Source organism: Coffea arabica, chromosome 3c (assembly GCF_036785885.1).
Source record: "Coffea arabica cultivar ET-39 chromosome 3c, Coffea Arabica ET-39 HiFi, whole genome shotgun sequence".
Taxonomy (NCBI): Eukaryota; Viridiplantae; Streptophyta; class Magnoliopsida; order Gentianales; family Rubiaceae; genus Coffea; species Coffea arabica.
This window is the reverse complement of record NC_092314.1, coordinates 40,948,637-41,010,915: the sequence shown is the minus strand read 5'-3', so window position 1 is coordinate 41,010,915 and position 62,279 is coordinate 40,948,637. Positions and strand designations below refer to the sequence as shown.

The 62,279-nt window shown below is 36.6% G+C and overlaps 4 protein-coding genes, 1 long non-coding RNA gene, 1 other non-coding gene and 1 pseudogene across 6 annotated transcripts in view; 4 read left to right on the top strand and 3 right to left on the bottom strand.

Moving 5' to 3' along the window:
• Positions 1–5,324: 5,324 nt before the first annotated feature.
• LOC140037992 (uncharacterized) lies at positions 5,325–15,025 on the bottom strand. The gene is made up of 4 exons (XM_072083177.1): positions 14,594–15,025; positions 6,858–7,178; positions 6,590–6,770; positions 5,325–6,163 (listed from the first exon to the last, which is right to left on the bottom strand). Exons 1-4 carry the CDS (start codon positions 15,023–15,025, stop codon positions 5,325–5,327), a joined length of 1,773 nt encoding a protein of 590 aa, XP_071939278.1.
• A 106-nt stretch (positions 15,026–15,131) lies between these two features.
• On the top strand, positions 15,132–21,127 carry LOC113735954 (probable aspartic proteinase GIP2; annotated as a pseudogene).
• Positions 21,128–26,007: 4,880 nt separating this feature from the next.
• LOC140037740 (uncharacterized) lies at positions 26,008–26,895 on the top strand. Its single transcript, XR_011841741.1, has 2 exons — positions 26,008–26,144; positions 26,298–26,895. It is a non-coding gene; the product is annotated as an uncharacterized lncRNA (long non-coding RNA).
• An 8,275-nt stretch (positions 26,896–35,170) lies between these two features.
• On the bottom strand, positions 35,171–39,159 carry LOC140037991 (uncharacterized). The gene is made up of 5 exons (XM_072083176.1): positions 38,751–39,159; positions 37,378–38,636; positions 36,758–37,024; positions 36,436–36,616; positions 35,171–36,009 (listed from the first exon to the last, which is right to left on the bottom strand). Exons 1-5 carry the CDS (start codon positions 39,157–39,159, stop codon positions 35,171–35,173), a joined length of 2,955 nt encoding a protein of 984 aa, XP_071939277.1.
• Positions 39,160–39,912: 753 nt separating this feature from the next.
• Positions 39,913–40,019, top strand: LOC113736169 (small nucleolar RNA R71). The gene has a single exon (XR_003459657.1). It is a non-coding gene; the product is annotated as a small nucleolar RNA R71 (small nucleolar RNA).
• A 12,375-nt stretch (positions 40,020–52,394) lies between these two features.
• On the top strand, positions 52,395–54,776 carry LOC113735953 (uncharacterized). Its single transcript, XM_027262913.2, has 3 exons — positions 52,395–53,849; positions 54,003–54,138; positions 54,253–54,776. The coding sequence occupies exons 1-3, from the start codon at positions 52,395–52,397 to the stop codon at positions 54,774–54,776; spliced, it is 2,115 nt and encodes a 704-aa protein (XP_027118714.2).
• A 4,080-nt stretch (positions 54,777–58,856) lies between these two features.
• Positions 58,857–62,279, bottom strand: part of LOC140037990 (uncharacterized) — a 3,860-nt gene continuing 437 nt past the window's right edge. The window contains exons 3-7 of the mRNA XM_072083174.1: positions 62,168–62,279; positions 61,588–61,651; positions 60,680–61,396; positions 59,792–60,550; positions 58,857–59,071 (exon numbers count right to left, since the gene is read on the bottom strand). The exon at positions 62,168–62,279 is cut by the window's right edge and continues 151 nt beyond it. Of these exons, the coding sequence (XP_071939275.1) occupies positions 58,857–59,071; positions 59,792–60,550; positions 60,680–61,396; positions 61,588–61,651; positions 62,168–62,279 (1,867 nt within the window). The remainder of the gene's footprint in view (positions 59,072–59,791; positions 60,551–60,679; positions 61,397–61,587; positions 61,652–62,167) is intronic.

Sequence of the window (62,279 nt, the reverse complement as noted above, 5' to 3'; positions counted from 1 at the left end):
GTACTTCAATATCTCATAAGAAATGTAGCCTTATGTCTTAGTTTCAAAATGATTTAAGAATCATCTCAATCCAATACTTGTAGTTCAAGATATAGCTAAAATACTAAAAGATGTCAAATCTATCAAACCTTCCTTCTTTTGCACTTGAATGCTTTTTACACTTTGAATTTTTTACACTTCACTCTTCCTTCTTTCGTCCTTTTTCTTTTCCTTTTTTTTATTGTTTTTCTTTTTTTTTTTCTGGGTTTTTTCTTCTTACTTTGGATAGGGCTTGAGATCCTAGAATAGGGGTGGCAATGGGGCGGGGGACACCTCCCCCAACCCCCGCCCCGTTGCATTTTAATTCCCCCCGCCCCACCCCGCTTCCCCCGCTGAGTTAAAAAAATTTTATTATATAATTTCATTATAATTAAATTTGAGCAAATAATCAAATACTAAAATATCAACACATCACCAAATTATTATTCATTGTAATTTCACAATTGAAACTCATACAAATAATTAAACAAAGGTTATTTGAATTCAATCTAATATGATAAAACAAATATAACTAAAATAATCAAGTTTTTACTTTTGATACAAATACAATCACTAAATTATTATTGTGTTTTTTTTTAGAAAAAAGTGTTATTGTATTAAGTGTAGTTAGGAATTTAACATAAATGTATTAATAAATTTAGTATAAATAATTAATATTTTTTATTGATTGACATGTATAATTAGTATTATAATTGATAATATCATTATATATATAATTATGTACATATATATATATATATATATATATATTTTCAAACGGGTTGATAGGTGTCGAGTCTGTGCAATAATAAAAACCTGCTCAACTAAAGTTAATTTTTGTAGTAGTGATAAGTAGGGTCGAATCCACAGGGACTGGGAGAGTAATTGTTTCTTTTCAAATTCACAGTGACTAGGGGGTGTTTTTGTATCAAGGGGTGACAATTAGATAAATTCAAATAAAATTCAAGAAACTACTAAAAATTAAATAACAATTTACTAAAGTCAAATGAATGATAACTAAGGCTCTAGCCAAGAAATAACTTCAGCAATGGTTCTCCTAATTGATCATCGATACAAAGCCAATTCCAATTATTTACTAATAAATATGTTATAATTGCCAAACAAGCTATAACAGTCAACCTCTCCTTACTGTGTCGGTGATTAAAGTACGCCCGTTAATCACTGCTCTAATTAAGAAATAATCCTAGGTACGCCCGTAAGATTTAATTCCCCAATTGCCTTACGTATTAGAGGGGCCCTTTTCTAACGAAATAACGCACTACCAAGGTTATTTCAGATTAGCCCACGTATTCCCCTGACATAAATCTACTCGTGCCAGTTGTCACTAATTCAAGGCAATTAAACAATTACGGATTTAATGCCCTAATTGACAATAGATTATCAAGTTAACTAATTATCCGGATCCAAGACAATCAATTAATTAAATAATCATAAGTACTGTAATCAAGGAATATGCGAATACCAATAAATAAAAGGAAAAGATAAAATTAAATCGATCTCACAATTTTTAAGCGAACCAGAGCTTCCGTTGTCTCTTGACTAGACAAAGGGGTTTAATTCATTGTTGATGAGAAAAACCCATACAAAACTGAAGCAAGAATCGCTGCCATTGTCTGCGTTTAGGAAAGCTCAATTCGTCTGAACAAATGAAAGGGAAACGAAAGTCACAGAGTCTGATGGATTCTTTCTATTGCTCCTGACATAACAGGGAGCTTTATTACTCAAAGCCACGAAGGAAAAGTCAAACGGAAAGCTAAGCTAAAGGTCCTAATTACGAAGAAGGAAAAACTACTAGAGAAAAGCCAAAAAGCTAATGCTAGTCCTCTGCCCTCTCAATTCCCATTCTAATTGCTACTTTATGATACCTCTGTGCAGCGGCCCACACCAGGAAAAGGAAAACTTCGGCCAAATTGCCCAAAAAGGGCTTGCGTCTCTTTTGTTTCCAAAATGCCCCTATATGCCTTTCATTTGAATTCTTTCCTGAGACTATCAAATTGGCCTTGGTTGTGGTATTTTCATTCTACTCCCTGAAATAAATGCAAATTACGAAAAATGAGTTGAATCTAATAATTAATCCACATCAGATCAGGTAATAGAGGAAATTAATAATAAAATAAATAATAAAATTGCAATCTATCAATTCCCCCCACACCTAAACCATGCTTGTCCTTAAGCATAAGAACATTAAACAAACACCAATATTTGACAATGGCTATTGCTCTATCTACCATATTGCCAAGATACCATGGAAAATATATATCAAGCATCAGTGATCAAAATCCAAAAAAAACATCACCCCGATTAGCTTCTAAACCACAAACTCCTTCAATTTCAAATTAACTAATCTAAGAAAAAGGAATGGCGCATAACATTTATCAGCAAATTGTCCAAATATTAACCAAAATCTCTATATTAAGTCCATAAATCGGCAAGCTGACCTCTAACACATATTAACACAACCTGCACTTTTTTATTTTTCATGTTTTCTAATTTTTCTTTTTTTTTCTTTTTGTCTTTCTCTTCTTTTTTTTTTTAAGATAGTACAAAAGACTTAGTCTCTAACCATTGGAGCCTTTTGACGCGAACTCCGACATTTTTCAGATGAAGGAGCCCGGTTACTCAGCTCCTATCGCTATACGACCACGTATTCATAGAAATTACTACTTTTTGACGCGAGAATCGACACTTTAGGTGAAGACCCCCGATTACTCAGTAGTAACTAATAGCGGAGTACAGTCAACCTTATTTATAGCCACATAGCACAGTAACGCAAAATAACATCGCTAAAAATAGGAGCAGCTAGCCTCGTTATTGCCAAACATGAAGAATTAGAGTCAATATTGGACCAATTCACATGAAAATGCCAACAGTCATTCCCTATGCTTAGAAAAGTTAACAAAGAAATCAAAAGAGTCAAGCAGTCATCGATATTCACCAAAGAAATGTTTTGGACTCAACCACATTAACTCGATACACTTTTATTATTAAAACTTGGCAAGAGTAGATTTAGAGTCAACAATCCAACATCAAACTTTGGCATTCACATGAGAGCTCATCACTAGAAAGAAAAAAAATGACTGAACGAAAATAAACAAATAACAAACTAAAAATAAAGGAAAAACATCTAAAAACTAAAAACTAGAAAAAAAAAAACTAGAACCATAACTGATCAACTGATCCCCCCATACCTAAATGACATATTGCCCTCAATGTGAAAAATAAGCAGGAATATTAAGAAGAGGGGCAACGGGACTCCCCTGGTGTGAGCGGGGTTAGAACGGCGAGCGAGGCGGGAATGGAGGTGTGAGACCTGCATGAAGCATAAGCGCGGCCAAATTCTGCGCCATGTCGCCACGGTGACGTCGATATGGCCCACCCGAGCCGTCAGATTCTGGATCTGCATCCGGAGTTGGTGCCAATCAGCATCTGAGGCCATCGATGAGGGTGGTGGAAAGGAGAAGGAGGGGCCAGCAGTGTCCTCGGTCGACCCAGGAAACGACGAGGGCCCCGATCGTGTAGAAGGGTGCGTACCCGGAGCTTGAACCGGTCGCGAAGGGGCAAACTGGTAGTAACCATTGGGCAAGCGACAGACGACCCCCATCTTTTCCAAGCAGTTCTCATCCAGATACTCCATCTCGAAAGCCAAATATAAGTCGTGGTCCTCAAGATTAAGAACTCCCAACTGCACCGCCAAGTGTGTGATGTACGACCCGAGTAATAACCAATGATAACCCTAATGATGCCACATAACTCACTTCCACCCGACAGAGCAGTTGAATGCTACCAATATTAACACTGTCTTCAATCGTCACAGAAAACCCCAACAAATGGTTCCAATATGACAGTCAATCGCACAATTTCAACCAACCCAAAAGACTTAGCAAATTCAAGAGAGAATATTCCAACCAGTACCACTGGTGCAAATCATAGTAAATGAAACCTCATGACTGCCAAAACCAAGCAGTACCAAACAAAATCAGAAATTGGAAATTGACCTTCAAATACCTCCACTGTAGTCCAAATGAAGAAAGTGGAAGTGCTGGAGACTGATGTCCTGCGTTCGGGGCGTGAGGAGAGAGAAGAGGGAGTGAGCTAGGCGGAGCTCAGGCGTGCGGCGATGGTGGAGCTGGGTCGAAGCTTGCGACATGCGCAAAGGGCGACAGCGGAGGGCTGGAGCTGCGACGGAGAGAGAGAGGTTTAGAGGGAGAAAGAGAGGCGGCGCTTGGTGACGGGTGTGGTTGCCGCTAGGAAGCCGTGCGAATAGAGGCCGGTGGCAGGCAGTCACGACGTTGGCCCGCGGTGTTCGGTTGCTGTGGGGAGAGTGGCGGACGGCGAGTGAGAGCACGCAGATAGGGAGAGAGACAGCGGTGCGCTGCTGGTTGGCTTGCCACGCGCGAGGTCGAGCGGCGGCTTGGGCTGGCAGCAGCTGCTTGGGAAGCGGGCGGCGCAGGCCCGATGGTGGTGTTGGTGAGATCACCGGCAGAATTGATGGCGGCGCACGATGCCGCGGACGGAAAAGGTGGCGGCGGGGAGGGCTAGGAGGTTCGGTTGACAGATAGGAAGAAACAGCGGAGAAGAAAGAAAGAAAAGAGAAAGAAAGAAGAAGAAACAAAGGAAAGAAAAAGAAGAAAAAGGGAGAAAGAAAAGAAAGAAAAAAGAAAAGAGAAATAAAAAAAATAAAATAGTTTTTGTTCTCTTTTTTTTTCTTTTTTCATTTTTAGTTTTTTTTTTGAATTCGAATAGAGGAAATAAAAAATTATAGCAAAACAGAAAGAGTTTTTTTTCTTCTTCTAATATATTATCCCTTTTTAAATTAATTTTAATTAAATTTTTTTGATTTAATATAAATAAATTTTTTTTCATTTTTTTGTTTTAAATATTATTATTACAAAACTCATCTTTGAAATTCAAAATTAGAGACTAACAGGAAATTGAAAGCCGTCGTCGAGTTTTGAATACTTACCTTTCTCGCGAATGTGACGCGGGCACGTCCAGAAGGCAAGAACCCTTCTAACCATGAGCTCCTCATACGATATGACGCGGGCACGTAAAAAAGGCAAGAACCCTTCTGACCGTGAGCTCTCCAGACGACATGATGCGGGCGTGTTATGTCAGAGAGAGACACCTATGAATCGTCAAAAATGAAAATTGAACCGCGAAATCAGTCAAATTCAAGGAAAACATATTTAAACTATCACACAAAACCAAACAAATAATTAAAAGAGATTGGGTTGCCTCCCAATGAGCGCCTTTCTTTACTGTCTTTGGCTAGACATGGCAAAGTGTTACAAATTAGGACACAGTGGTGTATTTAGACGTATTGTCTCCACTTCTCCACTTGAAAAACCTTCGTAATAATGTTTGAGACGGTGTTCATTCACCACAAATTTATTGTCTGTCTTAGCACTCTGGATTTCAACTGCATCATATGGAAAGACGTGAGTAATAATAAAAGGTCCAATCCAATGGGAACGTAACTTACTTGGGAAGAGTTTAAGCCTTGATTGGTATAGAAGAACTTTCTGACCAACTTCAAAGGTTTTTCTAGAGATTTGTTGGTCATGAAATGCTTGGCTCCTCTCCTTGTAAATTAGTGCATTCTCATACGCTTCGTTCCGAATCTCCTCCAATTCTTGTAAACCCAACTTCCGTTGAGCACCGACCTCTTCTAGATTCATGTTACACTGTTTAATCGCCCAAAAATCTTTGTACTCGAACTCCACTGGAAGGTGACATGGCTTCCCAAATACCAATCGGTGCGGTGACATCCCTATGGGGGTCTTGTATGCCGTCCGATAGGCCCAAAGTGCATCTTCCAACCGTTGACTCCAGTCCTTCCTATCGGGGCGCACCATTTTCTCCAAGATGGACTTAATTTTCCTATTCGACACCTCCGCTTGACCATTAGTCTGAGGGTGGTACGACGTTGAGACCCTGTGGAGTACACCGTACTTGCTAAACAGCGCGGTTATGGTCTTATTGCAGAAATGCGTCCTCCTGTCACTAACAATTGCCCTTGGCATCCCAAAACGCACAAAAATATTAGACCTGATAAAATCTATAACTACCTTCGAATCATTAGTCCGAATGGCCTTAGCCTCTACCCATTGAGATACATAATCGACTACCAACAAAATATATATAAAATCAAATGAAGTAGGAAAATGCCCCATGAAATCTATACCCCAGACATAAAAAATTTCGATAAAAATCAACTGGACTTGGGGCATATGATCTCTATGGGCTATATTGCCTACCCATTGATAGCGATCACACGACTTACAAAACACATACGCATATTTAAACAAAGAAGGCCAATAGAACCCACTTTCTAATACCTTATGAGCAGTTTTCTTGGGTCCAAAATGACCTCCACAGGCAAAAGTGTGACAAAAAGTTAAAATTGATTGAAATTCAGCCTCACTTACATATCGCCTCATCATTTGATCAGCGCACCTCTTCCACAAGTACGGGTCATCCCAAATGAAGTACTTGGTATCGCTCTTCAATTTATCCCTCTTCGATTTTGGGCAACTTGCAGGAAAATTACCTGTTACTAGATAATTGACTAAATCGGCATACCAAGACAATTGAGAGTTTAGAGAAAATAAATGCTCTTCAAGGAATGCATCCTTCAATGGCTCGCTCTCCTCCACAATTGGTATGCGACTCAAATGTTTGGCTACTAGATTCTCTGAGTCTCTTTTATCCCTTATCTCCAGATCAAATTCCTATAGTAGCAATATCCACCTGATGAGCCTCGGTTTCGCATCCTTTTTGGTCATTAGGTACCTTAGAGCTGCATGATCAGAAAATACAATAACTTTAGCACCCAATAAATATGACCTAAACTTTACTAAGGCGAAAATAACAGCGAGAAGCTCCTTCTCAGTGGTGGAGAAATTCAATTGGGTTCCATTCAAGGATCGAGATGCATAGTAGATGACGTGAGCTGCTTTTCCCACTCTTTGCCCCAATACAGCCCCTATAGCATAATCACTGGCATCGCACATCATCTCGAATGGTAAACTCCAGTCAGGGGGTTGGATGATCGGGGGTGAGGTCAATAGCTCTTTCAATTTATCGAAAGCTTTCTCACATTTGCCATCCAACTCAGAAGCTACATCTTTTTGTAAAAACTGGAATAACGGGGCTCCAATCTTTGAAAAATTCTTGATGAATCTTCGATAAAAACCTGCATGTCCAAGAAAAGAGCGTACCTCCACACTCATAGGGTAAGGTAAAGCAGATATAATATCTATTTTCGCCCTGTCAACCTCGATACCTTTAGAAGACACAATCACTACAAGAAAATTGTTCATAAGTGACAACACAAAGTCATCACAGAACATACAAATATTGTCACAAATACCTTTTATTGACGACTTTTTGATCGTCACAAAGTCGTCACTAAATCCCAGTCGGTAAAAGTAAATAGTGACGACCTAAAATGTCGTCACTAAATAGTTCTCATTAGTGACGACTTTAAGTAGAGCATTTTTGACAAAAGATCAAGTCGTCAATAAAACACTTCCAGATTGTCGTCACTAATGACAACTATTTAGTGACGACCTGAAATGTCATCACTAAATAGTTGTCATTAGTGACAACAATCCGGAAGTGTTTTATTGACGAGTTGAACTTTTGTCAAAAATGCTCTACTTAAGGTCGTCACTAAAAAGCACCGAAAGCCATTGTATATAACTATTTTACTGACAACAATTGTCGTCACAAATGTAGCTTAGATTTAGTGACAGTCTCTGTTGTGACAAGGAGTTTTTATTTTCTATTTTGTGACAACTTTTTTTTGTCATTAGATAATTTCTCAATAGCTTAATAGTCATAATTTGGCTTGTAATCATTGCTAAATCATTGATTTTAAACAAACCATACAAATAAACATGAACGATTGATAACCAAAAGTATTTGCATTAGATTACATGGTAATAATATAGCATTCTCAAATGCCAAATTCAAGTGTACATTACCCAATTAATGCCTACAAAAATAACATTTGTTCAAAATATCACTTGTACATAAGGTACATTTACAAAAGCAATTACAATTTAAGAAATTGAAGAACATCTAAATTAACCACTCCATGAGCAAAAGGCAATTTTGTCTTCAACATTCTTCAACCATAACCATAGATATCTTCCAAAAGCTAGTATGAATAGCATTTATCTGTCATAAAAGAGTAAAAGAAGTAGGTAAGGGGAGGAGTACAATAATAAAGAACAAGTAATGAGACTTAGATTATTAAGACAAAAATTACAATTCATTAAGAACCTCATATAATTTGGGCCCACATATTACAACACTAGCAAGAAGTTAGAAATCACAGTCCAATCTATACAAATACAACACTGCATAAGCTCAACTAAAGAGCTCTCTAAAACAGTTTTTTTTTTATTTTCTTTCTTCTTCTTTAAATAGCTCAACTTATTGAACAATTAAATTGGACTCCCACAGTAATTATTGTTTAATCTTTATGCTTTTGGTTGTTTATATATTAAAACACAGAAAGCAACTTATTGTACGAGGTGTGAATACAGGAGGTACTAGCCCTCTTTGATTTTAGGAGTTTATGCTTCATAAATCATGAAGGAAACGATGCCTCTGTAGGATTAAACTGTGCAAAGAGAATGAGCTATTTGCCTCACAATGTGAAAGTGAAGACCATCTAAACTGGTGAAACCAATCAAAGTTCACAAACGCCCCCTTTGCATTATATTCATTTCTTTCAAGTCACTACATAGGCAAAAAGAAGATTGCTATCCATGCATGGTCTGTCGCTTGTACTTGGAAATAATATACTATTGCAGATGAACAATCAGATTTTTACCTCTCCATTGATAAACTAACAGCACTATATACATGATACCTAGATATTTCCCAAAGAATAAGTTCAGATAACAATGATGCATAACATCAGCTCCAAAAAATGCTATTACCATATTGTTGGTAATATGTCTAGTTAAACTAACCTAAGAGGATCTCCACAAGAATAACCGGTAAATCAGAAATATGTACTGTTACAAGCACATATTCCAGAAGATAACCATTTAGCACATGTACAAATCTTATGCACAAGGAACCTGATGAACGAAGCATAACCTATTTCCTTTTTTTCTTTTTTAGCTTATTTTAATCATTACTTCTCTCACTTCTCAAAGGTCATCCTCAATTTTCCTTACCATTCTAAATACGGCCAGATCTGCTTCCAAAAAATTTCTGATCTTTTATATAACAATACGATACAACAATCAATGAGTATGCGTCCAAACACAAAAGTTTCGCATACAGCTAGTCTTCCAATAATGTGTAAATCACGTAAGAAAGTTTCCTACTTGTGGTATAAGAGTTAAAAAGGTTCACTTGAATGCGTAATATCAAAATGTATTCAACCAACTACAAAAGGATTAAGTTAGACTGGATTCCCTCAAGGTTTGCCAGGTACTCTTTCTTGGACCCAAAAATGCAAACTCAACACTAAACATTCCATTTTTTCTTTCAACATAAGATGAAACAGCAATTTATGTGCAAAAACTCAGTGAGCAGAGAGGAAAACAGCAATAAGAATGCAGCAGCTTTTTGCTTCTTTCATTTTAGCTTAGATATATGCATGCCAAACAGTTCAAAAAACCAAACATGCTTGATTTATGTAACTTTGGATCAACAACATGTAACCCCAAGCATCATTTTCCGAATAGCATCAGATCAAAAGACAAACCCGAATAGCAGGTAGTGAAACAAACCCGAATGGCAGAAATCTAGCCAATCTCAATGACATATATGATATTCAAATCAAATTTTCACAATCATCAACCAGACTCAAATGCGTGAACTTGGGACAGGGAGAGGAAGAAATAAAATGCAGCTACATGATATGAACATCCACTTCTAACTCAACCACTTTCGAGAAAGCATATCAAAGTCCGGACATGTCACCAAAACAGAATCACCCAACAAACTCTCCACCCATTTTATTTTATTAGCAGTCGTGTAGCTCAGCTGAACCACACTCCAAGCAAACAACAAAAACTGGACACTTGAAGTTAATCAACCCCCAAAAATCCATCGAAAACACAGGCATTCAATCCAAAATTTGGTTATTCGGACAAACAAAAAACCAACCGAATGTTCATCATTTATTTTTTCACACGTAAAAATGCAGACCAGTTATCTTTCAATTAGAAAACTCAGTTGGGCATTTCATCGAACAGGTTAGGGGCATTAGAAACTTCACTACTTCCTTACTCAATTGAAGCTATAATTGGCCCCAAAATTTTCAGCAAACCCAAAATTTCAGTCCAATCAACATCCAGAAAAAGCCATGAACAATTGACATGAAATTTGAAACAAAAAACTAACAGCAAACATGGCATGTTCATCGGCAGACATGCTCCGAAAACTTTCAGAGTTTGTATTCGAATGAAAAAACTGAAATGTAAAGGAGAAGATTAACTTACAGTGATCTCTCACGGTGGAGGTTCGTGGATGACAGTGGCGGATTCCGACGGAATGTGGCGGCTCCGCCTGGTCTTTCTCCCTCTAGTTTTTCCTTCGCTTTCGTTTCTGCTCCAACCGACAACTTCCTCCCTCTCTCACTCCTTACTGCCGCCTCCCTTTCCTTATCCTCTGTTTTTCGGCTTTTTCCTCTGTTTTTCTGCTTCCCCAAACCTCAGCCGAAGCTCCCTCTATCTCTGTTTCTTCCTTTCAGCCCCTAGCTCTCCCTTGGTTTCTTTTCCTACGTTTCATTTTTGCGCTTTCCTGTTCTCTCCTCTAGCCCTTTCTCTCTTTTGTCCGTTTTTTCTTAGCTCTATCTGTCGCCCCCTCCTCTTAGCTTACTCCTCTCTCCTCTGAAACCTTCCCTCTCTGATTTTTTGTTTTTCTTTCTTTTCAGCTCGCCGTAGCTTTCCTTTTTCCTCTTTTTTGTTTCCTACCCTTAGCAGCCGTCCGCCGCCACTCTCTCTGTTTTCCTCAACCTCCCGAAGCTTTCTTCCCCCTTTTTCTTTTCTGTTTCTTTCTTTCCCTTTGTTTTTCCTCTAGCCTCAGACCAAGCTCCCCTCTCTAATTGTTCTTTTTCCTCTCGCCCGTTGTTCCCTTCAGCTCCCTCTAGTTCCTCCTGTCTTTCTTTTTCCTCTTCTCAGCCGAAGCCTTTTTCCCCCATTTTTCTTGCTCTCTCTGTCATCAGACCGCCCCCCCAACCTTCATCAGATCTCCCTTGAAGCTCTTTCAATCTCTCGGCTCTCTCTCACTCCAGTCTTAGCCGCCGCCAGGAGTTTTCTTGCTCTCCCCGTTGTTGTTTTTGTTTCCTCCCTTCTTCCCGTGAAATCAATTTTCCAACCAATTTCTTCTGGCTCTCCATCAATCTCTCGAAGCCAGGAAAATGGGTTCCCCTTCTTCCTCTATCCCACGAAGCCCTCTCTGCCTTTTCTTTAGCTTTTTCCATTTTTTTTTCTTTCCCCCAACCGTAGCTCTCTATCCCACGGAGCCAGAAAGTTTGTGTTGCTCAAGTGTTCCGTTGCTTTAACTCAGACCAAGTGTTCCGTTGCTTTTGTTTTCGGATGCTTTGGATATTGTTTTTGTTGCGCGGCACTTTCACTATGATTTGATCAAAATTTTGACTTCACTCATTTTCCCTCCATTTGATACCAAAAATCATGTTTTTTTCTGGATTTGTAATATGGTTTGAACCATAGATTTTAATGCTATAGTATTATTCTTTATTTTTTAGCAAAAAATAAAAATTTTCATCAACATAGGTGGCAAAATTTGTTAATTTCATATAATTGAAAATGTACTTTTATAATTTGCTAATATTTTATACTAATTTCTTACAATTGCAGCACTAAAGAACATCATGTAATGGAAAATAATTAAACTCTTATATGGTTATAACATAGTTTCAATAAAAATAATCATTTTCCCAACATTTGAGACCAATCATCATGCTATTTTTATTTTTAATTTGGTTTAAAGCATAGATTTTATTGCTATAGTATTATTCTTTATTTTTTAGTACAAAAACACAAATTTTAATCAATATAGGTGGCAAAATTTGTTAATTACATATAAGTGAAAATATACTTTTATAATTTGCAAATATTTTAGCCCTGTAATTTTTTATAATTGCAGCACTAAAGTACATCATTAATTGAAAATAACGAAAGTCAAATTCTATGGTTATAACAGACTTTCATTAAAAATAATCAAATGCTATTAATAAGACATTATTGTTAAGTCAAAATCAAAGAAAATTTAGTGATGACATAATGTTATCACTAATTTATTCAAGATTATAATGACAAGAAAAGTCGTCACTAATTAAATTGCTAGTTTTTAATATTGTCAATTGCTAGTTTTTAATACTTTTGTGAAAATATTGATAATGGTTGAGAAAATTTTGTTACATTACTGCAAGTGATAAATGTACTTTTGTTCTTTTTCAAACATTTATTTTAATGTTTAATTTTGTTTAAAACTATTGTACTAGTATAGATTTGCAAGACAAAACTTAAGTTCTCAATAGTTAAAAAATTCATTACAGAAAAAACACAAAGTAATAGTTGCAAAATGTGTATAAATTACAGATATTTTAATGTGTATAAATTACAGTTTATTTTAATGTTTAATTTTGGTTTGAAACTATTTTACTAGTATAGATTTGCAAGACATAGATTTATGGGTAATTTCTTTTTTTTTTTTTGCTTTCACATATTTAATTTATGTTAAATACAAAACCTACCAGTTTCCCTTTCATAAAAATATTAGTGCAACACTTTTTGAATTTTACTTACAAACATTTATGTATTTAACATAAATTAAATGATTCAGAGTGAAATGCCCATAAAGAGCAGAATATTTGTTCATGTAATGGAGGAAACCCACAAAGAGTTGGTACTTTATGGGCCATTTCTTTTTAAAAAAAAATTTAATTTATGTTGAAAAGATAACCTGCCAGTTTTCGTTTTGTAAGAAATCAGTGTAATACTTTTTGAATTTTACTTACAAATATTTATAAATTTATCTTAAATTATATGTTTGAGAGTAAAATGCCCATAAAAAGTTGGTACTTTGAATAGATAATGCTTATTTGCCCATAAACTACACTCCCTGAAGGCTATTTTGTTAATTACTTTATAGTACTTTGTTACTCCTTTACTAATACTACTTGGCATGTAGTACAAAGGATAAATCTGGCATAAATTTCTTATTCCATTGATAAAAAAAACCTGCTTGCCTTATAACTATTGTAATGAAAGATATATCTTTAGAGTTCATAACAAATTATTACTTAAATTTAAGAAAATTATAAAATATTTATGCATAGTTTATCAAGATACCATTCGCAATTTCCTAATAAAAAAATAGGGGCTAAATTGTAAAAGCTAGGGTGCCATAATAGAAATAATAAAATTGGTGTATTACATATGGGGGTTAAATTGCAAAAGTTAGAGTGCCATAGTAGAATTAATGAAATTGGTGAATTACATATGGGGCTAAATTACAAAAGTTAGGGAGTAATAATAGAATTAAAGAAATCGGTGTACTACATATAGGGCTAAATTGTAAAAGTTAAGGTATCATAATGGAATCAATGGAATTTTTTACAACATTTGGGGTTAAATTACAAAAGTTAGGGTGGCACAGTAGAATTAATGAAAGTGACTTAGAAATAAGTACTTTAAACAGTGACGATTAATTCTTGTCACTAAATCCGAATCGGTAGAGTGACAGTGACGATATTAGAAGTTGTCACTATATAGATCATTTTAGTGACAACTTTTTCAAGGTCGTCACTAAAGACTTAGTTGCTTTGAGCAATTATGACAACTCTCCTTGTCGTCACTAAACAACCACGTTTTGTGACGACTTTTGTCGTTACTAAAAAATGTTATCACTAATGACCATATTTCTTGCGGTGTAGTTTGTGACGAAAATAACGGGTCGTCACTAAACATTTAGTTGCTTTGATGCAATTGTGACAACTTTAGGTGTCGCGACTAAAGAAGCTCCTTTTGTGACAACTTATTGTCATCACTACAAAATGTTGTCACTAGTAACTTTTTTTTTAGTGATCAGTGACGACAACAAAAACTCGTCCGTAAATAGGCCAAGCAATAGTGATGATGCTCTTAATGCCGTCACTATTGTGTGTTCTAAACACTCCCGCGCTCTTGCTAAATGTTGGCGGGAATTTACTAGTGACAACTTTTCTAATTCGTCACAAATGAGTTGGCTCCCATTAGAGGTTTGTGACGAGTTAGAAAGTCGTTAATAAAGGATCCACTTTTGTGACAACTTTTTTTCGTCACAGAGAAAAGTTGTCACTGATGACCAATTTTCTTGTAGTGAATGTGACCCAGAACTATCCCATGTTCAACCATAAAATGACATTTTTCCAATTAAGCACGAGATTAGTCTCTATACATCTTAACAAGATCAATTTCAAGTTATCTAGACATGTATCAAAATTATCATCATACACACTGAAATTGTCCATGAAAATCTCAATTATTTTCTCAACATATTCAGAAAAGATACTTACCATACATCTCTGAAAAGTTGCAGGTGCATTGCACAACCCGAATGGTATCCGTCTATATGCGAAGGTCCCGAATGGGCATGTAAAGGTCATCTTCTCTTGATCCTCTAGTGCAATGGCAATCTGAAAATACCCTGAAAATCCATCCAAGAAACAATAGTAAGCCCTACAAGCTAAGCGTTCAACCATTTGGTCAATGAAAGGGAGAGGAAAATGGTCCTTTTTGGTGACGGCATTTAGCCTACGGTAGTCAATATACTGCCTCCATCCAGTGGGTTTGCGCACTGGTATGAGCTCACTCGTTTGGTTGGCCTCCACCGTCACTTCTACTTTCTTTGGGACTATTTGGACCGGACTCACCCAGGGGCTATCTGATATTGTAAAGATGATCCCCACATCTAGTAATTTCAAAATTTCTTTCTTCACCACTTCCATCATGAGGGGGTTGAGCCTCTTTTGAGCTTGCCGTACAGATTTGGCATTTTCTTCCAACCTTATTCGATGCATGCAAATGAACGGGTTTATCCCCTTAATGTCTACGATGGTCCAACCTATTACCTCTTTATGCTCTCTAAGGACTCGGATCAGCTTCTCTTCCTGGGTTTTTGAGAGTGCAGCTGAGATAATCACTGGGAATGTTTCGTTGTCGCCCAGATACGCATATTTCAAGTGCTTCAGCAGGGGTTTCAACTTCAGCGCAGGTGCTTGCACTACAGATGGTAATACCCTTTGGTAAGGTTCGGGAATGAAAATAGATGAAATTTCATACCTTTTTGTTGTGGTTGGCAACGAGTGTAGTGCCCCAAATATAAGGTTAATCCCAATTTTATTGTATGCACATACATAAAGTGTAACTTCATCACTATTCAAACGTAAAATCTATATCTAATACTTTTATCCCTTGCGGAACTAGTGGGTGGAAGAGAGTTACTTCTTTTACTTAGTTTAGGGGTGTAAACGAATACCCTAGTATTCAAACTTGTTTGATTATTTTAATGAATTTAAAAGTTTGTTCAAGTTTGGCTTGTTTATTTACGAACCGAGTTTGAATGAGCATTTTATCGAGTTTGAATATTATTGAACATAAAACACTGTTTAAATTTGGATTGAATAGTTGGTGAATCGAACTCGAATGAGTTCTTACCAAACCGAGTTCGATTCGAGTATTGAGTAGTTTGATTTATTTTTCAATTCAATCCTAACATAGTTATAAGATCAACAATGAAAGTTAGACATTTTGTTGCAATTGACGCTGAAAATAACAAATGTTTCGAGTAACTGCCCTTGTTACATATCTCAATTTCAGATCAATTCTTTGTTTTATTTTGCCTAGACATAATCTATGCCCTTAGCACTAGTTTGTACATAATTTGATATCAAGCTACAATATTTACCAATTTTAGTGGTTTTATGCCAAAGATGACGTGATTTATTGATTAAAATTGAGACCCAAAACTTTGAGGTTTCAAAGTTTAAAATTTAATAATATTAATTTAAAATTTACAAATAATTATAATTTTATAGATTAATCGTCTATACACTAATAGTGCATTCACTATTATCGTTGGATGTATGATAACTAATCTGATTTTGAATTTGAAACTAAATTTTACATGTGTGTCATTCATCTAATGGTGATATTATATACATTATCAGTGCATATAAAGTTAATCCCAATTTTATTGTATGCACATACATAAAATGTAACTTCATCACTATTCATATGTAAAATCTATATCTAGTACTTCTATCTCTTGCAGAGCTAGTGGGCGGAAGAGAGGTACTCCCTTAACTTAGTTTAGGGGTATAAACAAACACCCTAGTGTTCAAACTTGTTTTGATTATCTTAATGAGTTTGAAAATTTGTTCAAACTTGACTTGTTTATATGTGAACTGAATTTGAATGAGCATTTTATCGAATTTAAATGTCATCGAACGTAGAACGCTGTTCAAATTTGGGATGAATAGTTGGTGAACCAAATTCCAATGAACTCTTACCAAGCTAAATTCGATTTGAGTATCGAGTAGTTTGGTTCATTTTTCAATTCTAATTTATTTATAAGATCAACAATGAGAGTTAGACATTTTGTTGCAATTGATGCTCAAAATAATAAATGTTTCGAGTAACTGCTTTTGTTACATATCTTAGTTTCATCTCAATTCTTTGTTTTATTTTGCCTAGACATAATCTATGCCCTTAGCACTAGTTTGTACATAATTTGAGATCAAGCTACCATCCCTTACTAAAAAAAAAAAGAAAGAAAGAAAAGATTTGACTAACAGGTGCCAAATGGGTACCCCTTAAGAAGGGCTTCAGGTGTGCTTTCATATAATAAATTGGGTATAATTTAAATGTATTAACGATTACCTACTAGACATCTATTAGAAAATTTTGAATTATTATTATTTTTTGTTTAAGCTTTTTTTTTTTTTAACCTGTCATCTCACCTCAATTCTTTCCCAATTTCCACCCACCACTACCCAGGTCCAAGATTTAAATCTTGGAACTAGCAGTAAAATCCAATGGGCCTTGGTCGCTGATGGTGAGTTTCTCATTTCCTTCTCCATATTTCAGGCCCAACATTTGCTAAACCAAAATCATATATATGAACAAACCAGTACCCACCATTATTATTTGCCAAATCCTTGCCAAAATTGTTTTTCAGTAAATATAATCTTTTACCTTGCATGTTCATAGCTAAAAATTTCCTTAACAAAATGGCTGAATTGTTTTCTAAATATTGATCAATTACTCAAAATAACTTCTTGGTGTCAAATATGATTTCAGTACGGAAAATATTTCATCTACAAGAATACATGGATTGCGAGAGAAAATCATGTTGTCCCAATTACCCAAACAAATGTATTCTTTAAAAATGCATTTGTTTTAATGCTGGTTTGATGATTTTTTCCCTCAACTTATTGAAAATTGTACATACTACGCTGACACATGTCAAACATAGGGAATAAAGTGATTAAACTATAAACTTTGTGAAGCAGATATTTTATGATACAGTCAATGCATCGGATATACAGGGAGATGAATGGGTTGGGTTGTATAGGAGGATAAAGTAGAAGTAAGAGATTTTGGGTTCGAAATCTACCATTTACATTTAAAAAAAATGAAAATCATTGTGAAACAAGAATTAGGTGCTGCTGCTGTTGTTCCTCTTTCAAAATATAATGCACACTTGCCTATACGATTATGTTCATGCATGAGTTGGTGTATACGAAAAAACTTTACAAGTACGTGTAACAAGTTATTGAAGTATACACAAAATTATGCATACGAAAACTTTAGACTGTACCTGCACCAAGTCCCTGATATACAAATATGCTCCTGCCTTAACATATTGACTAGTGCAATGATTTTAATGAGTTTGCAACTAGAACGTCTTCTTTCCCAAATTGGAAGTTTCAACTAGTAAAGTCCAGACCCAAATCTCATGGCCTAGACGATCAACAACATTATTGCCTCAATTGTTTACCTATTTTTTAAGTGTTACCTCAAGATCCTCCAGTCATTAGACACTAGGATCTAGATAATTGTCTCCACCCTTAACATACTAAGCAGTGCATTGATTTTCATGAGTTTGTAGCTTGTTCCTAAAACGGGAACCTTTAATGATATGCCGGGAACCAAATCTCATGGCCTCATTGTTTAGCACTTTTATGGGCGTTAATCTCCCCCGAGATCCACAACTCAGTGGACAATGGGCAGCGATGGCGTGCTGAGTTACTTATCCTTATCCTCCTATTTGTATATCTATTTATTCTGCACTGTTGGTGGATAATAAATTGTAGACCAGTTCTAATTTCTTGACCAAAATGAGGAAAACTTCATTCTTCCTAAGGCTATGTTTACAAATGGATCCCGGGCCTCTTCAATTGTCAGTCATTAGTAGACGAAATAATATAGTATACGCTAACACAAATAAATATAGACGATAAGACAGTAACGTGTGAAAATACAAGAAATAGTAGTTACCAACCAACCTGATCTGCGTACATCTACATATAACATGTAATCCACCATAGCCACCTTCCCTATTGTCCCAATTGCCATATGGCTTTGCATTATGGCATTTCTCCTTTTTCCCTCTGCTTTCTTCTCCTATTACTGCTTATCAGCACTCCATCCATAGCCAAAACATCTTTCCGGCCCAAACATGGTTCGCCGTTACGGGTCGCGGTTGTGGTTGTTTCACCCGTTGCAGCATATCGGTTATATTTCTAATGATACACATACTATAGCACATAAAATTTCCAAAACTTTTGGAAAAAATTACTAAAAATAGAAAATATCCTAAAGGGCATAATTTGAAAAAAATATCCAAGTCGACTCCAGTCGATTTGAATAGTTTGGTCGATTCCATATATTACGGATTTGAATTGGTTAATATCAGTCGCGTCAGAGCGAGTCTCCACGGATATAAAGTTATCCACGATTCGGGGATCGATATCATATTAATCCCCTCCGTTCCGATATTGACTTGACTGAGATGACTAACGATAGCACTTATCCTCCCCGTGACCAAAGACTCCTCCGCACTTCAGTACACCACCCTTATTCACCAAAGGACACCCCTAGTCCTCGTAAAACTAACTGCTGATCTAGGTGGAGAATCGGTATGGGTGGGTTGTGATTTGTGAAGAAGGCTACAAAAACTCATCTTATAAGAGTGTGAACTGCCACTCAGCCCATAGTATTCTGGTTAGATCTATTGCTTGTGGAGATAGCTGCTTTGTGAGTGGTCCTTCATAGTACTGCACATTTCCGGTTAATTTGGTCAACGGAACTTCCTACAGCGGTGGTGAGGCTGCTGAAGATGTTCTCTCAAGTCAATCCACCACAGGGCAATCTGTTTCGGTTCCACCCTTTGTCTTCACTTGTGTGCCTACATGGTTTCTTGGGAATAATCTATGTTGGTACTAGACCAAATTAACCATATAAGTAATAGTAATTTCTCTGGTAAAATTTAACAAAGAAATTAACAAAATCTCATACCTCAATATTGCATTAAATAAATGCAAATAATTGGTACCATCAAAAGTTATTTTGGCATGGGTTGATGCGCGAACTAAATCTTAAAATTATTGGATGAACAGCTTCTGATCTTCAATCCGACTACCTTGAATTGACAGCTACTAAAAAGTTCGGTAGGGTTGAGGCGCGTAGAACGCTCTCTTTAAGACGATACGCGCCCCTACGGTATTTTTTAAACTGATGCAGAAGGTCTAGCACGCCGTCTCCAGGATACAACAGCCCAACTCTATAGTTGTTGCTTCCCTTTGATCTGCACAACCAAGAGAAGCAGAAGCTTCCCAATATCTTACTTTGCCCAAAGAAAATAGAATGAGGGAGAAAGAAATGAGTGTGAGAAAAATAGTATCTAGAATGATATTTTGTTGAGAGAGGTGTGTGTCAAATTCTTTGGAGAATTTCACTATTTATAGGCTACAAAACCTTAAGAAAAGGAAATCCAATGTGTAACGGTTTTTTCATATTAAATTGTAGTTAATTGGTAGAATTTGTAACCTAATAATTGGTAGAATTTGTAACCTAAAAATTAATTCACATTTGAATGGCTTATAATGACTCAATAATTTCTCATTTGAACAAATAATTCATTTGTAACTCTAATTCAAATAATTGTACAATAACTCCATTCAAAATGCATTGTAACTCCCACAATTATAATTCCCATAACTCCCAAATAAATTATTATAACTCCTTGTAAAGATTTGGTCAAGGAAAAAGTTAAGATTTTATTAAAATACACCAACAATCTAGCTAGAGGAGTTGAAGGAATGGCAGGGTTGGGAAGAAGCTTAGTTTCTCTTCCAAAGCAATTAACTCAGACTTCTAGTTTCCAAAGGAAATTTGCTATTTGTTTAAGCTCTTCGGTCAAAGCCAGTGGCTTCATAGTTTTCGGTGATTTGCCCAATAATCTTATGCTTTCCCATACCATTGATATCTCCAAGTCTTTGATTTACGTACGCCCCATTGCTCTCGAATCCAATTCGTACGCGATATGGTGGACAGAGAGTTTTCTCTGACTACTTAATTGGGGTGAAATCTATCAGAGTCAGTGGTAAAGCAGTGCCATTGAATGCAACATTTCTGTCCTTCGACAATGATGGCAATGGAGGAACTAAAAGCAGCACAGTTGATCCTTATACTGTCTGAGAGACTTCCATTCCATTTACATGGCTGTGAAAGCAGCTTTCATTAGAGAACTTCCCCCTAGTGTCACTGGAGTGACCCCAGTGGCACCTTTTGAGGCATGCTTCAGAGGCATTCCTAGCTTGAAAGTCGGTCCACAGGTACCTCCAATTGATCTTGTGCTCCATAAGAAAAGTGTGCAGTGGAGGATTTCTGGTGCAAACTTGATGGTTTTGGATGTCATGCGTCTTGGTTTCGTGGATTATGCTCGTTCTGCTTCTTTGCCGAAGACCTCAATTGTCATTGGCGCGCATCCGATTGAGGACAACTTACTACAGTTTGATCTCCCAAGATCAAAGGGTAGCCTTTAGCTCTTCACTTTTGTTCCACAAAGCAACATACTACATCTCATGTTTGATATACTCGAGTCTATGAACTTTCTGCCATGGATAGAGTTCCTCCTTCAATTGGAAATCAAGGAAGTGGGAAAAAAAAATCAAGGAAGTGGAGCTCCAGGAAAGTTTAGATTAGTTAGAATTCACGGGTCTACGAAGGATGGGGTAGGGTTAGGAGCGTTTTCAATATGATTTCTTCATTGATTTGTACTTGTTCCTGATAAATGCTTTTCTCAGTTCTGAATATATAATAAAGCCATCAAAATAATAACTAATTTAAGAATCAGACTCCAGTATTTTTTTTTTACACCAGTATATTTCCTAGTCTCATTTCCCAAAATCAGAAATCCCCTTCCCCCTTCCCCACCCACCCCCGAGAGCAGATCCTCTGTCCAATATTTTGTGTCCAATTTTCTGTCCAATGTGAGACTACGTAGTTTTATTTATTATATCTGTTGATGTGGCAATTAAAAATAAGTGGCTGTTTGGCTGCCTTATACTTCTTTTTATTTTTTGGATTTCCTTTGTTTACACAACTTTATTACAATTCCCATTTTTTTTAAATATTCTTTTGTATTTGAAATCCTTGATACTTTGTTTTAAAAAAGATGAGAATCGTAACAAAGTTGTGTAAACAAAGGAAATCCAAAAAAGAAGAAAGAAAAAGAAGTATAAGGCAGCCAAACAGCCACCTATTTTTAGTTGCCACATCAGCAGATATAATAAATGAAACTACGTAGTTTCATATTGGACAGGAAATTGGACGCAAAAAATTGGACAGAGGATCTGCTCTCCCCCCCCCCCCCCCCCTCTTCCCCTCAAGTTTCAGAACTTGTTGCATGCATGCACAACTGTGAAGCTTTTAATGTTGCACCAACTTACATGGTTTATAGAGTAATTAAGAAAGCTTACGAGTGGAAAATTTGCCGTGGGAAAGGAGGCTAATCCAATCATCATCATTAGCTAGACTGAAAGGTACCTAATTTAGGAGCTTCTAAGTCCTGACCCTTTTCCTAGAAGTGGCTGCTAAATGCGGTTTTGATAGACCAGTACACCCTAATCCGATTTACGCATCTCCAGCGTACTTGGGAAGTCTCGCTCAAATTGGCCATTTCTAATTTAGAACCTTTTTTTTTTTTTTTTTAATAATTTGTGTTGGGGGCAGGGGGGCTGGGATGGGGGTAAGCAGTTATTTGGAGACTTTGTCACATGGCTATTGAATCTTTTTTTAACAAGATTCATTTATTCGTCATATTCTCATAGTTAATAATTAATCTCGTTTATCTTTCTATACCACCTTTTCATTAGTTTCATTTATTTTTACTAATTTCTTAGTTTCATTTAATTGTCATACTCATGGTTTCTTTATATTCATATTAGGCATGATTTCATGCTCCTCCCTTAGGTTTGTGATAATTTCATTTGTCTCCTTTAAAGTTTTGAATATTACACGTAACTCTTCTATTTTAAATATCAATATAACAAAGTCAGTCCACTTATCCAAGAAATCACATAAGATGCAGAAAACATTTCCTTTCCCAAAGTATAAATCCTTTGCGTACTGATCATAAAATCAATTGCACTCATAGAAAGGACTTGAAAAATGCAGTACAAAAGAGTGGAAAAGAAGCTAGTGTCCATTTTGAACAGGTTGCACGGACAATTTTACTCTTAAATTGCTTCAGGACGAAAAACTCATTAAAGTGTTTGGGATTAAGGATGGCCACGGAGAAAATGCATGTGCTTATACCAATGGAGGCTGTTTTCGGGACAAGTGTTGCCCTGGTTGTGAGTGTTTGAGGTTTCTGTTTCGTTGTGTTGGCACCTGTTGAACGCAGATCCAATGCAACTGCTGGATTTCTTGGCCAGCAAACTCTTCCTGCTGCGAAGCTTATTGTCAATCTTTTTGCTGTTATTTCTTTGAAAATAATAAGCACTAAGCAGAACATTTTGGGTATCTGTGGGCTTTTCGAATGCTGCCATTAGTGGTGGAGATTATTGTGTGAGTTTGTTTTGTGTGTTCAGCAAAAAAAAAAAAAAAAAAGTTAATACAAATGATGGTAATATGCAGTACCAATCTGCTTGTAATGACAATCGAAATGATGCTGCATTCGTTGTATTTATTATATAAATCTCTTATTGTGGATACAACCCTTCTTCTCTAGATTTTTTCATTGTTAGCTACAGATTGTTTCATTTTCTAGGAGAGGGCTCTTATAATTTTCTCCGCTGTTAAGTTCAGCATTTGAATCGTGCATCTAGCAGTTGAGTGTGAGAGGGATGCGGGGAAGGGGAAGGGGAGGGTAAAAAGAAAAACTTTAAGACAAAATTGTCTTTTTCTTTTTTGTATTGTTTTCTAAAATTTTTAAGCAATTTCATTATTAACAACCCACCTCCCCCCCCCTCCCCAAGAAAAAAAGAGGTCATTGCCCTAACATTTAGGCGTGCTCATACGCGTGCACATATACATAGGTTTATATAGAATGAGCTTTTTGTGGGCACAACAATTTTTAACATGAAATGATATTTTCTTATCATAAATTAAACAAAGACATTAAGATGAAAGCCGTTGATTGTATTCTGAGTTATGAACAAAAGTTTTTGCTTGCAAAATGTTCAACTAACGTTTTTGGTAAATATACAACTTTAGATCATATCTATACATCTAATAAAATAGTTCAATGTGTGCTCGTATAAACGTGAATATTCTGTTTTGAACCCCCTGTTAGTGTATTTTAATAAAATTCAAATTTATTTGATCAAAATTTACAAGGACTTGTAATGCAATTTAATTTGAGAGTTATGGAGGTTACAAATCTTAATGTTAGGAGCTATAATATATATATATATATATATATATATATATATATATATATATATATATTTTAAATAGAGTTGTAATACACTTAAAAGTAGATGTTGTGAATAGGAGTTATATTTCATTTGGTCAAATGAGTTACATTTCTTATAATTTCAAATGGAAGAAGCATTAAATCATCCTTTGTGGATGCTATCGAATTGAGTCGAGTCGAGTCCAAATATCATTATACTTGAGCTCAACTCAATATACAGGAAGGATTCTCAAGTTTGAGTGAGTAGTATTACTGGAGCCTGATGTATTTCTCACAGAACTCGAACTCGACTCGCATGGGGCTCGAGCGAATCGAGTTAACGCGTGCCTTATTGAGCTCGAGCTAGGAAGGTTTGGGATTTCATTTTGCTTGACAATTTTTGAGCAAAAAAACATTATCACCCTTCAAAAAATTTCATATGATTTGAAACAATTCGTAAATTCAACTACTCTTATAGGCATAAGGGTAATTTCTTAATAATAATATATTAAAGAATTAAAATTAAAAAACTCGATAAGGTGCGACGAGCCTTTGAGCCCTATTACGGTCAAATTGACCTATGTCCAGGGATGGAGAAGACGTAGAATTTCACGTGAAAAAGAGATTACAGAAGTCCCCAAAACACCTAATACTAAAGTACAAGAGAGTCTAAAATATTTTTACTACAAAAATGCTTAATGACCCAATGAGTCCACTAAAACTCTCTTATTTTTGTGCACTTAAGGAAAAGACTTCCTTGTACAAAAACCAATGTGGGAGAAAGCCACACATATCACTATCTTATCCATTGAGCATTCTTTTTGATGAATATATATCAAGTTGTGGTGCATTATTCTATGTGTTTTAAGGGAATATTTCAAGGTTAAGGAAGGAATTTTGTGTAAATTAGGTGGATACTATATATAAGGGTAAAGTTGAATGATTTTAGAATTTGATGTAATTTGCACAATGTCGTGGTTGCAATTGCTCAAGTTTCAACTCTAAGTAACCTATTAGAATTGGTAAAATTTTGCTTTTGTACAATTTAATAGTTTGTTGTTTATCATTGCCAAGTTTCCTTCTTTCAAGTATTGTCTACCCATGTGAATTGACATGCAGAGTTGCCAAACTTTCTTCTTTCAAGATTGATAGCCACTTACTTGATGAGCAGAATTGGTCGAAATTGATATGATCACAATGGCCAAGTATCGATATGGCTGATGTCGATTTGCATGACAATGTCGATATGCCGGCTACTCATGACAATGTCGATTTTGCGACGAAATTGATCTACTCATAACTAAAGGTGGAAAGACTCCTAGATGCTTTTGATGGTCTTTAGGAAGTTGCTACTGATATATCTTCTGAAGAAGGTGATATAGAAGTTGATGATATAAACCTCTCTCATTAGTAATTGTTCTTCTCCTGATAATATATTCCTGAGGTTAGTACTTTTACTTCACCTTTGTCTACTACTAATTTCAATACAACTATTTGATATGTACTGTCTAATAGATCTAATTGTGGCAAAGTCACAAAACGCTATTCTCCTGAAACTCGTGTAAAACAGTTTATTTTTCAAATAGTTTAATATACTGTGAATATTTATAAAATCTCAAAACTGCTTTATCACACCTTATTTTTTTCGTGTAAGCGAGAAAATTCGAACCCAAAACCTCTCACTTACATTCCCTCCCCCCGTACCACCCAACCCATCCCTCCCCCCTTTATCACACCTTACTTATTCTGCAACTTTATCTAACAGTTTGAAAAATTCCAAGCTCAAAGAACTTTATCACACTTCAAATTTTAAAGGAAACTATTTAACAATCAGGGCAACCTGATGCACTGCGTCTGGCCCAACACTATTTGTAACTAAAACACTAGATAAATAGTACTAATTGGCTGCTTAGTTTTGTCAGGTTATGTGACCATATAATTAAATTCATTAGAGATGACAAAACTATTCAGGAACAAATTTATCCAGAAATCTTATCCGGAACGTGTTTCTTGTGATCATGCCAGTGAAATTATTGCCATCTACCCTTTCATTGAGCACTATATATATACACTTCTACATGCAAAAGTTTATGCACTCAAAATCTCACAGCAAATGGCTTTTAACCAGTCTTTCTTCCTTGTTCTTGTGCTCCTTGCATCTAGTTAGTCTCTCACACTTATTTTCTTAACCATCAGTATAAATGAGTTATTACTAGATAGCCTTTATAGAGTATTAATACTACTAGTAGAACTGAATTACCATCCATTACTAGCTAATTAACTACTAAGATTTTTTTGCTTTCTTGCTTTTGTAGGTGTGGTGTTGGGGAAAGCTGAAGCTGGGGAAGCTATAGGAACCACCAATGCTGTCAAAACTACTGCATCAAGAAAACTGCTGCCCATTGGAGCACAGCTTATAGAAATTCTTGGAGTTGAAGTTGATGATGGTCTGGGACAGAGCTGTAAACATACCGGGGAATCCTGCTTGTTAACGAACTGTTGTTCTGGCTGTGTCTGTATGTTTCCTGAGTACAGGTGTTACAATAGCTGCTGAATTATGCTAAAGCTCTAAGCATTTAAGGGAACAATTAGCAAATTGTTCTCGCAGCTGTAACATAAATAAATGGAAGTGTGGTTCTACTGTAGTATGTTGTCTCCTGCTATTGAAAAAATTATATGGTAAATGTTAACGGGCTGTTGTGCTAGCTGTGTCTGTTTGTGGCCTGAGTACAAGTGTTCTCGTAGCTGCTGAATCATGCTAAAGCTCCAAGCATTTAAGGGAACAATTATCAAATTGTTCTTGCTGTAACATGAATAAATGGAAGCGTGGTTCTAGTGTAGTATGTTATCTCCTGCTATTGAATAAATTGTGGTAATTATGGATTTTCAGTTGGAAATCCATTGCTGTTTGGACTTTTCATGGTAATGGATTTTTGAGTTAAAACTCCTTGCAGTTTGGAATTCCTTTCGGATGTCACGTATTTTGTCTAATAAAATTAATTTTGCTGGATATAATTACCAGGATGGAGAAAATAACTTCTTATCATATTTTGGCACGTTCAATAAGCATGTTTAGGGGTGATGCTAAACCAAGTAGCTCGACTCCAACTTGCGAGCTACTTGGTCAAATGTTCAAATCGAGCTCGCATTGATCGAGTTAGACCTTGAGTTCGAGCTACTCATTTGACCTCGCGAGTCAAACTCAAGTTCCAAATTCTTTTACCTAAAGGCTTAAAATACCCAATTGACGTTTTTATAATATATTTTTTAATTCCTTATATTTATTATTGTGAAATGTCAATTACATCATTTATTTAAAATTGTACATAAAATATTAATTTTTATTAGGTGAGATCAATTAGAGTCGAATAGGTTCGATTAAGTTCGATTAGACTCAAATAGACTTGATTGAATTTGATTAGATTCGATTAGAAATAATTGAACTCAATCTCTATTAAGGTAAACTGAAGTGGTGCACGCATGCATAGCCAAAACACACTGGACGAGATGAAGAAAATCTACACGAATTAAACCAACAGTTTAATTTTTGGTGATTTGACAAGCAACCTCGAATATTGAGTTGAGGAATTTACATTGAGGGCAGATTCTAAAGAAGAAAGAATGAAATCCTTCTAAAATTTTGCAAAGCTCGAACATTACCCGTAATGTATCCTGTCAAGGACAATTTTCAACTTAATTACCGGATCATGTACCACTTGATTTAAAATGGTCATTGCAGAAATGTAATATACTTCCAGAATTTCTTGAAAATCGTGACGTTTGAGTAGCAAAAAAAAAAAATTTTTTTTTGGTTGAAATATGACATTGTATGGTAATTCATTTTTCAAAAATACATTAGTACGAATTATTGACCTGGTAAAGAATAAGTAATCCTCCTGGCTAAGGTTTACAATAATAAAGGGCTCCAAAAAATGCAGTGAAGTCTTGAGTCTGATGAAGGTCATATGACTCAGTATTGACCCCACGGAACCTAGCCCAATAATATAAAAGGGAATCGGACTTGTTTGCCATTTTTTGTCCCAATTATTCTTCCTCCTACGACAAATAAAAGCCGAGATGCTGCAGATTTTAAGTGTCTTAATTCTATGATACGGTTTGAGTGTCGTGTATGAAGATCATTGACAATATAAAATTGAGTGCAGATTTCTTTTTTCCAATTCAGATTGAGACTGGATTTGTGAAATTCACGTTGCCAATCAATAGTTAGATATAATTAGTTTGACTTTTATGATACCGAAAGCTGATCTATTGTGCGTCCCCCTGTGAGTGTGTGTGTGTTTTTTTTTGCTTTTTGATAAGGGATTTTTTCTTTCCTTTTTTTTTTTGAGTGATCTGGTAACAAATCATTATGGTAGCATAGATTTATTTCAATGTAGAAAAAAAAAAATATCTTAGACATGGAAGTCGACTTGTGAATGTGGTTGCGCACCTACTTTAAACTGGTCCTAATGTTTCGGTCAAAACAAATCTAGTTGCCAAAGTTCGTGAATTTAGGTAAATTTAGGACAATTAGTAAAAATGAAACAATGATTAACAGTCAATATCAAATTGTCGTTAGTTATTAACTTTGACTTTACTCTTGTGTTCCCTAATGTTTTGATTTTGAATAATTATTTTTTTAATTTTTAAATAGTGATATTAAGAATTTTAGAATGAATTGAGATGCAAATTAGAATGAAATAGCATTAAGTGGGAAATAAAAATTCTAATCAAACTTTTTTCTTCTTTTTTATTTTTATTTCATTTATTCATACTAATAATAAACCATATGTTTCTTTTCTTTTGTATAGTTAATTTCAAATTTGTTATAATGTATGTACATTATTGTTTCTCACTATTAATTAAAACACTTTATATTCACACAACATGATCGTAGCCTAATTAGGATATCTTTGTTAAATAAGTTACAATTAAAGATAATATACCAATAATAAATAAAATATAAAGTAGTGGAAGAAAAGGAGAATTCTAGTTTTATAATTTAATTTTATTATAGTTATTATTATGAAAATTACTGCATGTTTTATACATGCAGGCCTCAAATTATTATAGTTATCTATTGTACTTATAAAAAACTAGTGAAGATAAGTATCATTCTCAAGTAATTCTAGGAATTCTTAAGAAAACTATCCTTTATTTTTTGTTGTCCTTCCTAGCAATGTAAAACTAACGTTCCATTATTGTAGTTTTGAAGTATTTATTTTAATATTTATGTACCTTGATAATCATTTAATGGTTCATATAATGTGTATAAAATATCAACTTCATTTCAAACTCAGTTGATAATATTTATCGACCTTGATAACCTTTTGAAATGCCAAAAAAACAACAAAGATCAACTTAATTTACGAAAAGTAAATATTCCTTATATTTAAAATGGATATTTAATTAATATTTAACGTGGATATTAATAGTAAGAAACAATATATGTGTGTGTGTGTGATATTTCTTATTGTTATAATCCATTGATAATGAGTTTTATTACATTTATTTAGTGGTTGGCCTTACTTGGACTCCACAAATCAAAAGAGAAGGAATTCAGAAATAAACATGCAAAGACAAATCCACATTGAAATTAAGGTGAAGAACTTGTCGGTAGAGGTGGGAGGCTGATTCCGGCGACAATAATGGAAGCTTATTCCCCCACTCTTTTTTTTTTTTTTTTTCAAACCAAGAAAGTTGTAACCTTTTGAGTTAACTTTCCAATGCTCAAGAATCATCTAATTTGGATTCTATAGGCTAATAAATGACCAAAATAGTCTTGACTAGTAAATCTTCTGTTTCAACTTTTGACAGCAAATTTGCCCAACTATATTTCAAATTTATGACTAGGAAAACTCATGAACGGTACTTCAATATCTCATAAGAAATGTAGCCTTATGTCTTAGTTTCAAAATGATTTAAGAATCACTTCAATCCAATACTTGTAGTTCAAGATATAGCTAAAATACTAAAAGATGTCAAATCTATCAAACCTTCCTTCTTTTGCACTTGAATGCTTTTTACACTTTGAATTTTTTACACTTCACTCTTCCTTCTTTCTTCCTTTTTCTTTTCCTTTTTTTTATTGTTTTTCTTTTTTTTTTTCTGGGTTTTTTCTTCTTACTTTGGATAGGGCTTGAGATCCTAGAATAGGGGTGGCAATGGGGCGGGGGACACCTCCCCCAACCCCCGCCCCGTTGCATTTTAATTCCCCCCGCCCCACCCCGCTTCCCCCGCGGAGTTAAAAAAATTTTATTATATAATTTCATTATAATTAAATTTGAGCAAATAATCAAATACTAAAATATCAACACATCACCAAATTATTATTCATTGTAACTTCACAATTGAAACTCATACAAATAATTAAACAAAGGTTATTTGAATTCAATCTAATATGATAAAACAATTATAACTAAAATAATCAAGTTTTTACTTTTGATACAAATACAATCACTAATTTATTATTGTGTTTGTTTTTAGAAAAAAGTGTTATTGTATTAAGTGTAGTTAGGAATTTAACATAAATGTATTAATAAATTTAGTATAAATAATTAATATTTTTTATTGATAGACATGTATAATTAGTATTATAATTGATAATATCATTATATATATAATTATGTACATATATATATATATATATATTTTTTTTTTCAAACGGGTTGATAGGTGTCAAGTCTGTGCAATAATAAAAACCTGCTCAACTAAAGTTAATTTTTGTAGTAGTGATAAGTAGGGTCGAATCCACAGGGATTGGGAGTAATTGTTTCTTTTCAAATTCACAGTGACTAGGGGGTGTTTTTGTATCAAGGGGTGACAATTAGATAAATTCAAATAAAATTCAAGAAACTACTAAAAATTAAATAACAATTTACTAAAGTCAAATGAATGATAACTAAGGCTCTAGCCAAGAAATAACTTCAGCAATGGTTCACCTAATTGATCATCGATACAAAGCCAATTCCAATTATTTACTAATAAATAGGTTATAATTGCCAAACAAGCGATAACAGTCAACCTCTCCTTACTGTGTCGGTGATTAAAGTACGCCCGTTAATCACTGCTCTAATTAAGAAATAATCCTAGGTACGCCCGTTAGATTTAATTCCCTAATTGCCTTACGTATTAGAGGGGCCCTTTTCTAACAAAATAACGCACTACCAGAGTTATTTCAGATTAGCCCACGTATTCCCCTGACATAAATCTACTCGTGCCAGTTGTCACTAATTCAAGGCAATTAAACAATTATGGATTTAATGCCCTAATTGACAATAGATTATCAAGTTAACTAATTATCCGGATCCAAGACAATCAATTAATTAAATAATCATAAGTACTGTAATCAAGGAATATGCGAATACCAATAAATAAAAGGAAAAGATAAAATTAAATTGATCTCACAATTTTTAAGCGAACCAGAGCTTCCGTTGTCTCTTGACTAGACAAAGGGGTTTAATTCATTGTTGATGAGAAAAACCCATACAAAACTGAAGCAAGAATCGCTGCCATTGTCTGCGTTTAGGAAAGCTCAATTCGTCTGAACAAATGAAAGGGAAACGAAAGTCACAGAGTCTGATGGATTCTTTCTATTGCTCCTGACATAACAGGGAGCTTTACTACTCAAAGCCACGAAGGAAAAGTCAAACGGAAAGCTAAGCTAAAGGTCCTAATTACGAAGAAGGAAAAACTACTAGAGAAAAGCCAAAAAGCTAATGCTAGTCCTCTGCCCTCTCAATTCCCATTCTAATTGCTACTTTATGATACCTATGTGCAGCGGCCCACACCAGGAAAAGGAAAACTTCGGCCAAATTGCCCAAAAAGGGCTTGCGTCTCTTTTGTTTCCAAAATGCCCCTATATGCCTTTCATTTGAATTCTTTCGTGATGACTATCAAATTGGCCTTGGTTGTGGTATTTTCGTTCTATTCCCTGAAATAAATGCAAATTACGAAAAATGAGTTGAATCTAATAATTAATCTACATCAGATCAGGTAATAGAGGAAATTAATAATAAAATAAATAATAAAATTGCAATCTATTAATTCCCCCCACACCTAAACCATGCTTATCCTTAAGCATAAGAACATTAAACAAACACCAATATTTGACAATGGCTATTGCTCTATCTACCATATTGCCAAGATACCACGGAAAATATATATCAAGCATCAGTGATCAAAATCCAAAAAAAACATCACCCCGATTAGCTTCTAAATCACAAACTCCTTCAATTTCAAATTAACTAATCTAAGAAAAAGGAATGGCGCATAACATTTATCAGCAAATTGTCCAAATATTAACCAAAATCTCTATATTAAGTCCATAAATCGGCAAGCTGACCTCTAACACATATTAACACAACCTGCACTTTTTTATTTTTCATGTTTTCTAATTTTTCTTTTTTTTCCTTTTTGTCTTTCTCTTTTTTTTTTTTTTAAGATAGTACAAAAGACTTAGTCTCTAACCATTGGAGCCTTTTGACGCGAACTCCGACATTTTTCAGATGAAGGAGCCCGGTTACTCAGCTCCTATCGCTATACGACCACGTATTCATAGAAATTACTACTTTTTGACGCGAGAATCGACACTTTAGGTGAAGACCCCCGATTACTCAGTAGTAACTAATAGCGAAGTACAGTCAAGCTTATTTATAGCCACATAGCACAGTAACACAAAATAACACCGCTAAAAATAGGAGCAGCTAGCCTCGTTATTGCCAAACATGAAGAATTAGAGTCAATATTGGACCAATTCACATGAAAATGCCAACAGTCATTTCCTATGCTTAGAAAAGTTAACAAAGAAATCAAAAGAGTCAAGCAGTCATCGATATTCACCAAAGAAATGTTTTGGTCTCAACCACATTAACTCGATACACTTTTATTATTAAAACTTGACAAGAGTAGATTTAGAGTCAACAATCCAACATCAAACTTTGGCATTCACATGAGAGCTCATCACTAGAAAGAAAAAAAATGACTGAACGAAAATAAACAAATAACAAACTAAAAATAAAGGAAAAACATCTAAAAACTAAAAACTAGAAAAAAAAAACTAGAACCATAACTGATCAACTGATCCCCCCATACCTAAATGACATATTACCCTCAATGTGAAAAATAAGCAGGAATATTAAGAAGAGGGGCAACGGGACTCCCCTGGTGTGAGCGGGGTTAGAACGGCGAGCGAGGCGGGAATGGAGGTGTGAGACCTGCATGAAGCATAAGCGCGGCCAAATTCTGCGCCATGTCGCCACGGTGACGTCGATATGGCCCACCCGAGCCGTCAGATTCTAGATCTGCATCCGGAGTTGGTGCCAATCAGCATCTGAGGCCATCGACGAGGGTGGTGGAAAGGAGGAGGAGGGGCCAGCAGTGTCCTCGGTCGACCCAGGAAACGACGAGGGCCCCGATCGTGTAGAAGGGTGCGTACCCGGAGCTTGAACCGGTCGCGAAGGGGCAAACTGGTAGTAACCATTGGGCAAGCGACAGACGACCCCCATCTTTTCCAAGCAGTTCTCATCCAGATACTCCATCTCGAAAGCCAAATATAAGTCGTGGTCCTCAAGATTAAGAACTTCCAACTGCACCGCCAAGTGTGTGATGTAGGGCCCGAGTAATAACCAATGATAACCCTAATGATGCCACATAACTCACTTCCACCCGACAGAGCAGTTGAATGCTACCAATATTAACACTGTCTTCAATCGTCACAGAAAACCCAACAAATGGTTCCAATATGACAGTCAATCGCACAATTTCAACCAACCCAAAAGACTTAGCAAATTCAAGAGAGAATATTCCAACCAGTACCACTGGTGCAAATCATAGTAAATGAAACCTCATGACTGCCAAAACCAAGCAGTACCAAACAAAATCAGAAATTGGAAATTGACCTTCAAATACCTCCACTGTAGTCCAAATGAAGAAAGTGGAAGTGCTGGAGACTGATGTCCTGCGTGCGGGGCGTGAGGAGAGAGAAGAGGGAGTGAGCTAGGCGGAGCTCAGGCGTGCGGCGATGGTGGAGCTGGGTCGAAGCTTGCGACATGCGCAAAGGGCGACAGCGGAGGGCTGGAGCTGCGACGGAGAGAGAGAGGTTTAGAGGGAGAAAGAGAGGCGCGCTTGGTGACGGGTGTGGTTGCCGCTAGGAAGCCGCGCGAATAGAGGCCGGTGGCGGGCAGTCACGATGTTGGCCCGCGGTGTTCGGCTGCTGTGGAGAGAGTGGCGGACGGCGAGTGAGAGCGCGCGGATAGGGAGAGAGACAGCGGTGCGCTGCTGGTTGGCTTGCCAAGTGCGAGGTCGAGCGGCGCTTGAGCTGGCAGCAGCTGCTTGGGAAGCGGGCGACGCAGGCCCGATGGTGGTGTTGGTGAGATCGCCGGCAGAATTGATGGCGGCGCACGATGCCGCGGACGGAAAAGGTGGCGGCGGGGGGGGCTAGGAGGTTCGGTTGACAGATAGGAAGAAACAGCGGAGAAGAAAGAAAGAAAAGAGAAAGAAAGAAGAAGAAACAAAGGAAAGAAAAAGAAGAAAAAGAGAGAAAGAAAAGAAAGAAAAAAGAAAAGAGAAATAAAAAAAATAAAATAGTTTTTGTTCTCTTTGTTTTTTCTTTTTTCTTTTTTTGTTTTTTTTGAATTCGAATAGAGGAAATCAAAAATTATAGCAAAACAGAAAGAGTTTTTTTTCTTCTTCTAATATATTATCCCTTTTTTAATTAATTTTAATTAAATTTTTTTGATTTAATATAAATAAATTTTTTTTTTCATTTTTTTGTTTTAAATATTATTATTACAAAACTCATCTTTGAAATTCAAAATTAGAGACTAACAGGAAATTGAAAGCCGTCGTCGAGTTTTGAATACTTACCTTTCTCGCGAATGTGACGCGGGCACGTCCAGAAGGCAAGAACCCTTCTAACCATGAGCTCCTCATACGATATGACGCGGGCACGTAAAAAAGGCAAGAACCCTTCTGACCGTGAGCTCTCCAGACGACATGATGCGGGCGCGTTATGTCAGAAAGAGACACCTATGAATCGTCAAAAATGAAAATTGAACCGCGAAATCAGTCAAATTCAACGAAAACATATTTAAACTATCACACAAAACCAAACAAATAATTAAAAGAGATTGGGTTGCCTCCTAATTAGCGCCTTTCTTTACTGTCTTTGGCTAGACATGGCAAAGTGTTACAAATTAGGACACAGTGGTGTATTTAGACGTATTGTCTCCACTTCTCCACTTGAAAAACCTTCGTAATAATGTTTGAAACGGTGTTCATTCACCACAAATTTATTGTCTGTCTTAGCACTCTGGATTTCAACTGCATCATATGGAAAGACGTGAGTAATAATAAAAGGTCCAATCCAATGGGAACGTAACTTATTTGGGAAGAGTTTAAGCCTTGATTGGTATAGAAGAACTTTCTGACCAACTTCAAAGGTTTTTCTAGAGATTTGTTGGTCATGAAATGCTTGGCTCCTCTCCTTGTAAATTAGTGCATTCTCATACGCTTCGTTCCGAATCTCCTCCAATTCTTGTAAACCCAACTTCCGTTGAGCACCGACCTCTTCTAGATTCATGTTACACTGTTTAATCGCCCAAAAATCTTTGTACTCGAGCTCCACTGGAAGGTGACATGGCTTCCCAAATACCAATCGGTGCGGTGACATCCCTATGGGGGTCTTGTATGCCGTCCGATAGGCCCAAAGTGCATCTTCCAACCGTTGACTCCAGTCCTTCCTATCGGGGCGCACCATTTTCTCCAAGATGGACTTAATTTTCCTATTCGACACCTCCGCTTGACCATTAGTCTGAGGGTGGTACGACGTTGAGACCCTGTGGAGTACACCGTACTTGCTAAACAGCGCGGTTATGGTCTTATTGCAGAAATGCGTCCTTCTGTCACTAACAATTGCCCTTGGCATCCCAAAACGCACAAAAATATTAGACCTGATAAAATCTGTAACTACCTTCGAATCATTAGTTCGAATGGCCTTAGCCTCTACCCATTGAGATACATAATCGACTACCAATAAAATATATATAAAATCAAATGAAGTAGGAAAATGCCCTATGAAATCTATACCCCAGACATAAAAAATTTCGATAAAAATCAACGGGACTTGGGGCATATGATCTCTATGGGCTATATTGCCTACCCATTGATAGCGATCACACGACTTACAAAACACATACGCATATTTAAACAAAGAAGGCCAATAGAACCCACTTTCTAATACCTTATGAGCAGTTCTCTTGGGTCCAAAATGACCTCCACAGGAAAAAGTGTGATAAAAAGTTAAAATTGATTGAAATTCAGCCTCACTTACATATCGCCTCATCATTTGATCAGCGCACCTCTTCCACAAGTACGGGTCATCCCAAATGAAGTACTTGGTATCGCTCTTCAATTTATCCCTCTTCGATTTTGGGCAACTTGCAGGAAAATTACCTGTTACTAGATAATTGACTAAATCGGCATACCAAGACAATTGAGAGTTTAGAGAAAATAAATGCTCTTCAGGGAATGCATCCTTCAATGGCTCGCTCTCCTCCACAATTGGTATGCGACTCAATTGTTTGGCTACTAGATTCTCTGAGTCTCTTTTATCCCTTATCTCCAGATCAAATTCCTATAGTAGCAATATCCACCTGATGAGCCTCGGTTTCGCATCCTTTTTGGTCATTAGGTACCTTAGAGCTGCATGATCAGAAAATACAATAACTTTAGCACCCAATAAATATGACCTAAACTTTATTAAGGCGAAAATAACAGCGAGAAGCTCCTTCTCAGTGGTGGAGAAATTCAATTGGGTTCCGTTCAAGGATCGAGATGCATAGTAGATGACGTGAGCTGCTTTTCCCACTCTTTGCCCCAATACAGCCCCTACAGCATAATCACTGGCATCGCACATGATCTCGAATGGTAAACTCCAGTCAGGGGGTTGGATGATCGGGGGTGAGGTCAATAGCTCTTTCAATTTATCGAAAGCTTTCTCACATTTGCTATCAAACTCAGAAGCTACATCTTTTTGTAAAAACTGGAATAACGGGGCTCCAATCTTTGAAAAATTCTTGATGAATCTTCGATAAAAACCTGCATGTCCAAGAAAAGAGCGTACCTCCACACTCATAGGGTAAGGTAAAGCAGATATAATATCTATTTTCGCCCTATCAACCTCGATACCTTTAGAAGACACAATGTGACCCAGAACTATCCCATGTTCAACCATAAAATGACATTTTTCCAATTAAGCACGAGATTAGTCTCTATACATCTTAACAAGATCAATTTCAAGTTATCTAGACATGTATCAAAATTATCATCATACACACTGAAATTGTCCATGAAAATCTCAATTATTTTCTCAACATATTCAGAAAAGATACTTACCATACATCTCTGAAAAGTTGCAGGTGCATTGCACAACCCGAATGGTATCCGTCTATATGCGAAGGTCCCGAATGGGCATGTAAAGGTCATCTTCTCTTGATCCTCTAGTGCAATGGCAATCTGAAAATACCCTGAAAATCCATCCAAGAAACAATAGTAAGCCTTACAAGCTAAGCGTTCAACCATTTGGTCAATGAAAGGGAGAGGAAAATGGTCCTTTTTGGTGACAGCATTTAGCCTACGGTAGTCAATATACTGCCTCCATCCAGTGGGTTTGCGCACTGGTATGAGCTCACTCGTTTGGTTGGCCTCCACCGTCACTTCTACTTTCTTTGGGACTATTTGGACCGGACTCACCCAGGGGCTATCTGATATTGTAAAGATGATCCCCACATCTAGTAATTTCAAAATTTCTTTCTTCACCACTTCCATCATGAGGGGGTTGACCCTCTTTTGAGCTTGCCGTACAGATTTGGCGTTTTCTTCCAACCTTATTCGATGCATGCAAATGAACGGGTTTATCCCCTTAATGTCTACGATGGTCCAACCTATTACTTCTTTATGCTCTCTAAGGACTCGGATCAACTTCTCTTCCTGGGTTTTTGAGAGTACAGCTGAGATAATCACTGGGAATGTTTCGTTGTCGCCTAGATACGCATATTTCAAGTGCTTCAGCAGGGGTTTCAACTTCAGCGCAGGTGCTTGCACTACAGATGGTAATACCCTTTGGTAAGATTCGGGAATGAAAATAGATGAAATTTCATACCTTTTTGTTGTGGTTGGCAACGAGTGTAGTGCCCCTATTGTGCATTTCAAATCTTCACTCCACTCCACCTCAAGAGTTGTCTCCAACTCGAGGTGTTTAGTTAATGCAACCTCCAACTCATCCCTGCCAATAGTTTCAAACACTTCCTGCACCGCAGGATCAATAGCACTCACAGAAAAAACAGAGCTAAAGTTAGAGTTTGAGGGATATTTCATAGTATCAAAGATATTGAAATGCACAATTTTTCCATCAAACTCCATGGATAAGGTACCCTTATTAACATCAATTTTTGTTTGTACTGTACTAAAAAAGGGTCTACCTAATAACAAAGGTGAGGGATCGGGGGAGTGATCATCATCCATATCAAGTACATAAAAATCAGCTGGAAACAGCAAATCATTAATTTTTACCAACACATCTTCAACTAACCCATCAGGATATGCATTAGTTCGGTCAGCTAATTGAATGATTATTCCAGTTTCTTTTAATGGACCTATGTTCAGAGAAGTATAGATAGACTTAGGCATTACATTAATTGACGTCTCTAAGTTCAACATGGCCTTCCTAATCACAGTGTTGCCTATCCTACAGGGGATAATAAACATACCTGAGTCCGTACATTTCAGTGGGAGTTTCCTCTGCAGGACCGCTGACACATTCTCCTCAACAATGACTCTTTCATCTCCCCCTAGCCTCCTGCGATTGACGCACAAGTCTCTCAAAAACTTTGCGTACTTCGGCACCTGTTTAATTGCGTTTAACAGGGGGATATTGATCTCTACCTTGCGGAACACCTCCAGGATCTCCTTCTCCTTATCCTGCTTCTTCGATTTCTCCAATCTACTAGGAAAAGATGGCGAGTTAGTTTTAACTGTAATGACTGGGTTTGGAAGTACCTTTGGATTTGTACCATCGCTGCCCTTCCTCTCAAGCTCATTTTCAATCCTTTTCTCATCCTTGTCCTTAGGGATTACAGGCTCAAGCCCCTGAATTTCCTTCCCGCTCTTTAGGGTCATCGCGCTTACGTTCTACGGGTTCAATTTAGGCTGAGATGACAATTTCCCTTGAACTTGAGACTCCAAACGGTTGATCGTGATGGCCATTTGATTTACTTGAGTTTGCAGTGACTGCATTTGTCCCAGTTGATTCCTCATGCTCTGCAGGTCTGAATCCGTCTTTTGTTGATTCGCAAGTAATTGCTTCATCATCTCCTCCATGGACGGACTTGAGCTCGGTGGCGGAGGTGGTCGGGGTTGGTACTACTGCTGGTACCCTTGTTGTCTATTCGGCACAAAGTTGGACTGCCTGTTCCCTCCATAGCTGAGGTTGGGATGGTCCCTCCATCCCGGATTATACGTATTTGAGTACGGGTCATAGGCCTTTCTTGGCGCGGGCGCGTGACCAGCCATGTTCACTTGATCTGCACTTTTCTCTTGAATCATTGGGCACATCTCTGTGGAGTGACCCATACCACTACAATTCTGCACACCTTGGCTTGAGATGCATTTCCTACAGCCAGTTGCCTAACAAAAGAAGTCAACTCAGTCAGCTGTTGTTGGATAGAGGATGTCTCTACCTCATTCACCTTGCGTATCGGGACATCCTCCCTCGTACCAAATTGCTGCAAATTCTCCGTCATTCCTTCAATTAGCTCTCACGCTGCTCGAGGGGTCTTATTCACCAGTGCTCCTCCACTTGTAGCATTAATTATACTCTTGTCTCTGAAGAGTAGCCCCTCATAAAAATATTGTATGAGCAACTGCTCACTTATTTGGTGCTGGGGGCACTTGATGTACAACTTCTTGAACCGCTCCCAGTAGTCGTAAAGCGACTCCTCTGGGTGCTGCTTGATATCACAGATCTCCTTTTTTAGACTTGCAGCTCGAGATGTGGGAAAGTACTTGTTTAAGAACTTTTTTTTAGTTGGTCCCACGTGGTAATACTACATGGAGGTAGGTAGTACAACCAATCTTTTACCGAATCCTTCAAGGAGAAAGGGAATGTTCTTATTTTAATCTATTCTTCTGTGATCCCCGGGGGCGTCATACTGTTGCACATGACATCAAACTCCTGCAAGTGCTTATAAGGCTCCTCACCTGGTAAACCATAAAAAGATGGTAAAAGATGAATTAGATCAGATTTTAATTCGAATGGATTGTTATCATTTAAAGTTGGAAAAGTGATGCACAAAGGTTACTGATTTAAATTAGGAGCAGCCAACTCCCTTAATATTCGTGCATTAGCCATAGCGACTTCCTCTTGATCAAAGTCACTCGAAGTGTCACCAAACGAATCTGTTGGGTCAACTTCTGGCTCAGGACTTTGAGATGCAGCACTTGAGTGCTCTTCTCTGAGTTGCCTGGTCTCTTTTCTTGTTCTACATGCAGTTTTCTCTATCTCGGGATCAAAAATTAATTCACCTATGCGAGAAGAACGAGACATACACTCGAAAAGCATCAGAAAATTAGAACAAAAAAGAATTTAAAAAGAAACAAATAATTAACGCCAGTCCCAGGCAAGGGCGCCAAAAATTGACAGGTGTCGAGCCTGTACAATAATTAAAACCTGTTCAACTAAAGTTAATTTTTGTAGTAGTGATAAACAGGGTCGAATCCACAGGGATTGGGAGTAACTGTTTTTTTTCAAATTTACAGTGACCAGGGGGCGTTTTTGTATCAAGGGGTGACAATTAAATAAATTCAAATAAAATCCAAGAAACTACTAAAAATTAAATAACAATTTACTAAAGTCAAATTAATGATAACTAAGGTTCTAGCCAAGAAATAACTTCAGCAATGGTTTACCTAATTGATCATCGATACAAAGCCAATTCCAATTATTTACTAATAAATAGGTTATAACTGCCAAACAAGCGATGACAGTCAACCTCTTCTTACTGTGTCAGTGATTAAGGTACGCCCGTTAATCACTGCTCTAATTGAGAAATAATCCTAAGTACACCCGTAAGATTTAATTCCCCAATTGCCTTACGTATTAGAGGAGCTCTATTTTAACCAAATAACACACTACCAGGGTTATTTCAGATTAGCCCGCGTATTCCCCTGACACAAATCTACTTGTGCCAGTTGTCGCTAATTCAAGGCAATTAAACAATTACGGATTTAATGCCCTAATTGACAATAGATTATCAAGTTAACTAATTATCCGATCCAAGACAATCAATTATTTAAATAATCATAAGTACTGCAATCAAGGAATATGCGAATACCAATAAATAAAAGGAAAAGATAAAATTAAATCGATCTCACAATTTTTAGGCGAACCAGAGCCTCCGTTGTCTCTTGACTAGACAAAGGGGTTTAGCTCATTGTTGATGAGGATAACCCATACAAAACTGAAGCAAGAATCGCTGCCATTGTCTGCATTTAGGAAAACTCAATTCGTCTGAACAAATGAAAGGGAAACGAAAGTCACAGAGTCTGATGGAATCTTTTTATTGCTCCTGACATAACAGGGAGCATTACTACTCAAAGCCACGAAGGAAAAGTCAAACGGAAAGCTAAGCTAAAGGTCCTAATTACGAAGAAGGAAAAACTACTAGAGAAAAGCCAAAAAGCTAATGCTAGTCCTTTGCCCTCTCAATTCCCATTCTAATTGCTACTTTATGATGCCTCTGTGCGGCGGCCCACACCAGGAAAAGGAAAACTTCGGTGAAATTGCCTAAAAAGGGCTTGCGTCTCTTTTGTTCCCAAAATGCCCCTGTATGCCTTTCATTTGAATTCTTTCCTAATGACTGTCAAATTGGCCTTGGTTGTGGTATTTTCGTTCTACTCCTTGAAATAAATGCAAATTATGAAAAATGAGTAGAATCTAATAATTCATCCACATCAAATCAGGTAATAGAGGAAATTAATAATAAAATAAATAATAAAATTGCAACCTATCACGGGTGGCGGGCCGGGGGGTGTGGCGGGAGTATACTCCCCCGCCCCCGCCCCATTTGTAAATGGGGGGAAAAAATTCCCCCCGCCCCCGCCCCAATGACCCCCCACGAGGCGGGTGCTCGCCCCCATTGCCATCCCTATTCTAGAATAAAACTATTCAAAGGATTTTGAGGGGTAAGTTTATGGAAGTTTTATGGTGGAAAGTGGTGATGGATATTGGCCATTAGTTTAGCAAGCTGGATTTGAAGAAAAAGAAAACTCGAAGAAGTGGAAAGAGAAATGATTTGGCTAGGAAAGACAACCCACCTTTTAGAATTGTATTGACTCCTCAATTTATAGTTTTCTCAAATTTAAAAATTTTTTTTAAAACAAAGTGCCATTAAGCCCCTCAATTGATTATATATTTTTTTAAATCCTGTAAAGATTTACACCTCTTGCAAGTGACATAACTACTTTTTTTTTTCAACAAACGTTAGATATCATTTTATATATATTCACTTGATACTACAAGGGCTAAATTACAAAAGAAAGACTCAGCCCTCCAGTCATTGTCGGCTGCCTCTACTAGCCAAGTTGGGAAGTTATTTTCCCAATCAATGTCATTAACTAGCCTTGTTGCAAATTTTGTAGCCTATGACTTCCTATATTAGCTGATCTAGGTACAAAAGAAACTGTGCAATGTGCAAAACCTTTCATTAGGCCCTCAATGTCTTCCCAAATGGTTGGTATATGATCATCCTGTACATTGTTGCTGAATAGCATGTCAACTGCGGCTTTACAATCTGATAGCACTTCTATCTTTCCCCAACCTGCTTGTCTTGCCATTTGGAGAGCCATCCTAATGGTTAAGGTTTCTTCCATTAGTGCTTCTCCAAGCTTTATCTCCCTTACTCCTTTCGCTCTCAAAATCTCCCTTGTCCATTTCCTTGCTATTATCTATTTTCCTGTTCTGACCAATTTTGAACTTATCGCAGCATCAGTACAGATTCTGATGACTCCTTCCCTTGGTGGTTCTCTTATTCTTCCTTGCTGGCCAGACCCTACTTCTCCCTCATTTTCCTTTTTTTGTCTCCCTGTAACCTCATCATATTCAACCCACTCTTGTTGTGCCTTCCCAATTATTTCTCTTGCCTCTCCTTTTTGTTGTTCGAACCGGGTCCTATTCCTTGCTTTCCATATCTGCCATAGTATGTTCACTATTAGGTTGATTCTTTCCTTTCCTTTTGTCATTGCCTCTGCTTGGTTCACTGCTTCCCACCATCTCCACATATTATTTTGCAAATCATGCAATCCTTCTCATCTTACTGGTGCTATTTTCCATACAGTTTGAGCTATTGGCCAGTTAAAAAACATGTGCTCCATTGTTTCTACTCCCTCCCCACACACACTACAATGGATTATTATACTTGTAGGTCAAATTTCATGCCAATGTGAACCATGAAGATGTCTTGTGCATATTTTGATAAAATAGAGAGGTGTACTGACTTTCAACGATATTATAAGAGGTTTTGTGTATTTTACACTACTTTATATTTCCATCTGTTGTTTTTTTTCTAGGTAAGAAGTGATATAATTGACGGGTTGTCGAGCCTGTGTAATAATAAATTCCTGTTCAAATTGAATGCAAATTTTGTATCTAGTGGCAAGCAAGGTCAAATTCTCAAGGACTTGGTGAAATTAATTTCTTCTAGAGTTCAGGATGTGGGGGAATTTTACAAAAACTAACAATAAGCTATGCCACTTGAAGGTAACAAATAGATAGAAATTAAATGACAAATTATAAAGGTGCAAATAATATTAGACAAGCTTTAGTCAAGAAGCAACTCTGGATATGATTCTCCTAATTGATCATCGATGCAAGAATAATTCCATTTATAAGCTGATAAACAAGTTATAATTGTCAAACAAGCGATGACAGTTAGTTTCTCCTTAATTATCGATAGCCAATGTACGACCGTTAGCTATTATCCTTATTGCGAAATAACCTTAGGTATGACCATAGGATTCAATTTCCCAATTGCCTTACGAATTAGGGAAATCCTATTTTAACCAAACAACACGCTACGAGGGTTGTTTCAAATTAACCCGTATATTTTCCTGACACAAATCCAATCATACCAGTTACCACTAATTTAGAATAATTAAACAATTATGTATTTAATTACTCTAATTGGTTTTAGGTTATCGAATTAATCTAAAATCCGAGCCCAGGATAATTGAATAATATAACAACCATAAGAACATAAAAACAGGAAATATACGAATACTAGAAAATAATAGAAAAAAGTAAAATCAATTCGATTTCACAATTTAAGTTGAACTAAATCCTCCGTTGTTCCTTGAATAGAAAAAGAGATTTAGGTCATCTCCGATGGAACAATCTCACGGAACATTGTAGAGATATTCATTGAATGCATCGTCCTCAATTTAAATGATATAATTTGATTGAATAAGAGGAAGAAAAATGACAAAGTCAAAAAGATTGACTAATGTCTCATGCTTCAGATTGTCCACCCGATGGAACAAGAATAAAACAAGAAAAAGTCAAGTCCGTCTCTTATGGCTCTTGATTGCCTTTTTGAAAACCTACCAAAAGAAGAAAAAGGAGGCGTCCTAAATTGACTCCAAGTCTGCCGCACTTTTTCCACTAGATAAGGAAAAAGAATTCACTTACTCTCTTGTTTCCTACTACCACTTAGAACTCTTTTACTAATTGCCATAAGGATTGATCCTGTGGATCCCATGTTGACCGAAAACGTATAGTCAGGGAATTTCATCGGTTGGCAGCTTTTGTGACCACACTTTGCAGTGCTGGATATCCCGCATCAACCAGCAAATATAGCAAGGAATTTGCATCCTTTTACCATGTTTTATTCCAATTCTCTGCTATCAGTACAAATGTCAAAAGTGAATAGAATCTGTCAATTAATGCGCATTTGTTGAGATAATAGGAGGAAAATAATTATAAAATAAATGATAAAATTGCGATCTATTAATAATTGAAGCGGATCAAGTTGTCAAGGCCTAACATAATCCTTCAACAGTGGCGCTAGCCGCTAGTTGAGTAGTAGCCATGTATAGATTTTAGGGATAATTATAGAAACCTCCCTTGAGGTTTTTAACAATTTTATTTAGCTTCCTTAAAGTTTAAAAATTATACATACCTCTATTGTCATTCAAAATGACAATGCCACCCTTAAATATTTTAATGAAATTCCCTTGTTTAGTATGCTTATATTTAGAATGACTTTTAAAATTATTTTTTCATTCTTTTTCCTTCTTATTCCTTTTTTTTTAAATTTTTTGCCAATAAAACTATAGAGTTGCCGCTATTACCTTAGTTTCTATTGTAATCAAATATTGAACTAGTGATTTTTTTTTTGACGAGTTAACTTATATGTAATCTAAGGTTTTTGCTTATCTTTGTTTTCTATTTTTTGGTATTATAATTAATAATAAATAAAAAATAAATGGCCCAAAATAATTACTAAATTATGATAATTCCACTAGTCAAAAAATTCATAAATTCTAAATAAATTATTTCAACACTTTCTTTTCTATCTTATAAATCTAAATCCATCAAAAAATACCATCAAAAATATCCTATCATAGTGATAAAATTATTATTATAGTTATTTATCAAATAGTAAGTATAGACATGAAAATTTTGGCAACTTTTGCTTAAAATTATACTAGATAATCTTATAATTGTATAGAAAAATAAATTAAAACTCATTACACAAGCGCATTTTTGGGTATTCATTTAAAAATTTGATCAAGTCAATATTATTTTAAGGTCTTGTTACTAAGGGGGAGAGGGTTGGGTTGGGTGGTACGGGGGGAGGGAGTGTAAGCAAGAGGTCTCGGGTTCGAGTTCTTCCGCTTACACTAAAAAAAAAAAGTTTTGTTACTAAAACTATTAAATCAAGAGAGGTAGGTGTAATTTTTCAAATCTCAGTGGAGTTTAGTGAAATTGTCAGAAATTTCAGGGGAGGTTTCTGATATTATCCCTAGATTTTAAACAGTCATAGCTTTTTGCCTCAAAAGAATTTTTGGACCTATTATATAGCCATGTAATCATGTCTTAGAGCCTATAACAATAACACCAACGTAACTAAAGTACAATGTATCTCAATTTGGGGGCTAAATTCCTTTTTCGTTTGGGGGCATTTATACCTCGATATTAATGTTAACCTCACGTTGCTAGGAAACTCCAGATTTGCGATTAAAATTTGTTCTTGATTACTCACAAATTTTTTCAATTTCTTTGCAAACTCTGCTGAAAAATATTGTTTGTCTTTTCTTTTTTGTTGCTCGCATGGAAATCAAACAAATGCTATACACGAGGACATGCTCTTATGAGTGTGATTCTGGACATAAGAAACTCACAAGCATTTGACACTATAAGATGATAAAATGCACATAAGATTATATTATGAAACAAATGTTAGACGTGATAGATTACATGCTCTTGACATATAGTAAACTAAATGAATTAGTCCAGAGAGTAAAACAAGTGTAATCACATGTCAAAAAGATACAAAACACATAAAAAAAAAAACTTCAAATATCAAGTAGAGTCAGCACAAACCACATTCTCAAGCAATTAGCGACCCTTCATAATCAAACAAACAAACACACTACCATAAAAAAAAAAAATTCAACACTTTTATATAAAACTAAATTTTATAAGATGGAGGAGTCATCCATCTATCAAATCCTTAACTTTTAAACTCTACCCAGCTTTCCATTTATGATAATTGGAACTGGAAGTCTTGATTTGGTGCTGTTGGAAGTAATCGAGAGAGATGGAGAAAAAGGTTCGGCTTTTGGAGGCTAATTGCATGATTCAAGGTTAAGGAACGGAATTTTGTGTAAATTAGATGGAAACTATATAATGGTAGAGTTGAATGATTTTAGAATTTTAGGTAATTTGCACAATGTTGTGATTGCAATTGCTAATTTTCAAGTTTCAACTCTAAGTAACCTATGGGATTGGAATTGGTACAGTTGGATTTTTGTACAATTCAGTAGTTTGTTGTACATCTTTCGTGGTTCGGAGTATACTTAAGGATGCTCATTGAGTTAGCCATCTAGACTTTAAATGAAAGTATAACTGCTATTGCATGACGAAATTAAATTGCATTGTTTTAGTTAGTAGTATTTTCAGTAAAATTAAACAAAAAAAATATAGTAACATTTCCCACAAAATAAAAGGTAAATTATATATAATTTCCCTATGATTTTGCATACTATCAGATGATCTCTAAGATTTCAAAACAATCATATAAACCCTTTTAATGATTTTACGTAAAGCGAAAAATGGATGAAAAACATAATCAATTATGGTGATTAGACTACATACATTCTAAAAAAGCGTGTGGTAAAATCATAATATTCGTTGCACCCTCCCTATGGTCTGCAAAAATATCCACTTTAGTCCTATGATTTTTGTATTTATTCACATAATTCTCTTATCATTTTATAAAGTGCGGTTAAATTGTCATTTAATTTAGCATTTAAATAAGGGATCTATTGGTATTTCAACTAATATCGTTACATAGGCTATTTTTCATTAAATTTTCAGTTTACATGAAACTATAGAGGGGTGAAATTGATATTTTGAAATATTAGGGAGATTAGGTGGCAATAGATTAAACTATAGAAGGGTTGTTAGTAATTTACCCTGAAATAAATTACCCAATGAAACTTTTTGAGAGAGAGGATAATATTTAGTTGCTGTGAGTAATAAAACAAGAAGAAAAAATGTTTTGCTATTAGCTGAGAAATTTTTCTAATGTTTAATTTTGTTTCTCTTGCATTCTGCAAATATGGTTTTCATTGGAGGAGTTGGAATTCCACGTTCCAGGTGAAGTTGTTGGAAAAAATCTTTAACTTTGTTTCATGTGTACCCACCCTTTCTGTGTTTCTTTCTTTCTAATCTTTCCCTTTCCTTTTTCTTTTTAATAATGTACTTGAACCAATCCTAGCGTTGACAATTGATGTGCAAATCAGGAAAAAATCTGCATCAGCTGATTTATTACCATCAATTCATATTGGTGAAATCGAGACAAAATCTGCATGAGCTAATTTATTACTAATTCATATTGGTCAACAAGGATACATTTATTCTTTACTAATTTAACTTTAATTTTTCCCCAAATGTTGCGTGCTCGAGAACCACTTAATAGTGTCACGCAAACTCTTACTTCAGAGAAATTAAAGATGTTAAATTTGTAACTGAGTAGTACGTTAGTAAAGGAACTACATTTAATTTTTATGGAATGAAGAAGCTATGATTTAAGTCTGAAAATTTTTTCAGTGAAGAAGTTATGAGTATCGTTTCTGAAAACCATTGGTAAACCAAGTACGATGTACATAATACAGGCAAGTCCCAAAATATGAAATTGCTTGCAGGTGACCCGAATTTTTCTTTTCTCTCTCCAGCAAAATACAGTTTTTTATTTAAATGACAAGAATATCTTATAGCTGATACTAGGGGGGAGGCCCGCGCAATGCGCTGGAGTGGGGTGCCTGTGGGTCCACTCTTTACGAAGGTTAGATAGGTCTCACCAGTTGCAAACATCCTTACAAATTCCATACAAGTATAAGAACAGTGAAGAGAGAAAAGATGGAAGTTGTAACTGAGAAGCAATACGAAAATAATAGAGAACCACACCATAGTATTATAAAAAACCATAGCTTAGATCAGAATGTTTGAGTTCATGACCATACGCACAGGGATATAGGCCCAATGATAGTTTCAGATTTAGATTAAGTGCTCAGTGGCTCCTTTTGTAAGAAGGTATAATAGACCACCTTGCACTTAGCCTAATTTGAAACAGTCTTATTTTAGATACTTCTATTTACATAGAACAGATAAAGGAAAAGTTCAGCCAAGATTGTCTGTTAAAGTAGTAGTACTTAGGAATAGTGAAGATCCATTCGCAAAGGATATAACTTCAAGGATGGGCTTTGGCAATTTGGGTGCGGTGTTTTTTAGTGGGGCTGACTCTGAGTTTCATTGGGGCTGCTGCAACTGCTGCCTTTTTCTTCTTATCTTCTGTGTTAGAAGGACTAAGTTGATCCACTCCTTTGCTTTGTGTGTCTCCTTCCATTATGCTGTCAACTTTTTCTATTGCCATATCTTCAGCCATGTCGGTAACGTTCTTTTTGGAATGTTCTTCTTGTGCTGCTCCCCAAGTGGATGCTGTAGCTTTGTAGTTGGTGATATATTTGCTGATGACATAGTTTTCTTCTGCAGTAGCATTGTTGATATGGTCAACTATGGCATTGTACTTTTCTGAGCTCCTGGAACTGTGGATTGTATTTGATTTCTTGACCAAGCAAATTAAGTTTTTCTACTTGATGAAATATGCTATAGTGGCGTACTGGACATTTCCCTGTAGGAAGAATAGAGACTTTAAGTATTTATTTGAAGTGAGCAGAATGTTGCAAAGTAGTTTTGAGTTCGAATGTACCTACTGCTCTTGCTTTTGGATGTCATTTATGCAAAATGGGAGGAGTTGTTCAGCATCACCACCACTCAGGTCAAGAGTTATAGCACCACTCATATCACTAATTTGCACTGTTAGTCTGCAGCTGTATTTGGGTTCATGTTATTAGAAGCTTTTTGGCAGCAGTGGTTGTTAATATTAGATTAAGGTATATGGTTACCGTGGAGTGAGACGGATGCACTGGTAGCATGAAGTGCAGGTGATCTCACAATCTGGCCTTGCTCTGATGTATTTGTAGCAGTGGGGGCAGGAATGGTACCATAGCTTTTGACTTCTATCTAGAAGTTTTGGTATGCCTCTAATCCAATAGAGCCTTGCCTGCAATGAATGAGCATTGTATTTGTACAAAGGCTAGGAAAAGTATACCAAATTACCAATTTTGCTAATGGTAATAGAAGTCAAAGTAGATAATAAATTTTGTAGCACTGTTAACCTATTGTGTTAATGGTTTTGGGACATGGAGTGCTGAAGTTAGACAACCAAAAAAGTAAGCTAATATTACTATTTATCTATGATTTCTGCTTCCAGAGTCTTCTTTCATCTAGAAGAAGTGATCATAATAAAATGAGCTTCACTCTCCATCAAGCTCCCATAGGAGTAAACTGCCCTCCAGCAAGCTCTAATAAGATGAGAAGAGCAGTAAGGCTTTTTTGGCACACTTTTTAGTTTAGTACAAGGATAAGATCAAGAAATATCAATAAGGGACCAAAGTGAACAGTACACACAAGACAAACTTTCTAATCCTTAAGTGTGACTGGCATCAATGTATGACAACCAAATTAAATATACATGTAAGATGGTATCTTGTACTTGATCAGTCATGCACGATCATCTATTTCAGTCCTCCGCAAGTAACAAAGATGTCTTACTTTTCAATGCCATTTCATAATGTCTAAGAGGATATACCACTACGAAATAACTGTATTTGAAAGGAAATCAAAACCTTTACGGTTCATAAAGTACTTTGTATGTAACATTAGGTTAAGTGTAAGCTATAATATGACTGGTTATAGAACTTTAATTTAATATAGGTGAATTAACAGGTTTTAAAAGACAAGGAGTTGAGATGAGTCAGAAAGAAAAGTACAAAATTATGGTAAGAGGCTCTTAATGGATCATAAGTGATAGGTTGCATTTTAGTGAGTATTTTGGGCATTATTGCACAGTTAATTGACTAAATATTTTCGCTAATTGGATGGATTCTACTGATATTTTGTTTTGGTGCTAATTGCAGGAATGGTTGCTGAAAAGTGCTCAAATTTAACTTTTAGAAGATTCATCGGACGTGGGGGCCCGTTCGAGAAGCTGAAGAACCTAATTGTAATAGATTTTATTTTAATATATGTCTAGGGAGTCTGGCTGCAATTTTTAAGAAGTAACAATTTGTATTTCATCTTCCGGCGCGGCTTAGGTTAGGAGAGTTCTTTCTTTGTTTTGTTTTTGGGAAGGACACGGTGCGCCGCATCTTGGCAGAGGGAAGGCAGCAACATCAGCCACTTTTGTTGACTTGGTGGTAGAGTGAATTTTTCATGAGCTTTTGGAATGAAATTGAACAATTGAAATGGCTTCTCGTATGTTTGCATAACACAAAAATACAAAAGAAAGAAAACAAAGTGCAGCCGCCATTGTTGACTTGGTGGGTTCCCTCTTTACTCGATTTTGACAAGAAAATTGGGAGTCCATCCGACGTGTGCTTGAGAGGAAAATTGGCAGCAATAGAAAAGCTTCCTTGCGTTTTCCTCTGGGCTGACCGAAGCGAAGGAAAAGCGCTCTGCAAACCTCCCCAAACTCCACGCGCCGCGTACTCCCATTAATGGAGGGCTAATTCTCCAATTCTAGTCAAGGGATAATTAACGATTTGGTTCAGAAATTACTGTGAGATCGAATTTATTTTAACTATTTCCTCCATTTATTAATATTTATATATTTCCTGTTTCTAAGTGTTATAGCCTTATGTATGATTGATTAGTGCGCAATAATTAATTGTTTATATAGGCTATTTTGCTATATAGGGGTAATTGAATCCGTAATTGTTCGTTATTTCTATTCCAGTGGCAACTGGCACAATTGGATTTGTGTCAGGGGAATATTTGATCTGGCTTGAATGAACCCTCGTAGCGTGTTTGTTAGTCAGGATTGGGCCTTTCTAATTACTAATGCGATCTAGAAATTGAATCCTACGGTCGTACCTAGGGTTGTTTTTGGGTTAGAGAAATAGCTAACGGTCGTACCTTAGCTATCGATAAATTAAGGAAGGGTTGGTTGTTTAGCGCGTGCGAGACAACTAGAACCAATCTATTAATGAAGGTTGGAATTATTTTTGCATCAATGATCAGTGCATGAACCATTTCTGAAGTATACCCTTGGCTAGAGTTTCTCTTAGTTATTTCTTTTAATTAATTATTTTCTGCGTTTAATTTGTTCCGTTGGCTTTTGATACCAAAACCCCCCCCCATTAATCTTGATTTGAAAAGAAACAAGTATCTCTCCAGTCCCTGAGGAGACGACCCTGCTTACCACTGTCTACTAGTTAGGGAGCTCAGTTAAATAATTAATTCAGGTATATCGGATTAAGCAAACTCTTCGGGAACAGGGTGAATCAAGTAACCCATTGCACACCTAGAGTCCCTGCTCCAGTACTCGAATTGATTACTAACTGTTTCAAGTGGTAGTTAGGATTTATTTATTATTATTATTGCACAGGTTCGGCACCTGTCAATTTTTGGCGCCGCTGCCGGGGACTGGCGTTTGAATTATTTGCTTCTTCTTGAATTCAGTTTTTATTTTGTTTTATTTTATTTTTCTTTTTCTTGGTACTTTTGCTAGTTTATGCCCCGTTTTTCTCGCACAGGTGACTTGGTATACGATCCTGAAGTTGAGAAAGCAGCGCGTAGGCGGAGGCAAGAGACCAAGAGACAAAAAGAAAGGCATTTATCTACTGCAAACGAGTCAACAGAAGACGAATTTAGCATGGCCAACACTCAGACATTAAGGGAGTTGGCTACCCCAGACCTGACTCATCAGCCCTTGTGCATCACGTTCCCAACTTTGGCTGAAAATACCTCTTTCGAGCTGAAATCGGGGTTGATTCAGCTCCTGCCTTCGTTCCATGGTCTTTCTGGTGAAGAACCCCACAAACATGTCCAGGAATTCGAAGTAGTTTGCTCTAGCATGAAACCTCCTGGGGTCACTGAGGAGCAAATAAGACTGATGGCCTTCCCCTTCTCTCTCAAGGATGCAGCGAAGGATTGGTTATACTACCTGCCTGCAGGTAGTATCACCACGTGGGCACAATTGAAAAAGAAATTCTTGGAGAAATTTTTCCCCGCATCCCGGGCTGCAAGTTTGAGGAAGGAGATTTGCAGCATCAAGCAATACTCCGGGGAGTCATTGTACGATTTTTGGGAAAGGTTCACCAAGTTGTGCGCTAGATGCCCACAGCATCAGATTAGTGAACAACTGTTGATCCAGTACTTCTATGAGGGACTCCAGTCAACTGACAGGAGTATTATTGATGCTGCGAGTGGAGGAGCCCTGGCGAACAAGACACCGAGGGAAGCGTGGGACCTTATTGAAGCCATGGCAGAAAACTCTCAGCAGTTCGGCTTCCGTGATAGCAATCCTACCCGTAGAGTCAATGAGGCAGAGACGTCATCCATCCAGCAGCAACTGTCAGAGTTGACGTCTGCTGTCAGGCAATTGGCCATGAGAGACACACCGCGAGCAAAGGTGTGTGGAATCTGTACTAGCATGAACCACTGCACGGATTTGTGCCCCATTTTGCAAGAGGACGGGGCGGAACAGATAAATATGGCCGGAGGCGTGCCCGCGCCCCGCAGGCAGTATGACCCGTATTCCAACACATACAACCCCGGTTGGAGAGACCATCCCAACCTCAGTTATGGGAACAGGCAACAAGGTTCATTCCCGAATCGTCCACCAGGATTCCACCAGCCTTGGCAACCAAAATCTCAACCCTCATCCTCCAATTCAGGAAGCTCCTTGGAGGACCTAATCAAAAGCCTTCATCAGGAGATCAAAGCGGACAAGAAGGACCAAGACGCTCGAATAAGTCAACTGGCAACTGCCATTAACCGCTTGGAGTCCCACGTTTATGGGAAACTGCCATCGCAGCCCGAGGAAAATCCCAGGAATGTAAGCGCCATGACGCTGAGGAGTGGTAAGGAGTTGGAAGGGCCTAAAGTGAAAAATTCGAAAAGCAAAAGTGAGGAGGAGATAGAAAAGGAGATTGAAGAGGAAGGGCGCATTCGCGAAGAGCCTAAGGTAACATCTATTCCTTCGATCCCTATTAAATCTAATATAGCTCCTTTTCCTTGCAGGTTGGAAAAGACAAAGAGGGCAGAAAAGGAAAAAGAAATCCTGGATGTGTTCCGCAAAATTCAAGTAAACATTCCCCTATTGGACGCGATCAAGCAGGTACCCAAGTACGCAAAGTTCTTGAAAGACTTGTGCGTTAACAAAAGAAAGCTAAGGGGTGATGAAAGAGTGATGGTAGGAGAGAATGTATCAGCTGTACTTCAAAGGAAACTCCCACCCAAATGCGGAGATCCAGGTATGTTTGCTATCCCCTGTAAGATTGGCCATTCTAGTATCAAAAATGCCATGATAGATTTAGGGGCTTCTATTAATGTGATGCCTAAGTCAATCTATGATTCCCTAAATTTAGGACCTTTAAAAGAAACGGGGATAATAATTCAATTGGCTGATCGTACATGTGCTTATCCGGATGGGATAGTTGAGGATGTTTTAGTGCAAGTAGATGGATTAATTTTTCCTGCTGATTTTTACGTGCTTTACATGGATGATAGAAGTGCCCCAAATCCATCACCCATTATATTAGGAAGACCATTTTTGAGTACTGCCCAGACTAAAATTGATGTTAGTAAGGGTACTCTCACGATGGAATTTGATGGAGAAATAGTCCACTTTAACATTTTTGATACAATGAAACATCCTGTTAACTCTCATTCTGTGTTTGCTATGTATACCACTAATCCCTCTGTGCAAGAATTTTCTAAGTTTGCTTGTAGGGGTAGATTCAAAGTTGCTGCGAACAAGTCCTATAGGATGAAAGCAATTCATGAGGTAAAAATGGAGAGAAAATTTAGGAAAAAAGTTGCACTCAATGGCCATGTGGATCCTGGAGGAGGGCCACCAATTACAAGGAAAATTCAATTACATCCAGACTAAAGAGTGGTGCTATGTCTAGCCAAAGACATTAAAGAAAGGCGCTACTTGGGAGGCAACCCAAGACTCTTTGTTTTAGTTTTCATGCATTTTTGAAGTTTTAGTTATGTATTAGTGTCAATTGATGGTTTGATGTGTTGTGGCAGGAGATTAGTGGTTAGGCGTGCCCACGCCAGGTGGTCACGCCTGAGGGAAAGGAATTCTCGCTCAGGTTCTGCGAACTCCATAGTAGTTAGACGTGCCCACGCCAGGTGGTCACGCCTGACGAAGGAAATTTACTCCATAGTAGTTAGCATCTTGATTTTACTTCTGAGTTAATTATGCTTGAGGGCAAGCATAGTTCAATAAGTGTTGAACATTTGATACAAATAAAGTGAAATTACTTGTTACGCTTCCAAATGATATGCTAATGTGAATGCAACAGCCATTTGTTAATGTCAATTAGACCAGGCAAGAATTGTATTAGGCCCAAAAGGCCCTCTTATAAAAGATAATGCAAAGCGTATGAAAATTGAATTTCACATGGGTGAGAGTTTCATAATAAAACTATAGAATCCATCAAGCAATTAAAAAGAATTAAAAAGCTTTACGTAACATTGAGGTTCACAAGAGAGAAAGTACAATTTGACAAGTAAGCTAATGAGTAGGGGAAAAAATGGTAATTACTCAGTAGCATTAAAACACAGAATTCCACCTACAAAGTCACGGAGATGTAGAAATACGAAGAAATGGGAAAAAAAAAGTAAATAAAAAATTACTGGGTAAAATGGGAAAACAGGAGCGACTAATTTCAATAACGAGGACAAAATTACTGTATGTAAGCCCGTATACCCAGAAAAACCAAATGAAAGGGAGCATTAATTAGTACTACAAAACACGTACGGATACAATGAAAACTAAACTCAAGACATTTTCGCCCAAAACATTCAAATCTCATTACCAAACAATCAGGATGGTAGGGAAGGATAGTTCAAGCTTGTAGTCAGTATAATCCAATTCGATAACCCACAAGCCAATTTTGTAATGAAAGAGACTACAGACTTTTTAACTGTTGGCATGCATACAGAAATAAAGGATTGTGAGTGAGTTATATATGTACCTCAGCCACAGCTGTGAGGTCGCTGATAGTTATAACTCTGTCATCATCTAGTATAGGTAGGAGTTTGAGACAATCAGCATAAGTCCACTCAGCAATGAAGCGCGTGATTTCCTCTTGATTGTGACTACACCTAATATTTTATTTGTTGTAATGTAAAGGATAGTAAGCCTTTTTGGTAATAAATGTTGAATAATTCATAATTTAACTATTTTAAAGTAAAGTTACCAGTTACGCACGTCATTGGCTTGCTGAATTGGAGGATTGATTAGAATGTTGTTGGAGAATTTGGCGGATAGATGCATGGCTACAAAGTTGGCAATAGCAACATAAGTTTTTCCTTTGTTGGTTTCATTCAACTTTGGATTTTTGTAAATGGTTTTTAAAAGAGTACTTACCATGGTAAGATGTCAATCGGACTCGAAGCGCTGCAACCACAGGTTGGGTGTGGATCATATCAGCTATGTCTTGTCCCTCTTCTGATTCATGCTCTCCCTAAAGGGTCAGTACCATTGGGTGCGATGTATGATCTGTAAGAATGATGCCCCTAGTTGGTGTTCCGCCTCTGATTGCTTTCGGGTGCACGTGAATTGCTATTCCAATAAGATCTAATAACCAGAGTTAGATATTAAAAAGTGTAACTATTACTGTGTAAGTTGTATGTTAAGGTAAATCAGGAATGGTACCTATTTCATCAGTTGTGTCAATGTGCTGATAAACTGAATTGTAGTTAGCAAAGTTTAACACATTAGGTATCAGAGGGGGGGTCCACTTCATCGATTTCTTAGACAAGAGTGGAGTTGTCAATGGTCCATGAGCACTCATTTGGGTAGGTACTGTACCTTGGCAACATATTTTGAATCCTAGCATTCGATACATAATATCTTCGATATGGTTCAAAGTACTTCCTGAAGAACATTATATCTCCAGCATAAATTAGAGCTTGAGTAGTTTGACCCTGTAATTTTGAATACAGTAAGTGCTATGGTAATTAATTAGTTGTGTATAGTGCCAAAGTATGCAATGATAATCTATATTACCTGACTATTAACAAACACCAACTTTTGGTAGCGTTTTCCATTTCTTGAAACCTGAACCTTTTGCTTTTCAATCACTTGAACAATGGCAGTCCAGTTGTCCATGAGAGGTTGGAGTTCTGTGAAGTTTACCAGGTTGCTTTCCATTTTTTCACGTTTGAAGAGTGCTGCAGACAACTACCACAAAATCGAAGGATTCCAAAGACAAGAGTTACACTCTGAAGTAGTAAGTTCACAGAATTTAAATATAATCTATTACTAAGACATTTACTGGTACTTTATTTGCTATTTACATATAATAGAGTACTGGAATTATTGACAAGATAGCTACAATACATCCTTGTAAACTATATTAGGAGTCACATAATCTAAACTTGAATCATATATAAGAGGCATGATCAAAATTTTAGCAGATTTGCTATTTTTAGCTCTAGATAATGCAACATACAGTTGCCCATGTGAAAAAATAGGTTCTCGCAAATAAATGCCAACATAATCTAAAGTTTGCCCTTGAGCTTTATTAATGGTCATTGCAAAACAAAGTCTTATAGGAAATTGCATTCGTTCAAAAGATATAGGAGAATTAGGGTCATTTTCAACACAAAAGCAAATTCTATGTAGAAATACTTGCTTGCCAGCAAATTCACCAGAACTTATGACTGCATCTATAATATTGTGTTTAAGTGATTTGCATAGAAGTCTTGTTCCATTACATACACCTTCTGGTGGGTCAATGTTTCTCAACAACATTATTGGTGCATTTTCTTTCAATGTCAATCGATGTGGAGAAAAACCATTTGGAGTGTGGCTATTCATGAAGTCCTCTAAGATTGCTTGCTGCGAATTATCTAAACATTTATCTCTGCTTAAATAGTCAAATGGGGTTCCGGGAAATTCCTGTATCAGCTTTTCATTGATCTGATCTACAGAATCATTTTTTGTAATTAAAATTGCTCTATTCATTAATGAGTATGTATTTTCAGAAAATATGTTGAAGTTTGGATAGACAGTTGTAATCAATTGATTTATGGATTCTTCTTCATTTGTATAGCGAGGAAGCAATGCTTGAGAGATGTGAATACTTTCATTTTTAACTGTTTTTTGTTCCATTACCTATGCGAAGAAGGTACTTGCTAAAATCAGGATCTAATCTTGCTCTCATGTTTTCCTTCAATTTTAATTTCTACAGATGAGGCCAAATATAAGATTTTATAAGGCTAGCTTCGATAAAGTATGATTTTGACCCTTTTACAACTACCAGAAGAACTTGCCTAAAATCACCACCAAATACCATCACTTTTGACCCAAATAATTCAGAGTTATCCATTAGGTCTCTAAGCAAACGATCTACTCCCTCAATTCCTGCTCTATGTGTCATAGGCGCTTCATCCCAAATGATCAATTTGGCTTGCTGTAATAACTTTGCCAATGAGCTTTGTTTGCTTACTTTGCACATGTTGTTAGGATTCATGTCTAAAGGAATTTTAAATCGTGAGTGGGCTGTTCTACCTCCAGGTAAGATAGAAGCAGCTACTCCACAAGAGGCCATTGCCAAAGCTATATATCCCTTTGATCTAACTGCAGCTAGTAGTGCACGGTACAAGAATGTTTTCCCTATTCCCCTAGGCCCATCAATAAAGAAACTCCCTTTGCAGTGTACAAAAACAGCATCTATGATAGTATCAAATGCTACTTTTTGATCTTTATTTAATTTAGAGACAACAGCAATATCTTCTTCATTGACTTTAAAGTTTAGCTCAGAATTTGTGTCTGTTGTACCTCCATCCATTTCATCAAACTTTAAGATTCATGGTACTAATCCATACATATTAATGTTTTTTCCCATTGATTCTAAAAACTTGCTAACCTCATAGAGAACTTTATGTTGGACCTGATCGCTTGACAAATTCAAAGTTCTATTGAAATCTTCTGACATAGATTCTTTGAATTTTACCATAAACTTCTTGGATCAGCAGGAGTGAAGTAAACTAATAGAGTAGCAAATAGTCTTCTAAAGCTATATGGCATGTGGTATAAAGTTGCTTCTTCTAGGCACTGCTCTTGAGGGTTATTGGATTCAAATAATCCTCTCATTATTGCTGCTTCTCTAAAGGTATTAACATAAACACCATCGACAGTTTTCAGGTCATCAAATGATGTTGGCCCTTTTACATTCAATAACAATAATCTTAAGAAGTACCTCTCACCTTACTTGGATTTGCTATAACAATTCGGCCTCTTGAACCTCTTTGTTGCCTAATATCTCATATGCATTTACCAGGTTTCCACACAAAATGTTTCAGGAAATTCTTTGTATGTGCATTTCAATGTTTTGGCTCTCTCATCAATAGCATTCATATGGAAAAATTCAGTTAGCATACTTTTCTTAGCAAATTTACTTTCAAAAGATCTCTAAGATCAACATCATCTTTGAAGGTCAGAGATTGGTAATTTTCAAGATGTAGCTGAAGGTTAATGATAGCAGGATGTGTTTCAAATAAGGGAAATTTGTAAATTCGCCAAATGGCTTCAATAGGGGAAACCCATCTTGCTGATTGGTATTCCTTAATTTCATCTATCTCTTTAGATCTGTCATCTGAATTCACAGCAAAGTGTATTTTATCATGTCCCTTATATATGTACTTATAAGTATACTTGACTACCTTTATTGTTGAGCAAATTTCAACATTCATATGGCAATTGAATTTTGCTAACAAGTAAGGATTATATGGAACCACCCATCTATTATCCAATTCATGGCCTCGAACTTTTACCTTTTCTCCATTGCTCCTCCGCCTATATGTTTGGATAAGAATTTTCAGATTGTGTAGTCTTTTTTGCCCACTGTTTAGGATAATGATTTTTGCATTTTTTAACTGTTGTACCTTGCATACACACATTATCTGCATTTTTGTCGCCACAAGGACCATGCATCATGTGTTTGCGAACCATTTTAAACAAGTGTGGATGCTCTTTTTTGTCAGGAATCTCAGCAGAAACTATGTGATCATAGGATTCCGTTGAATATAATTTAAACATTGGGTGTAAAATTATTAAGAAATGTGCATGCGGCAACCCACGTTTTTGGAATTCAACAACATAGGTGTAAGCAGCTACTTTACCCAATACCTCTTTTTTGAACAACTCTTCTTTTAAAATTTCTAATTTGGCATGAAAAACTCTAGCAAAAAGATCAACACGGTTTTGAGACTCATCAGTGGGCAGTAAGTTTTCTTTGATTTCTGGCCATGATGGGTTACAAGTCATTGTTAAAAAAATGTCAGGTTTTCCGAATTTTTGAACTAAGGCCATAGCATCAACATACCTTCTTTTCATATCACGAGGACCTCCTATAAAAGATGCTGGCAAAATTACTTGTTGCCCTACTTTTGAACCTCTACATTGGTCCTCAACTACAGAATCCATGACACCCTGTAATTGCTCAGTCCTAATTTGTTGTTGCCTATGCTGGAAAAAATCAAGCCTTTGACTCTCAATTTTTACGTACATGTCCACTACATACTGTTGAAATGCACGGGTAGTATTAAGAATACTTGGTTTATTTTTCTCCCTCATCTGGAACCTATATGCATAGTATTCACGCATGGACACATTCTCCTTTGAATTCTCAAAGTTTTTGAAAGCTGTTTCAAAAAATTTTAAGCTTCAATTTACATTTGGTAAACTAAAATTGTATTCATAAAATTTGTATTATATTTAAAAACAACTAACGTTTCTCTTCTGATTCTATTATATTTTGTCGCCACAAGGACCATGTATCATGTGTTTGCGAACCAATTTAAACAAGTATGGATGCTCTTTTTTGTCAGGAATCTCAGCAGAAACTATGTGATCATAGGATTCCATTGAATATAATTTAGACATTGGGTGTAAAATTATTAGGAAATGTGCATGCGGCAACCCACATTTTTGGAATTCAACAACATAGGTGTAAGCAGCTACTTTACCCAATACCTCTTTTTTGAACAACTCTTCTTTTAAAATTTCTAATTTGGCATGAAAAACTCTAGCAGAAAGATCAACACGGTTTTGAGACTCATCAGTGGGCAGTAAGTTTTCTTTGATTTCTGGCCATGATGGGTTACAAGTCATTGTTAAAAAAATGTCAGGTTTTCCGAATTTTTGAACTAAGGCCATAGCATCAACATACCTTCTTTTCATATCACAAGGACCTCCTATAAAAGATGCTGGCAAAATTACTTGTTGCCCTACTTTTGAACCTCTACATTGGTCCTCAACTACAGAATCCATGACACCCTGTAATTGCTCAGTCCTAATTTGTTGTTGCCTATGCCGGAAAAAATCAAGCCTTTGACTCTCAATTTTTACGTACATGTCCACTACATACTGTTGAAATGCACGGGTAGTATTAAGAATACTTGGTTTATTTTTCTCCCTCATCTGGAACCTATATGCATAGTATTCACGCATGGACACATTCTCCTTTGAATTCTCAAAGTTTTTGAAAGCTGTTTCAAAAAATTTTAAGCTTCAATTTACATTTGGTAAACTAAAATTGTATTCATAAAATTTGTATTATATTTAAAAACAACTAACGTTTCTCTTCTGATTCTATTATATCTTCGGCAGATTTGAAGCTTGTTAAAGTTGTAGTCTGTTGATCATTTCTAACTGACCTTTTCCTTGTTTTTTGGATTACCAGTGCTAGATCTCTGAATTCCAGGTTGCCACCCTGTTTCGCCAAAGAGAAATAGAAGTGGATACTGCAATGGATATTAACAGCCATAATAATATTGAATTCTACGGCTTTGACCCTCTTTTGTGTATACTTGAATGTGTCTAGCATAGCTGTCCTGTGAGTTTTCACCTTCAACCCACAGTGCAACTACTTGGGATACTGTTGGCTTGTTAAAGACTCACTGATCAGTTTGATAGTAAGATTTGAGGACTATTTGATAATTGTCCAAGTCGGGAACATGTCTCAGGCTTCGGAAAAAGCAAGCACAAGGGTTACTTTTCATGAGTTCCATGAGTTTCACCACTATGCTCTCAATTAGTTTTGTTGAAAAAGCCAATCGATTTGCGATTTCATGTTCAGTATCATGAAAGTATAACTGTAAAAACATTCCTGATCCTCCATGGGGAATCAATTGGTTTATAAAATGATACGTTTGGCCCTGAATTTTAAAAGTATATATTCCGTTTCTTCTTTGGCAGAGCGATTTATCATAGTTAACTCCAAAAGAGGTGAAAGCGAACATACTATTGTATGTTCTCACATAGGTTCTGAAACAAATTGCTTCTTCAGTTTCACCAGTAAATAGCTCTATTAATATGTCTGGCATTTTATTCTCTTCTAAGACTACTTCTCCATCAGAGCAACAAAAGTTT

What these genes read in the sequence shown, in the direction of transcription:
- LOC140037992 (XM_072083177.1), bottom strand. Translation starts at nt 15,025, where the DNA reads ATGGAAGTGGTGAAGAAAGAAATTTTGAAATTACTAGATGTGGGGATC. An exon ending in TATTGGGTGCTAAAGTTATT is followed by an intron (nt 6,771 to 6,857) that starts GTATTTTCTGAT and finishes TTGCTACTATAG; the next exon opens with GAATTTGATCTGGAGATAAG. An exon ending in AGTCAATTATCTAGTAACAG is followed by an intron (nt 6,164 to 6,589) that starts GTAATTTTCCTG and finishes TTTTGTTGGTAG; the next exon opens with TCGATTATGTATCTCAATGG.
- LOC140037991 (XM_072083176.1), bottom strand. Translation starts at nt 39,159, where the DNA reads ATGACCCTAAAGAGCGGGAAGGAAATTCAGGGGCTTGAGCCTGTAATC. An exon ending in CAACTTTTCAGAGATGTATG is followed by an intron (nt 37,025 to 37,377) that starts GTAAGTATCTTT and finishes CCGTTATTCCAG; the next exon opens with TTTTTACAAAAAGATGTAGC. An exon ending in AGTCAATTATCTAGTAACAG is followed by an intron (nt 36,010 to 36,435) that starts GTAATTTTCCTG and finishes TTTTATTGGTAG; the next exon opens with TCGATTATGTATCTCAATGG.
- LOC113735953 (XM_027262913.2), top strand. Translation starts at nt 52,395, where the DNA reads ATGCCCCGTTTTTCTCGCACAGGTGACTTGGTATACGATCCTGAAGTT. An exon ending in GCATTCGCGAAGAGCCTAAG is followed by an intron (nt 53,850 to 54,002) that starts GTAACATCTATT and finishes GCGATCAAGCAG; the next exon opens with GTACCCAAGTACGCAAAGTT. An exon ending in ACCCAAATGCGGAGATCCAG is followed by an intron (nt 54,139 to 54,252) that starts GTATGTTTGCTA and finishes CCCTAAATTTAG; the next exon opens with GACCTTTAAAAGAAACGGGG.